The sequence below is a fragment of the Spea bombifrons genome, chromosome 1, assembly GCF_027358695.1.
Source record: "Spea bombifrons isolate aSpeBom1 chromosome 1, aSpeBom1.2.pri, whole genome shotgun sequence".
NCBI lineage: Eukaryota > Metazoa > Chordata > Amphibia > Anura > Pelobatidae > Spea > Spea bombifrons.
The window spans coordinates 87983791-88055879 of NC_071087.1; the positions used below are offsets into that span (position 1 = coordinate 87983791).

Below are 72089 nucleotides of genomic sequence, written 5' to 3' on the forward strand. Positions count from 1 at the left end.
TTTTTAATTATTGCCAACAAAGACATTTCACTGTTACACCACAGCAGCTACAAATTGAGCTATGATGTTCCACCTATTGGATTTAATTAATTTAATAATCTGCTTAGTAAATGTAACATTACAAACATAATACCTAGTACTACTGAATGCCCAAATCCTTCCCGGAATACATTTTTTAAACATCTAGATCTTTGTGTCATTCATATTGTTAGCCAGGAATACTAGATATAATTGGAACGGCACCTTTAATTTGATGGAATAGGCTTTGTGATCAAAAGGGATGAGGTCACAGTCTGACAACTACCATAATTAACTGCTTAATGGCTTATTGCCAGAAACTTTAAAATAATGCATTTAAATCTCTATTGGACAAATGTAGTGAATGGTTATTAATTATTTTAACCCACATAAATGCCATAACATTACCTAAGATAAAATATTATACCCTCTACAAATAATGTATTTATTGTTTTCTGCCATAAGAAATATTTTAAATTATGTTTATATATACATTTACCAAGTGTTAATTAGCACATGCCTGCTTTTTGAAGTTGCAGTTCCACTTACTCTGCTGAATTTAACACTTGCAGCAACTAAATGCAGCATTAGAAACATCATTCCTAGTACTGCCAAATGAAGGGAATGAATACAACGGCAGATCTATCTGTACTTGAGAGTACAATTAATGTTTTGTTAAGTGGAGCAATACTTTTATGTTTTCAAATGTTTTCAAATGTAATTTTTTCATAAAATGCAAATCACCTGTAACACAATGGCTTGTGAAAGGAAGAAAAAGTGTCCTGGTCTCTCTACTGTATAGTTCAATATATATATATATATATATATATATATATATATATATATATATATTGTTATGTTGTTCCCTTTAGAGCAAAGACAATGGGAAAGAAACTGGACCTCCAGTTCTATTGCATACATTTTATAATTTATGATGGAGTTACATTTGTGCACAAGTGTAGAATATTAACCGCTGTGTTTAATATGCATTTTATTCTGTATTGTAATTATTCCAGATGCTAATGGAGGATTTGAGTCTTTCAAAAGATCAAAGCCAAGGAGAGGTATGGTTATTAATATAATTGCTTTTGCAATGAAAGAAAAAATACAAGTTAATGGAGGAAATGTAACAAGGCGAATATCAAGAAATGATTACATTCATTATTAATGGGCCATGTTTAAAATCCGCATCTAGGCTACAAACAGTTTTATAGCAAGCATGTACCCTGTAATAGAGAGAAGATAAAGTTATGCTAATATATTAAAAATGTGTGTATCTCAATGTCTGTCTGTCCAAAACACAGCACAATGTTAACTTTAAAGTTTAAAGTGGCCAATAAATTAAATATATTATAGAAGGAATAACATTAAATCAATGTACGTAGCTGCGTGTGGAAATAGCATGTACTCTGGATGAGTTATAACGTACAGTAATTATATGTATTTAGGACAATCTTTAAATATCTGATTCTGTAAACATTAGCAAATCAGTACTTATGCTATACTGTGTATGGCGGCCATAGTTCTGTATTTAGTATATGAAATTAATGCAGATATATTCAGAAACTGTGCACCAAGAAAACATTTGAATATGTTTAGCATTTTGATGACTGCTTGCTTATTGCCTATTTAGTAAAAACATTATTAAGCAATCTATATCTATCTATCTATCTATCTATCTATCATCTATCTATCATCTATCTATCTATCCATCCATCCATCCATCCACATGCCCCCATGTAAACTGTCTCCAAGGTTGACATACTACAGGTCAGGGCTGGTACTCATTGGTGTTTAAAGATGGAACAAATGATTAGCCCTATACTAAGGGAACTTCCGAGGGGCCAAGCTGGTAAGCAGCGTCACCAGTAGGTTTTAGTAAGCACCTCCTGGAGAAAAAGTTCAGGCCTGCTAAAGATTAAGGTGTCATAAGTTTCTAAGTAGTTTGAGTAACTCACCTCTCTTTACCTCATGTCTCTACTGGTGCTTTGGCTCTTGAAAATGTCGAATAGTAGAAACATATGCTGGTATTATCTCTAACAAATCAATTAACTCATTATTATGAGGCTGTGTAGTACTTGTTTTCCCTTGCCACCTCCTTACATAGAGGGCTGTAACTTCCACAGAGCAAGAGACCCCAGGTTCCACAAGAAGTTGGGCATGATAGAGCTGTGATCAGCATGACAGGGGTCCTTTAACCCTGTCCCAGGCGCCAAGAGCCCAAATTATGTCTCTGCAAGCCACTTCTATGTAACTTTAATGAACCAATTTCCCGGTCTAAGTATTATAATATATTTTGCAAAACCCGAGAGGTTATGGAGGAAGTTTGGAGGGGCAGATAAACACTGGGCCCCTTCACTGGGGGCTGATCATTCAGTTGGGCAATTGGCCTCCCTAGTATGTTATAGCTTTTAATGGACTGATTGGGAGATTAAAGGTCTGTACAGAACACCAATGAATTGTTTCCATGGGAACTAAAGCAGAGCACCAGTGTATGATGGGACAGGCCTTTCCGACACTTTATTTATACCTAATGGTAGCTTATATGGTAGGTGTTTTTTTTTAAGATGAATCAAGTATTTACTTATGCAATTTGATATATGAAGATACTTTATAATACATAGTACATATTATTGGGAACTTAGGGCTGCAGAACACTATGATGGACTCATGCCCACAAAACATTTTGAGCTTGTAGAAAAGGACATCAAGGGAGAAAGAGGGCAGAGGAAGTTGGGCCTTAAAGAGGGAGACATAGGAGGTACCAACACAGGAGCCTTCACACACCTTGCAGGATCGCTCCGCGTAGGACTATGTAACATACCTGTAGCATTGTGTGATCTGCTTTTTGGGAGCAAGAACGGCTACTTTGCAAGTGAGACAGAGCTGTATCAATCTTTCAATGACAAATAACACAGATGGAGGACATGGAATGTCAGCAGGGACAAGGAGCACAATGATTAATAAATTAGGTCTTCTGACAGGTAATGATTAATTTCAATCATTTAATTGGGTCAATGGGAGAGGATAATGGTAGGGTACTACCCCCTGTGCCTAGTGATGACCTGCCCCTGTATCCAGTTAGGCCCACTGTTGTGGCAATAATACAGAAGCCCAAAACTTGATTGTAAGCTTGTTTGATCAGGGCTTTTGTAAACTCTTGTTTCTGTAAGTCAAACTGTTATGTCATGGACTACTTGTTAAGTCTATTGTATTATAACAGCTCTGTGAAATATGATGGTGATATATACAATTCATAATAATAATAATAAAAACCCAACTAGACATAAGCATTATGTGAAATTCTTCTGCTTACCAGCACGCATTGTAGATGGAAGGTCTGGCATAAGCTTGGATAATCAGGACTGCTATTCTCTATTCTTTTGCCCTTTCGAGTGCCAGGGACATGTATAACATAAAACTCACTTTATCGTACATGAGTTCTTATAAATTATTACTTTATCCATAGGTATTGACACATATGAATGCTAAATGTAAACAAAGTGGTTGAAACTCAAAAAAGCATACTATTCTTGTTAATGAAATGAACAATGTGCTCAGTTGCTAGCTAAACCACCTGTGATGATAGCTAAATATAAATAATCCAAGAGGTTAGGTTTTTTTTTTTTTAACACAAATAAATCACTATTGCTATGACAGAGTGAAAGCATTTATTAAGTCAAATCAATGGGGGACTGCATGTGGAGTGAATAAAAACTATATGTGTATGTGGATATTGTCACAGTACAAAACAGCTTTCTTTATCACTGGCATTCCATCAACATGACATCCACATTCTCATAAAACCACAGCCGCTAATTATGTAGGTCAAGGCAGCTGCTAATACACATACAGGGAAATTCTCTAGGTTTGACAAAAATCTCCTGGTTAAGCCCTGCTTCCCTGGGTCAGTGTTTTTCTTTCTCCAGGCTGGAAAGCGGTGTTTGGACATGTTCACCTGTCCACTTCAACCTACTCCCTATATATAAAGACTTCATATTTACTAAAATCTAGATAGGCATTATCAACAGCTCCTCCCTGGCCTATTATTTTAGTTACCTAGTCAAAAAAAATAAGTTCGTTTGAAAGGATCTTACTGCAGCAAACCCATGTTGTTTCTGATCATGCAAGCCACTGACTTCCAATCCTGCCCTGGTTTCCATTAATTTGCCAACGACTGACATGAGACTTATTGGTCTGCAACTGGCCGAGTGTTCCCTGCTACCTTTTTTTGTTAAGTGGTACAACAGTTGCCAACGTCCAGCCTTCTGGAACTGCTCCTGCTAATAGTTAAATAAGTCCATAAACAGTTTTGCCTTTAAATAATTTTGGGTGTATCCTATCGAGGATCATGGATTCGGTTTTTGTTTTTACTTTGGAGAGTTCAACAACCACTTTGTTACCCAAACTGCCTCTAGGGTTTCTTCTTTACTTTCTATAAATTATTTTTTACATAAAGGGAAACTCCTCTGCCTTTACTGACATCTGCCTTTTAAATTAACGCCTGGCTAGCAAAGTAATTAATACATTGGAGAATATAATGTAGATTGTTGATTCCTTTGTGTTCATACAATATTGAAAATAGGTATGTTTTATGTATGGGCCACCTTAAAAGCCTAATGTGAGCCCAAACTCTAACTGAAATTCACTATAATAAAGCTTGAAAAAATATATATTTTTGGAAAGCTTTATAATAGCATCAAACTTACCTTTCATCATATGGTCTAGTGTTCACATTTTTAATCAGTATGTAGTGATAAAAACATTTTTTATGCACTTAAAATTGCATCTGGCAACCAGATTTTCAACAGAATGACATCCCTGGCATAACAAATGCAATATCGTGTGCAATCCTTGACAAAAGTGATATATATTTCTCTCTTTGTAGCTTTCTTTTCTAAAAGGTCCTTTCCACTTGATTACATTGAAAATACCGAATATGGTAAGTACTTATCTGCATTTACATTTACTTTACAGCCATGTTTCAGTTTACTTAGTATTATTCCTCCTAAGGTGAAGTTAGGAAGATCATTGCAACCCAGCACAAGTTGTTGTTATGTGTTTGGTTCCTTTATGGAATTACTCGGCTTAAACGAGCACCATTCCAGAGACGCAAGTTGATTCGTTATATACAGTTATTCAGCAATCTGGTTCCTGGCTAGGGTGTGCCTATAAAGCATTAATACGGAACTAAACATTTATGGATATGCTATTTACCATTGTCTGTGTTCTAGGTTTCATACCTCTTCTAGCTCATTTGGTAAAAGTCCCAGTGTGTAGCTTCCGGTAATGCAATCCAGCCCCATATATATATTTTTTGGAGGTGGGCAAAGCTCTAGCATACACATTGTCAAGATTTCAAACATGATTGTTGCCAAAAAATGTGCAATAAGAGGGCAAGGAAATCACCAATGACATGGTAAATAAAGCAGTGGATTCACTAGTGTGCAACAGCTATCATGGATACTTTAGTGAACTTTAGCGGTCCAGCAACTTTAGTAGTCCAGCAACTGTATAGCCATGTGGCATCAGCACAGAGCTTAAGGTTTATCCCTGAAAATGGTATATTAACACACATATTCACCTTCTGCTCAGACTGCATCATCAAATCATGCGTACCTGTCCAAGAGAGATGCACGGAGGAAAACATCACGGAAAACAGTCACCAATTTCAAGGTATATTTGCACCTAGTTATAATGTCTGTCTTTTGGGGGGAGGCAAGCTAGATTTTTAATTCGATTTTTTTATAACGTACAGATGAAATGAAAAGGGAAATTGAAGACATTCGGTGCGTTATCCGCTTTGCAGTCTGTGCAGCTAAGTGTTTGGACAAATGGGGCAATCTCTGAAAGGACGTTTACCTGGTGATGGGGGTTTTATTCGGTGTCTTATAGTTCTACATGGAACAGACATAAATCTGCAGTGCTGACTTATAATATATGTTCCATGTATGTCTATGTAATTTATTTCAATCCTCCCACATAAACACTTACTTTGTATACTGCCTGTGATTAATGTAATGTACTGTAATATATATATATATATATATATGCTATATTTTATGTGTTTATTCATGATTACTATTTATACAATATGTAAGTGCAGCTATTTTTAAATATTTCTTGCTATTGGTAATTTACTCCTTCTAAGGAAAACATCAAAATGTTTTGGGGTTAAGATTTACAATTCTGTTATTTCATGACAATTTTTTTTTTGTTGATATTCAAGTATATAACTGGAAATGTAGATATACATTAAAGGGACAGCCATGCTCAAATCTGTTTTGTTAAGAGAATGTATGATTGGCAACAAACTATATATGAATAAAAAGAAATCTAATAAATGTTTTTTTTTGTTATTTCCATAAACTCAACATATATCTGGCATATCGTTATACGCAGGGTCAGATCTACCATAGACCCTGCTCCTTTGGCTTCTGCTGTGCATGTGCAATAAGCACGGCTTAGTATGGTCCCTTCTTTAAGTATAGGCAGCTAAGGGAGGAGTTAAATGAGATAGAAAAGTTACAATAACTAAAGTATGTATGCACTGATTTGCATGCAGTAAAATGTACCCAATATGAACATATGGCTTAAAGGATATCTGAGCATCTTAGTTGGTGCTTTTCTCACTGGTACATCACAACTGAAATCCCCGATTAAATACAAGTGACTTTATTCATAATATATTTACTTCCCTATGACAACTGCGTTGTTCCATTACACTTCAGTCTATGGCTCAATGTATCATCGAAACCGGTTAACGTACAACCCTTGAAAGAGTTCCGGTTACCTTTGAACACTAAATAACAAGACTAACATGTTTTTATTTAATAGTGTGTCCAAATATTCATCAAAACATGTTATATGAAATGTATCATTAAAGCAGCGTAAAAAAAAAAGAAAAGACAGAGCAGTTTTTATTAATTTCAGAACATTTTTGCCTAAAATTACCTTCAACAGTAAGAGAAGATCCAGTGTTTAACATAGGAAAAAACACATCTCCTTTCGTAAAACAAACATGGCGCAAACAATAGTTCATAATATTATACCACCTTTGAAGTGATAAACATATAAATGAGGCACTTCCTGATTTAGTTAAACTGTTTAATAAACAGAATTCAGATAGTCCTTCAGAAGTAAAGTTACTATCTACTATTAGAGGACTTCAAGACATTTTTAATGAAACATTTCTAATTATGTTAGCTTATGTATGCAGAAACTAAATTCAATAACTCCTCTAAGGTGTAAAAACAAAAGTGTCATTACAGGAAGGGAACTTTTTTTGTGCCGCTACGTAACATTTTATGTAACATTTGAAGTAAAACTTTATTAATTTGCAAATGTATTTCCTGCAAAAGTTGTACAAAACAAGATGAAGTATGTAATAGAAAAGGTAGAACTTTATCCATCTTGGGCAAAAAGCCAATCACTAAGAATCATACATTCCAAGCAACTACGGCAAAACTACTAGCAATGCAAAATCTTTTACTTTTGATCATTATCTACATATGAGGGTAGAGGCAAAAGTTCAGAAAGCCAGCAAACGTTTGCTTGAAGGTTTACATTTCTGTTACTCCATGAAAATGGAAGTTGGATCCTCCGCCCTAAGCCTGATTCCTAGGCCTAGTTAGACTAGGCCGAAATACACGGCTAAAGTAGCGAGCAATAAGTGTTGACTTAGCTATATCTTAGCTATGCGTTAGAATTTGATTTAGCACATTCAATACTTCTGTAAGATTTTTAAGAATCATTGTAATTGAATACTGGGGCAGGTAGTGGGATTATGTCTCTCATGGCTCCTCGATAACTCCCACAAATATCCTGTAACATACATTTTGAATAAAAGAGGAACCAGTTAAACATGTTCCGCTGCTGTGCACAGTAATGACCAAATGAAATGTGCTGGTGAATCAGTCATTTTTACACTTTAAGATAAAAAAAAACAAAACAAAAAAAAAACCCTTAGAAAACATTTTGTAAACTCCCTAGCAGATTTCCAGAGCTCACCTTTATAATATGTCCTGCTGGTTACATCTACATACAAGTAATAATTGTAATATTTACTGGAGCGTGAATAAGGTTGTTAAAAGTTATCAAGAGGACCAAATTTTCTGAATGTCTGAGTAAATGAAACAAATGTGTAATTGTCACACTGATCAAGCTTAATTCTTTTTGCCAGTTTTGGGACAACACCACGCAAAGAGCGGAGCCCCATCCTCTGCTCCTCATACCAGATATTTTCCATCCCACTGATCTCTTTTCGAGCTGTCAGATAAAAGGCTGAATGTGGCTCCATCTGACTAGGTGGGCGGAATGTATACATGTACTTGTACAGGAGACAGTATGGACACCGCTTGTGGCCATGTGAATGCTCATGATATATCTGCCCATAGCTCATTCTATTTGGGTTAACTTGCTTGTCTCTTTTTGCACCGTCTGTTCTAGCAAAAAATGGTCTGTTATTTGCGTCCTTGAGAAGTTCTATATCACCGTACATCAGATCTGCATGTTCCTGTAATGTCCTCATATTAAGGAACTGACTATTGTATTTTACCACAGAGGACAGCAAGCAGACTGGCCCATCATCACCCAAACAACCAATTTTCCACATTTCCTCTTCATCAGCCAGAGAAAAGTAGACAATGTTTCGTGACCGAGAGCCAGACATTCCAGCTTTGTTGAGCATTTTTAACTTTTCCTTGAGCTTCTGGGATGAGGAATTAAAGACACTACTGGTAATAGAGAACCCTGCTCCAGCATTCTTCAGAATGCGGTCCAAACCCCGGCGGATGGCATGAAGGGAGGTGGCAAGGAAATCTGATCCATCAGTTTTTTTCACAGTGATATAAAAGTCCTCCAGAAGTTCATTCAGCTTAACAGCTGGGACCTTAGAAGAAAAATGAACAAATATGATGATTTATTATAGACACTACTCATAACGAAGGACTATCAGTCATTTCATTCTTATTTAGTACAATATATAATTATAGGCCTTCAAGCACTGTGTCAATATATGTGCTAAAACTAACAAACATTCTGATGGCCAATATATTATCATCAGAAGATCAAAAAAGATGAGAACTTAACATGCAGTCGTAGGAAGCTTTGCATTTCAAGAACTACACTTTTAATTCCTATGAACTTGAATGGAAGCTGCAAGTTGACCTGAAAAGCGCATGTACATGTATGTAAGAAAATATCATACCCCTCAGCATTTTAGGTGTCCAAATCTAGACACCTGTCCTGGGGTGTGGCTAAGGGGGTCTGTGTTGCAACAGTACATACCTTAATTGATTTCAGAGCTTCTTGGACCAGTCAGGGAGATCAGAGGATCTTAACAACTGTGATACTTGGGAGATATGAAATATTATATGAATACCTCCAAGGATTTATAGCTAGTGTGAAGCTATTTATGTGTTCTTGATGCTTGTATTTTTTGTGTTCCTCTATGCATTTAGGTACACTATATATTTTTTATGTCTCCAGCATATTTTGTTTTCAAAAAAGTGTATGTTGAGTCAAAAACATGTTCTTTCTTACACTGTACCACATTTTACTAGTAAATACTAATAAAGAAACCAAAGCAACCAGTGTAATAAAAGTCTCACTAACCTTTGTGAAGTCCATGCAGTCTTTGAGCCCTCTCGTCATGCACCAGTAACGCCATACATTTAAGGCATACAAGGTAGCCTTGGTAGTGTTTGAACTCACGGCACTAATGCACAGGTCTTTCAGATCATCTTGAAAATTAAAAATTGGAAACCTGTTGAGTTTGGTTGAATAGGCTGAAAACACAAATATATAAAAAAAAAAAAAAACGCAAGAAATTTATTGGAGTCCCAAGAACATTGAAGCTAATATGATGTTTGAGTCAAAATATGTGTTTGGGTTGAATATTAGACAGAAAAACATAATTCATAAAATTCATATTAGCCCATATGTATAAAATAAAAAGAGAAAAATACAAAAAGGGCACTCAGGAAAAACAGCAGAGAAGCGGCTGTGGGTTAATGATTGTTCAAGAGATCATTATATGCTTTTTGATTAATTATAAGACTAGAAGCTGAAACTAAAACATTTATTGCAAAATATGAACCGTGTGCTTTTGTTATTATCATGAAAATGTGTGAATTGACCATGGAACCAAAGAGTGTTTGGATAATGGAAGCAATGGTGACACTACTGTAAAGGCAGATAAAGCTCCTCAGAAAATGATATTACTGTGATGCGTCTTTCAGATAAAGTCAATCATAATAAGCAATGTACTGTATTTACCTTGGGCATTGCCCCAGGCCTTTCCCATGGCATTTTATCATGGTGCTTTACCTCTTAAGGAAACATGGGCCGAGTATATTACAATATGGAGGCAGTGTGAATGGGCCTGTTGGGGAGATCAAGGGCCCCTATACAGGGGCACATCAAGGGCCGTGATTGTCCAATGGGGTGATCTGCCCCCCAGTTTTGTAGCAGTTGGGCTCTCGTTCCTCTTCCCCTGGACCTGCTGCCCTAAGACTAGCTAAGGCCAGAGTATGTCACTGATAATAAATACTTTTTGTTAGTTTATGTATTACATTAAAACAGGTACAACAACTAGGGCCTCTAAGAACCTAAATCCCAAGCAGAGTGGAATTGATAATAAGGAAAACACAAACGGGGGTGATTTACAATTTATGTATCAATTTGAATATGGTGGTAGCTCTAATGGGCAGTGTCAGAGGAGGTACAGCAGTCTGCTTTAAACAGTCACTCTCTCTAGGTTAATACAGTTCAAAACATGAAATAACACTGATGTCCATATCCTCCATAATATAATAGTAATCTGTCAGTAAATGGTAAAGGTGCTGTTCTACCTACTCTACTAAATATAACACTTTTGTAAACTAAATGCAACATAAAATAAAAACATTTTCTATTACTCTGGAACAGGATCGGACTGATGAGGAGGCAATAGCACTTTATGGTCTGTGGTTGTCAAGTAGGCCGATGGGTGGACATGAGAGGCCGCATGTTAAGCTATTATTCTCACGTAGTGTGCGGATTGGCATATCCACTCAGTGGCCGTACACTGCAGCACCTGATCTCCCGTGCCATATGGAGTGTTTGTGGTCAGAGGCCCACTAGGCATTTGCCCAGTGTGCCAGATGGCCAGTCTAAGCCTGCCCAAAGCTCTCCCAGAAATAATTATTTAAATATATTTTTTTAATTTTCTTCTGGGGAGCATATGTATCAGATACTGAAAATGCACTCTTAAAAGGAACACGTTGTGACTTTGTTTGTCATACTAGGACCCAATGTATTGTCTAAAAAGAACAGCACATTTAAGAACCACTAAATCAGCAGATCCCAAACAAACAGAAAATATTTTTTTTTATTATTGAGTGTGAACTTTTTCAGTCACTAAACAAGAAGTAGATCAGGGTTTCTCCCTAGTGACAGATCTGACAGGCTTAATGATTGCTGGGGTTCACTAAAATTGATATGAGCCAACTCTGTTAGAAGAAAGTGTCAGTAGTAATCGTTCTTGGGTGAGCTGTAGGCAAGAAGATTTAGGAACAGTGGCCAAGCGAGAGGGAGTAGATGACCTGGCCAAAGATCCATAGCAAAAGGGAAGGGAAAAAGGTATAATACCGCATAAACTTCAATGTTTACATAGTACTATGGATCAATGGTATAAATATGGCCGCCAGCTAAATGGACACTGCCTCATGTGGATAGATTACTGCTTGTAATTGGACTTGTCCATTGTGCTGAGGATCATATCAGTTTCATTGTTGCCTCTGTTACACTTTGAGGAAAAGCGTGATCAATTCAACGATACCTCCCAAGTGTCATCAGGGATTTGACTCCTTGTACGTGTAACCCTTAATAATTGTATCCACAGTGCCCTCTAACCAACTACCTCTCCCTCACCCTTCTCTGACATCACCAACTGGTCAATTAATCGCATGTTGTTTTGTTCCACAGGTTTTTTTCCCCACTCACCCCTTTTGATGCATTCTCTCCATCGCCCAAGTGTCCTGTTTTTATCAAGGGAGTCCTGATTTTCAGGAATTGTCTAGCTGTCCTGTTTTTGTGGGCAGTGGGGATGATTAAGCATCCCCTTGATCTACCCTGACCAGACCAGGGAGCTGTAAAATTGATTTAGGTCTGTGCTGTTGCAGCAAACAAGGAAACACCTCTTTTGCAGCTCTCGAGAGGCCAACTCTCAATGCTAGGAAGCTGAGTGGTAAAGAGTGGCTCTTCAGTTAGGTGAGTTTTTAGAAATTTTTTGCCATTTCTGATAAACGCGAAAAAAGAGGAATTTTTAAATAAATTATGGGTAACCGTTTTGGATGATTATCATTATATTACATTTTTACCTTTTTTTTCTTCTCCCCTTTTGAAATAAAAAAAGGTACCTTAATTTTATGAATGAGATGATCCCATCCCTGTTTCCATTGTGTCCTTAATGTGAAAAATAAATTTGACAAATCTCACATATTAAATATACACATGCTTTTGCAATATTTTGTACCGAATTGACAATTGTACGTTATTAAAATTTGGGTGTACAATGCTGTCTGTTTGGAAGTTTACTGTTAGGAAAAAATATATGTGTTATAGAAAACCATGAAATCTATTAATTGGTTGAGTCATGGCATTAAAATAAATACAGGCTTTAAGGGATCTTGTAACTCAGGAAACAGACACACTCTAGATTATTCATGATACCAAATCTTACTAACACCTTTATATAACATTTTAACTTATTTTCTAGTCTATATCTTTACAAAGGAATGGCAAAAGTGTAAACAATTTCCAAAGCTAGAGGCTTATGCTTTTGCTAAGAACCAAGAACCAAGAACCGGGTCCAAGAACCGGGTAACAATTTCCTATTTGTAGTGACACAATGATTCCAGTTTTTTAATACTAAACTTTTAATACTAAATTTTAGGAAAGCTAAAATTCTAAAAACAATTGTCTACTTTGAGAAAAATTAATAACAGGTTAACATTGTAAGCAAGCAGCCACCAACCTTTTTTCTCACGTCTACAGCCAACACTTCTCCATTCTCACAAAATTTTGCGCCTATCCATACCTCCAAAGTGCCCCCTTTAGGACTGACAGGCCCTCTTTTGGAACCATATCCCTTTGTCCCTCTTCCCTGATGTGCCTCTTTTGATAGCCAGACTCCAGGCTTGGCTCGTCAAGCCAATCATAAGCCTGAGTGTCTATATGGCTGTAATAAGGACAAAAAAACTTAAGCGGTGGAGCTAGTCTACTTGGCTCTGGCTTGCACGCTTTGATTTCTGATGAGCTGGACCAAGCCAGGTGTTTTCCTCAAGACCATTAAGGCTTGCCTAGCTATAGGCAGATGTGGCAAATGCAACATACAAATTGCTACTTGAGCTTTACATAATAGTAACATAGTAACATAGTAACATAGTTCATAAGGTTGAAAAAAGACCAAAGTCCATCAAGTTCAACCTATATACATATTGTGTCCCTACCGTGTTGATCCAGAGGAAGGCAAAAAACCCTTATGAAGCAGATGCCAATTGCCCCATACCAGGGGGAAAATTCCTTCCCGACTCCAAATATCAGAATAAATCCCTGGATCAACGTTCTGTCCCTATTAATCTAATATCCATAACTTGTGATATTATTGCTTTCAAGAAACACGTCCAGGCTCCTTTTAAACTCTTTTATTGAGTTTACCATTACCACTTCCTCTGGCAGAGAGTTCCATAGTCTCACCGCTCTTACTGTAAAGAACCCCCGTCTGTGCTGGTGTAGAAACCTTCTTTCCTCCAGCCGTAGAGGATGTCCCCTTGTTATAGATACAGTCCTGGGTATAAATAGGTCCTGGGAGTGATCTCTGTACTGCCCCCTTATATATTTATACATAGTTATTAAGTCCCCCCTAAGCCGTCTTTTCTCCAAACTAAATAACCCTAATTCTGATAATCTTTCTGGGTACTACAGTCCTTCCATTCCCCTTATTACTCTGGTTGCCCGTCTTTGAACCCTCTCCAGTTCCACTATATCTTTCTTGTACACTGGTGCCCAGTACTGTACACAGTATTCCATGTGTGGTCTGACTAGTGACTTGTACAATGGTAGAATTATTTCCTTGTCATGGGCATCCATGCCCCTTTTGATGCACCCCATGATTTTATTTGCCTTAGCAGCAGCTGCCCGACACTGGTCGCTACAGGTAAATTTACTGTTAACCAAGACTCCTAAGTCCTTTTCCATGTCAGTCGTCCCCAGTGTTTTCCCATTTAATACATATTCCCAGCCTGGATTTTTCTTCCCCATGTGCATAACCTTACATTTATCCGTGTTGAACCTCATCTGCCACATCCCAGCCCAAGCCTCCAACCTATGCAGATCCATTTGTAATCGTGCACTGTCCTCTATTGTGTTAACCACGCTACAGAGCTTAGTATCGTCTGCAAAGATTGATACTTTACTATACAATCCCTCTACAAGGTCATTAATAAATATATTAAAAAGAATAGGACCCAAAACTGACCCCTGTGGTACCCCACTAGTAACAGTCACCCACTCAGAGTATGTACCATTAATAACCACCCTCTGTTTCCTATCACTGAGCCAGTTACTTACCCACATACACACATTCTCCCCCAGCCCAAGCATTCTCATTTTATGTACCAGCCTTTTATGTGGCACCGTATCAAATGCTTTGGAAAAATCAAGATATACGACATCCAGCGATTCTCCCCGATCCAGTCTTGAGCTCACCTCCTCATAAAAGCTGATCAGGTTAGTTTGACAGGACCGATCCCTTGTAAACCCATGCTGATATGGAGTCATACATTTATTTTCATTGAGATACTCCAAAATAGCATCTCTTAGGAAACCCTCAAACAGTTTACATACAACAGAAGTTAAACTAACAGGCCTATAATTCCCCGGGTCACTTTTTGTCCCCTTTTTGAATATTGGCACAACATTTGCTATGCGCCAGTCCTGGGGAACAGACCCGGTCACTATAGAGTCCTTGAATATTAGAAATAGGGGTCTGTCTATTACATTACTTAACTCCCTTAGAACGCGGGGGTGAATGCCATCTGGACCTGGTGATTTGTCTATTTTGATTTTTTTTAGGCGGCACTGCACTTCTTCCTGGGTTAGACAGGCGACATGTACTGGGGCATTTATCTCATCCTGCTGTATATTACCTGGATGTAATGTAAGACAATGAATGAAAAGGGACAAAAAAGCACATACCAATACAAAAAATTGATAGGTTAATGTTATATAATTTACTGGGACAGACCTGAATGACCAAGCAAGACAAAGCTCTTTACTCTTATGACAACATGAAAGCGGCTGCACAGCATTTAACCCCCACACACATCCTTCACTTTACATAAGTGGCGATGGCTGCACATAGCAATGGGAAAAACGCTAGGCAAAATAAGTAGATATTTTGATATTTAAGAAAATGGACTTTCCAGAATTAGGGAGAGAAGACCTAGATGGCACAAATTGTGCCAATGGTTTTGACAGTCCATGTGCAGAGTCACAGAGACCCTCCTTAGCAGTTATGCACAAGACCATCTACAAAGTACAACTTCCATACTGGTAATAAAAGAACTTCTCAATGAGCTCAAACGCAAAAGTTGATACGTTGGTTGATAGCCATATGGCCAATAGGCATGTCTCCTTAATAATATGCCAAGTATGAATAACCTCCATATATGTGGTATCCTAGAGATATTCCACAATCTAGTTTTGTACAACATTTTCTAATGTTTTAATGGCTATCCCAGCTAAAAAGAACATTTTATATCATGCCCACTGATTCCCTAAGCTTTAGGCTACCAAGACAGAATTATCTTAAGATGATATCGCAAAAATACATTATTTCTATGTTCCCAAGTTGCCAAGAAATGTGCATATCTGTCTATCCCTGTAGACATTACAACGCAGAAGGTAGTTTCCTCCAGTCCCCACCAGAAATGTAACCACTCTATCCTAAATCACTGGCGGTTCCTAGTTTGTCACCAGGAGTGGTGCTACAATGACCGTTACTGCATTGTAAGATGTATGGGGATAGATCATCCAATCTCACAATCCCAAAATACAAACCAGGATATTAAACACATAGAAAAGTAAAACCCCCCAAAAAAACAGTACAGGGCAAATGATCATCTAAAGATTGTTCATCATATTCTGCAACATACAGAAAATAAGTTCTGACAATACTGTCCCTACTTACTGATACCCTATGTGGCCAAAAGTAGGTGTACATATAAAGCATCAACATAGAGTTGGTCCCACCTATTATAACCTCCACCCTTGTCAGAAGTCTTTCCAAAAAATTTTGGAGGGTGTCTGTGGGAAATTGTGTTCATCCAGCCAAAACATTTCTAAGGTCCGGCGCCGATGTTGGATGGGCAGTCCTGGCTCGCAATCGTTCCAATTCATCCCACAGATGTTCAACGGGGTTAAGGTCAGGGCTCTGTGCAGGCCTCTCGGGTTCCCCTACATCACTTGTCACACCATTTTGGACCTTTCCTGTTCATGCTGGAAGAGGAAAGGGCTTTCCCCCAAACTGGTGCCACAAAGTACCCTTCACTAGAACTAAGGGGCCTAGTCCAAACCCTGAAATACCAAACCAGTTATTAGCTTTCTCTTGGCATCCACCAAACCCAGATTCATTCATAAGACTCAAGAGAACAAATTTCCACTGATCCAGAGTCCATTGGAGGTGTGCTTTGCACCACTCTAGTCGATGCTTGGTATTGCACAGTGTTCTTCAGCTTGTGTGCAACTGCTCGGCCATGGAAACCCATTTCATAAAGCTCCAAATGCACAGCGCTTGTGCGGATGATGCTTCCATAGGCAGTATAGGGAACAGGTGATTTTTAATCACTACATGCTTCCACGACGAAACAGCCCCCCCATCTGTGTGTGTGGTATTGCTTTGTGGCTGAGCTGCTGTTACTCCTAGATGCTTTTACTTCACAATAATAGCACTTACAGTGCCATGGCAGATCTAGCAGATCCATGTTTAAATTCACAATGCTCTTTAGTATGGACCATTCTTGGCTACATATGTGCTTTTATGGATTCTATATATATATATATATATATATATATATATATATATATATATATATTAGCAAAGGTCATATAGTGTATCTGAGAAGGTAGGTTACTACAAGGGCATTGGCAGTCTTACAACTGAAGGTGGCCTGAGCTTAAGTTTGTTTAAATTTTCCATTTATTTTCTTGAAGAAGACCCAACTAATTATTTTCCTTTAGGCTATGTTCCCTTAATTATGACCTCAGCTTTCTTGGCTGGATAAGGACAACTCTGCTTGATAAGTTTTAAACATGGACATCTATAAGACTTACCTGATGTCCTTAAAATGCAGCATGTGAGGATATGACATAGCATAAAGGCTGGTAGCTTCAGAGAGAAACTGGAGATGTTGTAGTCCTCTAAAGTGGACATTTACAATAGAATACCGCTATTCTCATGCTCAATTTTTAAGTGCTTCAACATTTTTTATCCATATATTTCTTTATATACCATTAGTACAAATGACCAACAGGTTTGAAAAATTGAAATACAATTTATCATTCACATGCTTTGTTACTTCACATGAAATTTCCTCTCCAGTTGGTCATTTTTTTGTTTTAATCAATGCGCAAATAAATCCACAGCTATGAAGTAAAAAGCAGAACCCATTGCTTTTCTGCTCACTAGACCAGTACAGATATCAGCAGTAATAGAAGAGGCAGCTATTCTTCTTTGTACAGTTATGCGTAGTTTCCTCTTTTCTGGACATAACAAAAACACAGCAAATAATGTACTTTTTTTTTTTTTAAATCACCTTTTGTGAATCTTTTGCCACCAGGAGCAATATCGCTTTCTATTTGAAAGGTTACTTTAGATACCATTCTCAGTGATTACTTTCTTTAAAAAAAAAATATTTAATTTATTTTAATTTCATTTGGGCTCAATTTGGTGAAAATAGCACAGGTAGTTTCAAATTGTGAAGTAATCACTCCTTAGCTTACATTAAGTGATATTCAAGTATTTTGCCTTTGGAAGGAATATATTAGGAATTGCCATTTCATTTTGAAAACTATTTGCTCTTTTTTTTCCCCCCACTTATGTTAAAAAATATATATATTAAAAAAAAAGAAGAAGAACCTGGAAAATTATTTGTGTCAACACAGATTTACTAAATACACACACACACACAATGTGTAAAAGGGAAAACATTTGCATAAAATTAAAGCAAAGCTTAAAAAGGGAGAGGTATAGCCCTCCTTTGAGCTGAAATATATATGATATGATCTTCACACAAACAGCTAATTGGGAATGATAGTCTGCTATGCATTGTGGGTAACACTATAGCTATATGATAATCCTCTTATGAACTAAATTGCTTTTCAGGATCCAGCATGTAAAAACGGCAATAAGCAACTTCCAACTCACGGTAACAGCAAATAGTGTTGAGAAAAGTGTGCTATGTATTGTGAAAAATAATAAAAACTGATGTCCATCAAAGCAAAACGAAAGAAGTCAATTTCTGATCAATGCTTCTAGTGGGTACATGCAATATCTGATCAATATTTCACCCAATTGTTGATTCTACCTACAAAGCACTGGTACAATTGATCTATAACATTACCTATTACGTCAGTTCTCATTTAATACTACAATAGTGAAAGTTATACAATTTAGCTCTAACTTCCAAACATCACTGACAAATCCAGCTATGTAGGGCTCCTGGCCACTAAATATATAAGCGTGTATATTTAGATTTATTTTTTTAGTTTTTAAAATCTCGTTTCTTCTCCCCAACTCTTTCTTGTTTTAGATGTTTCCAAGATCCCTGGCTTACTTGAATGAAAGGGTTGAATTCTGACACAATTTGAATACTTCTTCGATAATACTAAATAAATTTGTTCATAGTTTAGCAAAGTGTAGCATTTATATTGGTGGCTTTTAAGTGAATTATACCAGTAATAATGTGTGTGATTAGCAGGGGTTTCAGATGAGAAGAAAATGTATAAATGTATAAAACATAGTGGTTCTATATACCAAATACCTTTGATTAATAAGGGAGTTGACTTTCATACATAGTAAGATAGTAATTCAGGTTGGAAAATGATATAACCGATTTAAATATGCTTCACACAGGCCATCTAAGATACTATTGGAGAGCTACTACATAGCTTTAAGTTGGTGAGATGAAACTCTCCTGCAAACTCCCCTTTTAGTGAAGAAATTATTTTAAACTGCGGGGAAACTGAGGACAAAGTGTGATCCCAAGGTAAGATTTTACAGAAACTGGCAGCTACACGTGATACGTATAAGAAGCCTGAAAGCTGACGGCTGATGTTGTCTTCCTACCTGTTAGTATATCTGAAATTGGCTTACTTTCAAGTTAAAAGGCAACAATTCATTATAGAGGGTTTTAGCAAAAAAGTTAAAACTAAATCCTGGAAGATAAAACCATGGGAAAAAAATCTCCATAAAAAGCACGTGTTTATAGTCAGGGACTTAACTAAAAAACACAGGGTCCTGGTGCAAAACTTGCCCCAGGCCCCCCAACAGTTGGTCTGCGCCATCACTGTCCCCCAATTTGTCTGTGTCTTCTTTGCCCTGCTTTCAACATACAATCTGGCAAATTACACACGCATGCACATCCATGCTCACACACACAATTACAATTACACCTCCATGCTCACATACGAACACAATTACACATCCATGCTAGCAATCATACACGCTTACCTCTCACCTCTCCAGCAGCTTTCTCTCTGGCTGCTCGCACACTGTGCGGCCAGCCTCGGTTTCACAGCGAGGTCACATGACATAACGTGACCTCAATACGTTCCTGCCTCCCCTTGCCGGTTCAAAATAGTCCAGAAAGGTCCCTTCCGGCATAGAGCGGAGCAGTCAAGGTTGGAAGGGCCCTTTCTAAACAATTTGGAATCGGTATGAGGAGACAGCTGCAAATCCTGTAGTTGCGCCAGTGTTTACGGTATCCATTTTTGTGGTCAATTTTAAATTCAAGTTAGGCGTAGTGAGCTCTCGTTACCCCAGCACATGCGGATTTCCAAAAGTACTCCCATCTATTATTCAATATATTTTGGTCAACATATGCAGAATACCCAACTCAGATTTTATGCATTTTTTTGCATTGGGGCACTAGGAATGAAACATTGTCCATCCAACCAATGAGAAATCTCTACTCCTAGTGGACCACGGTGTTAATACAGAATCACTTTACAGAAGTACTTCTGAAAGGACAATGGGATACTTATTACCTGCTTTATCAGTTAGCGGTTAATAAACATAAATGGCATTTCTTTGCTAACTGAAGTATCTATCCGATTAAAAGTTGACATAAAAGGGAACGTAATTGGAAAAAGGATAAAACATTATTCGAGATGTTTGAATCTGCACCCTGAGCTGGCAAATATTCACTCATCTGCTGGATGGAATACATAAACCTCATTCTAACTTGAAGAAGATAAAAGCCTGTACATGTATTAACGTGGCTGTATTATACACATGACATGTTTGTCATTATCAAGGTTACAAAATGAATACATGGAAAACCCTTTGCAAGAATCAATGTGTGGAAGTATTTAACAGGTAGTGATAAAACCGCAACCAGCTAGCCTTGTGGTCATAATTACAAGATTTTACACAGGAGCCAATTGTGAGATTATATGTGAGAAGAAAACAGAAACTCGGTTTTGCGAGTCTTCTAAGAATACCGGCTCTCACTGAAATAGAATGGATCTTAAAAATACAAACAGGCGGTATTTGACTCCCAAAACATTTGTCTAAAATATAATCATTTGCTTCAACAAGGGACACTGGTCACACAAGAGACTTTAAAAGCACACACACCAAAAAAAAATGCAAATCTCATGTATTTAGTTGTTCAAATGTAACATTTCAGTAGTTTTACATGCCTCGGTAAGCACAGTTTCATTAATGACACGAACATTTGCAGCTGTGGCTTGGCTAACAGTTCAACTACTTTCTAGAACAGTCTTAATGCCATGGACGCATGTGCATATTGCTATTAGTGAGATCTTGCTCCAGTGCTCTAATTGTACCAGTCCAAACATCAAGGGTCAAACATGGCCGCTAGCATTTGTTGGATTAAGAGTCACGTTAAAAAAATAAAAAAAATCCGCCAGAGGCAAACACGACAACGTTACCACTACCTGGCACCGGCCAGAGTCCCAAACCTGACTATCCTTCTAAACCAACATGTGTATTAGACATATTAAAAATAAAACACTTAATCGGCTACCCTGTGTTTTAAATTCTAAGATTACACGGGGAATTCTAAATCCATTTAAAGTAATTAAGTGCAAGATGAAAAAAAAAAGGCCGCTTTGCATACTTTTAAAGTACCATTCCTTGTTTTAAACCTTGCAGGTATTTGGGAGCTAGAACAGCTTCATGCTCGTTACTTTTAAATTATTGTTCCTAAAGATAAAATTTTATTAAAATATTAGCACCCTTTATAGACATGTCAGTCTTCTTGCTGTGCTCCCCAGTGAAGACATATGTATCAATTGTATACTTTAAAATATTTTTTTTTTTAAAAAGCCCCTTAAAATTTTACTTCTCAGCTTTTTGCTTTTGAATAGTTCATCTTTGTCAAGGCTACAACATGCATTTTGGTTGAACACTACTGTATAAATACTATGTCAGGTGCAATACTAAAACTAGATCAGAGAGAAAAAAAAAGAAAGAAAAAATATATATATTACAGATTTCAATTTTCATAAACAAAGGGAAGAAGGAGCGGGACTCACATACAATCACAGTTTTGCTTTTTAGTGCTAGTAAAATAGTCACGTGTTAGACATTTTCGGACGGCCACCACTCAGGTGGTGTCCGAAGATGAATCGTATGAAGCAGAGACTATAAAGTTTCCAGGACCAGAATGACTGGCCATAGACTGGGCAGCTTGCTGGCTCAAATTGTTACATATAAGCACTAACTGATTGCTTTGTGCTTCAGACAATGTGCTGCAACTTTGGTAAACACTGAAGTTGGTTTTCCGCCCAGGGATGTTTCCCTTCTCACACATTGTCTTCACCATCTTTGCCAGTTTGTTTTTCCCAAGGGCCTGGCAGTTATACCAGTGAAGAGCAGCTAGGTTTACAACAGGCTTAATGGACAAATAAAAAGGAGCATCTTCATAACGCATGGCCGGTGGACGCCTCTGTGCATATTCCTTGTAGTCCTGTACAGGGCAGGTCTGTGGAGAGTGTGGCGTGGCATAAACCCTGCATTCAGTCCCTGCTCTCTTTATTTTGGCATCAGGGCTTTCTTGACCCATCCATTCGAGGAACTCCAGCCCAGTCTCCAACACTCGAAGTCGAACATCACCCCATTTGAGTGTAGAGCCATGAAAGCCAGTGCAGTGCCCAAAAGCTTTGGTGTTATTCAACCAAACAAGGTTTAGCAGTCCTTCAGGATTGTATCGGCTAAGAAGGCCTCTCTTACGAAGTATGAGTTCATCAGCAAATGTAAGCTTCATAGACTTGTGTGGTTTGTTACCCTTTCCTTTACACCGTAGTTCAATTTGTTTTTGTTTCAAGGCTTCCTGGGATCTCTTAAACTCCTTGTCTCTAGTGATGCTATAACCATACCTATGTTCTTTCAGGTAACGCTCCAGGCCACATTGATAGTTGGCAAGACTATTGGGTTCATATTCAGATCCATCTTTCTGTCTGGCATCGACAAAGAAAGAAGCCAAGTAGTCATCTAGTTCTTTGCAAGGGATCATATAGATTTCTCGAGTCTCCATTGGGTATTTGGAGATGATGAACTCCCTAAAGTTGCGCAGAGCTGTTTGTGTGCTACGTATAGTTTTTTCATTTTGTTCTCTGTTCAACTCAGCTGCTGCCTCGTCCTCGTCTAAGGAGAGAAAAAAAAGGGAAGGAAGGGAATAGGAAAGAAAGGAAAAATGGAATAAAGTAAGTTGAGTGAAAAAGGATGTTAGGAAAGAATTCAAGTCAATATAAATAAAACAAATGTTTAAAAAAGGGGAATTAAATTAAATACATGTTGATAGAGAAAAACAGATAACAAGTGGAGAAAAAAAATGAAGCAGCAAAAGTGAAGTCGAAGAGAAAGGGAAATTGGGAAGAAAAAAATAAATGGTGAATTTTTTGAATATTGGGTTCTTTCCATTGAAATTAAATCAAGGGCTCATCTTATAACTTTGTTACATACCTTTCTTGTTTGGAAAGCCAACTTCAGTAGTTTCACAAATGATGTACAAGTACATGACAAAAAACGAATTCAAAACACAAATTCTTCACGTCACTGGGTACTTTTACATTGCATGTAGATTTGCAGGGAAAAAAATACAGATTGGCGATAACCTTCATTTTTTTTAGACTGGGGAGGAGTGAGATACAAGCAATTTCATTTTTCTTTTCTATTTATTTATCCCACTGCATCACGCATGTCAAATGAATTGCTAAACCCACTTGCATGTGCTTCATTTGTGAAACCAGATGTTGTACCGGTTCCAGTTTGTTAGTTTTATCTTTCACGATAGTTTTCACATGCATTAAGAAAAAAATATGGTATCGGTTTACATATAGCCTGCAGGAAAACAGAAACTAAATATTTTATCCCTAATAATATGGCAAGTAACATGACTGTCTGAATTGCCAACAAAAGCGGGTAAATATAAAACCAGCAATTGGTTGCTACACAATTTTTTTCTACATTCTTATTTCAAGTTTCCTAAAATAAAGCAATAACAAAACCGCATTTTATACTGATCAATAGAGCAGTGTTATGGTAACACTTCTTTCTACTGAAACCAGAAAGCATACCTAAGTATGCTTCCACCACTAGCTCAGTAGCATCCCCGCTTAAGTTAAATGGTGCTGAGCTCCCTCCAAAATCATTATGAATAGTCGCAGTGAATCAGATATATTCTAGCTAAACACACATGTTCAGCTAGGATACATGTGATTGGCTGTTGCCGCTCTCATTGCTACAGAGCATGTGCAGGAAGTGTACTAAAGTATGCTTTTGACTTACACGTATTGGTTTCGGTACAGGCAACAGGGAGGATTTAAATGAGATAGAAATCTAATTTTCTCGCTCCAATAACTACAGAATGCATGCTCTGTTTGCATAAAAAAAATGGGGGACTGGACTTTTCTTTTTAAAAAACAAAAAAATTGAAGAAATATACCAACATACTAAGAGTAAGATATATTTACTCCAAAACGCCTATGTATAGAGCTCATTGTTGCATTTTTTTTACTTAACATGTTTAAAATACCATTTTTTGTTTCATTATTTCTTCACCTTAGTAATAGGTCAGTAACATTGAAAATTAAATCAAAGCAGGAACACATTTGCCATTCAGCACAGGGGCATTGGAAATCAGTTCAGCAATGGAGTCGAGAGCCACAAAATATCGGCATAGATAAATGTTCAGATTCATATAAATACATATGAATTCATTTTCAGCATTTTAAGATGCTAATACATCCACCCATACTTTTTAATATCAAAAGTGAAAAAAAAACAAAAAACTCCAGATCAGATTCAGTATACGTGCCAGGTCCTTCTAATTGTACTTTTTATTTCTTCTCAGATGAGCACACGCAAATCTATAAGTATATAGTGAAACCCCACCTCAAGATAAACACCACTTAAAGTTAAAAAAATAAAAAAAAGGTAATACATACACCAGCATTTTCATGCAAATGATACTCCAGTAACGTACAAAAATGATGACATACAGGCAGGTTACTTGCAATGAATCCCATAAAGGAAAATGTCTGGACCAATGGGTTCATTGATAGCCCCAAGCTGTAAGGGTTGAACATATATAATTGTATTTATTATTTGCTAATGACTATTATTATATGCCACACCACAGGACCTGAATCTGTCCAGGACATTAGCTAATTAGGTCTCTGGGTGGAACACGTCAGTTTGTTACCTTATCTGCACCTTCCTGCCTATGCCAGAGAGTGCTCATTGCAAGTGATTATATACTCATTGTTAGATAACAGGTCATTCGGTTCACATGTCTTTTTAATGTCTGCTTGATCTGCCAATCTGGATCACCGAAAACAGACATTAAAACAGGAAAGCCTTGAAAATGCAGATAAATGAAGCTCCTAGAATTTCCTGCCGTATAATACTTTACATGCCTTCTCTCCACTATCACCACACAGGAATATGGCAGTCAGTCGTAAGAATTTTCACCACTTGCTCTGGTTTGTCTGGTATTGTGAAATATCTCTAGAGCGGAAGGGGAGGTTATTATGGATGCTGTGGGCATTTAGTATAAAGCACAAGTAAATGGATACTAGTAGTGAATACATGGTTCTTCATTTCTGGCAATGTGAGTCAAATATTTAATCTTGCCAGCCTTTCTATGCAATATGAAGGGGAAATTGTGTACATTCTACTTCCCGGAGGGTTGGTCTTGCACAACACATTGTGAAACTGGTAAGAGTTATATGTGGTCAGATGGACTGTTCTTGTGGGAGAAGCTTGCCAGGGTTGGTCAATTATAATACATACGTAACGAAGCAAGATTGAAAAATCACACCTAAAATACAGAATGAACCCCTGTATCCTAGGCTGTTCAAGTAAATGGCTTATATACAATACTGGGTATTTTGGGCATTATAATACACACCTGATAAACATCAGTGGCAGGGTTTAATTATGCAGGAGAAGTTTGAGAGAATTGAAAACCAGTTATAGCATAGAATGCAATGAAAAATATGTGCTACAATGGGAATAGCTACATCATGTTTAATTAAATCTGGCATCATGTGTGTATAAAACAACAACAACACGTTACTAAATTTACCATGTTTCCATTTTCGGGAACTCGTAATGCAGCAGAGTTCTTCTACCTAGGCTAATAATCAAGTCACTCTATAAATAAAACCTTGCAATGCTATTATCTCAGAGTGGAGAGATTGGTACAATAGGAGGTCGTATTGAATAAAAGGCATACAAGCTTAATGGAGACGGCTTTAAAAAATAAAATAAAAAAGCTTAATGGATCCAAATGTGACTGTCAATGTGGTCATGCTGTTCTTGACATGTAATGAGCACCATTCTGTAGGTTTACAGAAGGAACAAACAAGAGGTCGGCATTAATGCCGTGAACCGAAGGCTGAGACATTCAATACTTAATGCTTTCAACCAAGCCAAGTGGCTCTTAAAGTGGGTACTATCAGAACAACATTATTGTTACTAAAAAAAGAAGCATGTTATATTAGCCTTCAACTCTCTTTATCACAGATGAACAAGTGAAACATTGATAGAGAGTAAAGACATGTGAGACACCTGGTAAGTGTGAAGCAGTAATATAAGCAAGTGATATAGGAGGTGACACAACTTATAGCACAGATAGCAACCAAGACTGCCATCTGTCTCATTCTCCATCAACCTCGTAATAGATTGTAAGCTCGTAAGAGCAGGGCCCCCCTCTCCTTCTCTACCAGTATGCCGTAACACGTGTTCATCTTATTATCAAATTGTATATTGTCAATTTTAATGTTGTTGTTCCCCCTACAAAATCTGCTGGTTATCTATAAATAAAGGTAATGTAATAAAAAAAGACTGGTTGGTATGATCGACAAACATAGGAAACATCCAGGCTCCAGCCACCCAGAGCACTCCCTTTTCGGGATGTGGGTAGGGTGTCCCGCTGACGGCCATGGGCAGTCCTGCTGAGAAGAGGGGAAGCAGGGAGTGCCGCAACACCACTTTCAGTGCCCAGAGTTTCTCCACGGTGACCCAGAGATGTGGCGCTCCACCCAGAGAGTTCCTAGGCATGATGGTCAATGGCATGAGTAGGCAGGGGTTCCTTTTTAAATTTCACATTCTACATTCTGAATTTTCATGCCTGTTTTTTGAGACACTAAAGTTCTAAATGAAGGAACCATAGTAACATGCACTAATTATTAAAAATAATTGAAATATTTAAAAATAAATCACACTTTTGTGACTCGAAAAAACTATGCACTATTTTATCTTTGTAATCTCAGTGACATGCTGGCTTTGAAGTGTATTAACTAAAGCAGGAGCTGGCAATTGGATTCAACTCCCTGTATAAGAGGGACTGTCCCTGTTTGAAGTATCTCATTAAGAATGAGTGATCTGTCCCTTGCGTAACACGAGGGATGGTCAAAGTTTCCGCACTTTTACAATTTCGTTGGAAGCGGTCAAAGCGGGAGGAGTAGTAATTGGTCGTGTATTGGCGTGTCATGTGACTAGTTCTGTCTGGCAAGCTGGCTGGCCTTGCAGTTTAAGAGTGTTCATCCTGGGGTGAAGATGGCTGCAAAACTTATAAATTGCACCTAAGAGGAACAGCGTTTTTTGTGTGCCAAGAGCATCAAATTCATACATAGGCATTTGTGCTCTGTATGGAAATAACGTTCTCTCGCCTAGAGTCCTCTGTGAGCGGATTGAAAAGTTTGAAAATGGCGGTCCTGGTGTGACTGATGTAGAGCGCGCCAGACGTCCAGCTACAGCCACGACCACGACCAATAAAAAAGAACCCTGGAACTGATCCGTTTAAACACAAAAGAACACTTGAAGGGGTTGCAGGAAAGCTGAATGCGAGTGTTGGACCTGCCTATGCCCTGATTCATGCCTTAAGTTCTGTAAAGTGTGTGTCAGGTGGGTGTCTAAGCAGCTGACAGAGGAGCACAAGCACAGACGTTTGTTCCTGACACATGGCCTGTTATCGTGAAGAAGTTGATGATTTTCTACAGAAGATAGTGACTGGTGATGATACGTGGGTTTCACCATTACAAGCTCAAAAGCAAGCGGCAGAGTATGCAGCGGAAGTATCCATCATCTCCTGTATCAAAGAAATTCAAGATGCAACCGTCAGCAGGAAAGTTGATGTTGACCGTCTTCTGGGACTCTCGGGGGGCCTAATCTCAAAACGTATCGTGACATGCTTTAGAGAGAATTCAAACCCACAATTCTAAAAGAAGAGGAATTCTGGTGTTGCACGACAATGTCCAACTCCACACAGTGGAAACCCTCAGACAATTGAAGTAGGAGGTTATGGAACACCCAGCTTATAGTCCAGATTTCCACCTTTTTGGAACACTCAAAGAAGGATTAGGGGGAAGATTTTCATGTGATGATGATGATGTGAAAGCAGAAGTGGATCCGTGACTATGCGTTCAACCAAAAACATTTTTTGATGATGGCATTAAAAAGTTGGTAAAACATTGGGAACATTGCATTGCAAAGGAAAGTGACTATGTAGAAAAATGATGTAATTTGTTTTTGATGTGATTAAATTTTGAAATAAATAGTTAAACAAATGGAAACCTTTCGAACGTCCCTCATATACATTTCAATCAGTAAGAGAGAGATCTCGCTTCATACACAGCCATTTTTTTTCAGTAGAAGCTTGCTTGGGTTGTCCTTTCACTGTGTAAAGTGCAGTCAATGATGTAAATCTGCAATTCTCAGTCCAACTATCTCTTTATTGAATACATTTATTGAAGAAATGAGTGTCTGCATGCACATCTGCTTAACTACTATATCTGAATTAGAGCTGAAACAACGAATCGATAAAATCGATAATAATCGATAACGGAAATCATCGATAACGATTTCCGTTATCGATTAATCGAGTGATCAATTCGTTGTTGGAGCACTCGGCTCCTTTTACTTACCTCCGCGAGCGTTCCCCGCTTCTGCTACACGCTCTGCAGTCTCCGCCTTCTTTTAGCTACGTGACGGATGTGACGCGTTCCGGAGGTAAGTATTCTTCATGTCTATGTGCACGGATCGCACAGAGCCACTCGCACAGAGCGAATCGCTCTGTGCGAATGGAGCCACTCGCACAGAGCGGTTCGCTCTGTGCGAGTGGCTCCACTCGCACAGAGCGGTTCGCTCTGTGCGAGTGGCTCCATTCGCACAGAGCGGTTCGCTCTGTGCGAGTGGCTCCACTCGCACAGAGCGGTTCGCTCTGTGCGAGTGGCTCCATTCGCACAGAGCGGTTCGCTCTGTGCGAGTGGCTCCATTCGCACAGAGCGGTTCGCTCTGTGCGAGTGGCTCCATTCGCACAGAGCGGTTCGCTCTGTGCGAGTGGCTCCATTCGCACAGAGCGGTTCGCTCTGTGCGAGTGGCTCCATTCGCACAGAGCGGTTCGCTCTGTGCGAGTGGCTCCATTCGCACAGAGCGGTTCGCTCTGTGCGAGTGGCTCCATTCGCACAGAGCGGTTCGCTCTGTGCGAGTGGCTCCATTCGCACAGAGCGGTTCGCTCTGTGCGAGTGGCTCCATTCGCACAGAGCGGTTCGCTCTGTGCGAGTGGCTCCATTCGCACAGAGCGGTTCGCTCTGTGCGAGTGGCTCCATTCGCACAGAGCGGTTCGCTCTGTGCGAGTGGCTCCATTCGCACAGAGCGGTTCGTGAGTGTGGGTGCAGGGCAGAGTGGGGGTGGGGGTGCAGGGCAGAGTGGGGGTGGGGGTGCAGGGCAGAGTGGGGGTGGGGGGTGCAGGGCAGGAGACTGGGTGCAGGGCAGAGTGGGGGTGGGGATGCAGGGTGTGAGTGTGGGTGCAGAGCAGAGTGGGAGACTGGGTGCAGGGCAGAGTGGGGGTGGGGATGCAGGGCAGGGTGTGAGTGTGGGTGCAGGGCAGAGTGTGAGTGTGGGGGCAGGGCAGAATGTGGGGGCAGGGCTGGGTGCAGGGCAGAGTTAGAGACTGGGTGCAGGGGCACAGTGCAAAGTGCTGGGTGCAAAGTGCCAGTGCTGGGTGCAAAGTGCCAGGGCTGGGTGCAAAGTGCTGGGTGCAAAGTGCCAGGGCTGGGTGCAAAGTGCAAAGTGCTGGTGCAAAGTGCTGAATGCTGGGTGCAAAGTGCTGGATGCAAAGTGCCAGGGCTGGGGCAAAGTGCTGGGTGCAAAGTGCTGGGTGCAAAGTGCCAGGGCTGGGTGCAAAGTGCTGGGTGCAAAGTGCTGGGTGCAAAGTGCTGGGTGCAAAGTGCAAAGTGCTGGGGCAAAGTTTCTTGAACAGTAATAGTCCACCTCTTTTCAGAATGTTTGGGGTTATTTTGTTTCATAAATATTGTGTTTGGGTTCTTGTACTTTGAAAATATTGTTTTTTATTACATCATAACAAAATAAGAATGTTAATGTAAATTTTAAGTTGTTTTTTAACATCCAGTTCATTAAATTCTTTTAAATAAACGAAAAATTTGCATATTGTTTTTTTTTATCCGATTAATCGATTAATCGAAAAAATAATCGGCCAACTAATCGATTATTAAAATAATCGTTAGTTGCAGCCCTAATCTGAATCCAGATGATGTACAAAGTCTAAATAGGGATAATGGATGATATATTTCAACACGAACTGGGAATAGCACAAAATCCCTTCATACCAAGAAAACTTCACAGACATATTTCAAATAAGTCAAAATTGGGATGGGGGCTATAAATGAAAAGGTTTAGGGCTACTTGTAACAAATTTAGTAAAATATACACTAATAAAAAAAAACAACTACATGGGTGGTATGTATAAAATGTATAAAAATGATTGGGGTGCAAAGTTTGGAACATGGTCTTATCGCCATACCAACCAATGAAATTGTCAATTTGGCTAAACGTGGCCCCACTTTTAGAGAAAGGAGAGTTCCCGGGTACATCCACTCAGCGAAAAGAGTCCATAGATTCCAATTTGGGGTAGCAGGAAGATGCTTAGGGAACGCTGAATTTTCAAAAAAATCTGCACTCTTGGCATTTTTGAGTTTCTCAAGCAAAACACAGGAACTTCTTCACACATATAAAACTAGGTATGTAGATAACCTGAGGAACATGTCAGGTGATTTAAATACTACGGGTTCAGAAATGCCAGTATACATGTTAAATAAAAAAACATATGTAAATTGTTGATTTACTCCTTTGTAACACAGGGTTTAAACCCATGAGTGACAGGAGCTTTTTTCTTGCCGTTTTTAGCATATTTTTTGTTCAGTGATGATCCTTCTTTTCCATGGTTAGTGTACCCATGCAAATGACATATAGTATAATCTGTTATTTAGCAAGAACTATATGTAGAAAATTTCCAAGGATTGAGTTATGTTCAACAACATCCCCTTAGTAGAATATTACCTGACATGGATAGGCTTTTTTATTATTATTATTTTATACATACTTATATATATATATATATATATATACACACACCGGTATATATATATATATATATATATATATATATATATATATATATATATTTTATGATAAAATGTTTTTGTTTGCACTTATTTTTTTTTGAGATCCCTTAGGGATCTCTCCTGGAAGAGGACGAGGGTGGAGTCTGTATTAAATTTTCTAAATAAACACCCCCCCCAAGTATTTTTTGAAGAGGGAGAAATGCCTTTTCCCTCTTTTCATTTTGATCCTTACTGCTGCTGAACACAGGACGATCAACAAGCAGGTCTCCGTTTGCATTACAGACCCTCTGGGAAACTCTTTACATTAAATATTGTTTCTGGTGGTGTCACGACTGTGCCACTACACTGGATCCCTCAGCAGGAAGCTAACAATGCTGGCTCCTGCTGACAGGGGAGACCACATGCTGTCGAATACCTTGTACCAGTAGGGAGATGGCCCACGTCGCAAAACCATAGTATGTACTATTATATTCTCTGTGATCTATGGCATGTTATAGAAAACATATCAGTACATCCTTTGTAAAGATGGAATTAAGCGCTAACAGATTTAATTTCTGCTTTACAGCTTTAAGTATAATGAAAGAGGAGGTATTATAAGTGCAGTTATATTCTACAGACCTTTAGATTCCGGTAGAATACATTAGGAAAGATGGCCCTTGTCCCGTACAGCTTAAAAATATCGAAAAGCGTCCTTGTCGAAGAGCTGTTATAAAACCGGCAATGACAGATAATTTGCAGGTGCAAACTCGTATTGAGCAGAATGTGATGACATACTGATTTAAATAAGGCGATCTCATTTTGGTAGAGCAGGGCCAACTCAAAACAGATTACCAATAGGTGGTCAATTCAACGCTTGCATTATTTGAGGGAACACAAAATATAAAACGTTAAACATACTTGGTAAATTGATAACCAAGATACAGGTGAAATCCCACAGATGTGTTATTCATTATTGCCTTTCAGCTCAATTCAATGAACCCCAAGCAATGTTACTTTTTTCTAAGAGCATTCAAAGATATGTGCTCTTGTTTTCCCCCCTTGAGAATTCAATGCATTCATTTACATATAACAGGAGAGAGTATATATTAAGATGCTGAAACATAGCGAAAGAAACACCGGCACGGAAGACCCGGCGGACCAGGCATAGCAGGTAGGGCCCTATTTAGCAGTGGACCCCAATGCCAGCACCAACACCACCCCTCCATGCAGCGCATATTGCTGGGGTGGCAGCCCACGCTCAACCAGTCCCAGCACCAAGATATGACATCATTTCCCAGATGCAGGGAGCGTGAGGACTGCGAGGGAGTAGAATGATTGTCACTGGCCGTTAAAATATCAGCGCTTTGCAGAGCATGCTCACTGAGCCAGTGCTGAAGCAGACTGGGCTATTACATACTTGAGATGTGTTCAATCCCAGCCTTTATTGAAGGTCATGAGTGAGAGGATCTCAACTTTTTTGAAGATGCAGAAATATTTCATGGCCGTTATAGTATAGTGAAAGAAAAAAAAAGCCAAACATAAACGTAAAATGTTTTGGATATTTTCTTATATTTCTTTTTTAGTTAATGATCAATTACACTGTACTATAGTATCAGTAGTATTCTGATCTGTCAGTGTCTTCTTTGGCTTGCCCTCCTATTACACAAAAGGTATTTTGGTGAGAAATTCAATATTGAGAAAGCTGAGCATTGTGACCCATCCCTGACTACCAGGACTTGCAAATTGATATCTTAGCTTATTCACTATCCACTTACCTACTCATTCAATACCTTACCCTACTTCTTGCATTGCTTTGGCCTAAGTGCTCTATCATCTCCTTGTGTGGTTTTAACAGGAAAGGTCTAGAGCAGTGGTTCTCAACCCGTGTATCCTCAGGACCCACATTTGTCTTTGGTCATTAAGTCGCGACCCAAAAATAACCTCAGAAAAGATGAGGGAGTGGAAAGGCTGTCCGGGGGCTGCAGCAGGAAGAGGGGAGGAGCAAAAACTTTATTCACCTCCCACTAGGAGCAGACAGCGACCGCAAATCAATCAAGCAACTTGCTTTGCGGTCGGGGAGTAATACTAAAGTACATGCTGGACCGGAGGCTGCCTGACAGCCTGCTGCTCGCGCATTGCCACTAGAATGTGTAAGGCTGCCCCAGGAATTTTCACTTGAATCAAAGGTCAACCAGGCACACGGCGGCTCCAACATCATGGAACAGTCATCCAGTGACCACTGAACAACCAACTGGTTGCACTGAGTCCTTTCAGCATTCATATTTTTATAATTTGTGCAATAACATTCCAGCACATGCGTGTAGCACACCATGTAATCCGTTCATGTTTATTAAACGCATCCCTTAGAAATGTGTATAAATATAGATTTCATAATAAACTGTAGCATTTTTTGTCTGTTTAATGTTCAACACAGATTACATATTTGTAACCAATTTTGCGTCATTTGTAGGCAAGCTAATAGCATGGTTTTCCATATTTTTGCTAGTAGAATCCTTTTATTTTCCTTCTGCCATTGTTTTAGGCATCCATAATAATGTGTGGTCATAACTACTTTATTCAAAAATGTATATTTCATAAACATATGTTTAACAGTAACTTCTCTTTCATATTTAAATTTTAATAGCAAAGAGATTGGTTTATAAGGCTCTTCTTTTTGTTAACGATCTCATGCATAACATAGTTGGGTCTAATTTGTTAAAACCATGGGCCCGAGTTACCTGAACTTTTATTGCTTGTGGTAGCCAGTAAACAAGACTTTCTTTAGCCATCATTAGGGGGAGTAGCAGCAAACAGAAATATGTCCATGCGCGTGTGGCCTTTCCCTCGATCTTCGTAAGATTGAGATATCGGGAGAGAAGCTTTATTTCAAGGACTTTCCACAAGGCTAGACAAATCCCAGGAACTCAGAACATTTTGTGCTACGGTATATTATCTCTATGCTTGCATATTTTCCTGGCTCCCACAAAGTATACAAGCTGGCTGCTAAATTCCACTTACATTTGTCCAGCCCTGCTTATCATTATATCAATATAGGTATCTAAAAATAACAAACACCAACATATCTGGAGGAACACCTTGTTGTGTGTCTAACATGTAGGTATTGTTGAAAATATTTTTCTCAGAAGGTTAATTGAGAATGGTAGGGCAATTATTAGCAGTGCAAGTATAATTCAGACTAGAAAAAAATAAAATAAATCAAAACAGGGCAATGAGAGATTAAGAGTGGATATATACAAGGAGAAATACATTGCTAAAAACTAAGAAAAGTCAAGAATCAGACAGGAGTGAGACAGACATGGAAGAAAGCCATGGATAGAAGCTCCCTGTTACTGACAAAGTGAGAAGTGCCTAATGGACAAAGCAATGTGCCATTATCTTTTTTTCCCATCCACCTTTACAGAATTATAATTAAATTAGGAATTTTGACATTAAATGCACAGATAATTACCGTAAGTGTCCCGTGAGCATAGCCTTGTATGTTCAGGGCAGAACACATATGTTGAATAGTTATCTGCCACCAAATACTGTTACAGGGAAGGTGACAAAACAAGACTGAAGTACTGCCTAAGTACTTTCAAATACCTTGAGTTCTGCAAAAGGAACTAAAGTTTTGACTATGCCTAGAAAAACAAATGTTTGCTTTTAAGAATAAATATTTGACATTTTAATTAAAAGAACCATTATTTAAATCCCTGGTGAGCCTTCCATGTTCTAACACTATTTAGAATGAAATAGAAAAACAAACTTTTTTGTTTGAAGAAAAAAAAAAAAAAAATCACTTTACAGACTACTACAAAAAAAGAAAAGAAAAAAAAAAAAAAAAGAGAAATCAAAATGTATATTACGAATATGGATTCATTGAAAATATATTCTGCACAATTTTACATCAAAAGCAAGATCAGAAAATGACATTAAAATTCACAAAATAGGCAACTTTCAGCATACAGGTTGAGTATCCCTTGAAAATGAAATGTGACCAGAAGTTTTCCGGATAACGGATCAGTCTTTTCACCCGAGTCCGTTCTGTTGTTCAGGCTTTTCCCAGGGGTCCCAGTGCATTTCCAGGTTTCCCCAGAGCACTTCCGGTCCAGAAAAAGGAGCGGAAGTTCAGGCTTCTCCAGAGCACAACGAACCGGAATAACTCTGGGACCGCAGGGAGAAGCTGGAACAACTGAGCAGACAGCAGGGAGAAGTCGAAAGGGAGGCTGGTAAAGAATCTACTGGACTACAGGAAAGGTCAGACACCTCTTTCCTGCCACCCCCCCTCCTCAGTTGTGAATATACCTTATCTGAACTTCACTTATCTGGATAAAAAAAACAAAAAAAACACACAACATAAAAAAATACATAAGGGATACTCAACCTGTATAAGTTTTCAAAAATAAGAACATCATGTCAATTTTCTTTCTTTTCTATATACATGAATTATAGAAAAACATTTGTTTACCTGGGATAGACTGTGCTGATGCCTCACAGCCAATATTGGGGACACTATTTGGCTGCTGTTGACTAGAGGTAACTTCTGGTTCGGCACTTATAGAAGGAGAGAGTGCTACATCACATGGCAACATCGGCTTCAGTACAGGAGGAAGAAGCTCTTCTGTAACTTCTTTCTTCTCATGGCCAGGCAACTGAAGTGCTGATAGCGGTATATTAATAGGCTGGCTGGGGTTTCCTGTGGAGGTGCTGACCGGCATCTGAAGTCCTATTTGTTGGGTGACTACTGAATTATTACATGGTGGTTTGCTCTGGGGAGCCAAGGATGGCCTCAGAGTCTTTTGAGGGGGTTGCCGTTGTAAAACTAAAGGAGACGATGCTACAGGCTGCATATCCAATTCATTGCTTTGTGAGGGTGGCACAGTGCTGGGAGGTTTGGACGGTCCCACAAATGGGGGAGTGGAGAGTGTCTGATTCTTTTGTTTGGACATCTGTGTAATAGATATTGCGGGACCATCAGCTCCACCAGCGAGTTCTGCATTAGCAACAATGTAGTAGTCTTCAGGAGTCTCCTGTTTGATTTTTTTGACAAGGACATTGTTACTTTCTTCATCGGTAGTATGTGACCGAGACGCTAAAGCAGAGGAAGTAAGGCCACCAGCAGGCCTCTTTCGGGAAACATTCGGGGATTGCTGGGCTCCACGCTCAAAATCACTGTCTTCATCGGTTACTGAGGATTCGCACACCATGTCAAATAAGGTGGTTTCATCTTCATATTCTTCCACCGGATCATCCAGCTCTGACGGTTCACTGCAATAGGAAAAATCACAGGAGTCCCTTGTTCTGTTGCAGTCTAGTTTTGATTTACTAGATCTTGGATACCTATCCAAAGGGCTTGTTTGAGTCTCTGATGGAACTCCAAGTATGCTAGGACTGTCAGAGTTGAAGCTTCTACTGTCCTGGAAACAAACTCTTTCCTGGGGTCCAGCCCTACAAGTTGTAGTTAGAGGCCAATGATATGCATGGCCAGCACTACATCCCCACATAGCTGTCAAAGTGCCATGGGAGCCCTCAGAGAGCAAATGCTTGAGGTTAGGAATAAGGCTACAAATTGTCCCATGACTGTGTGCCCAACTCACTAGCTTGGAGAGGTTCTCCGAAGAGGTGTGTAGACAGTCTTCCATTGTTTGTGGTCAAGAACTCTCTCCCTACAAAATAACCAGGAGACTAGTCAAACTTCAAGCATAGGTACAATAAATACAACAGTGTTGTGTAATGTAAAAAAATAAAATAAAGATACAGCATCATACTCTGTGTGTTAATCATGGGCTTCATCAATGAGACATAACTGATGTTATGTTTCGGAGCAGTTATGTAACTTTCATGCTGTTAAACCTCAGTGTTTTTCTTTCTGGCTTATATATGAGATAACATAAGATGTACCTAAGCTTTTCTGTACAGAGACCAGACATCAGACCATCATACATTATATAAAATGCCAACCTGATATTTCAATCAATATTTTTTTTACGCAATCACAAGTTGCATAATGGAAAATTTAGAATATCGGTCCTGTAGTAAACACTACCATAGGCAGCTGTTCAGTGATTGTCTGAGCATGGATTTTGTGTTTAATTGTTCCTTAAGAGCAAATGTCTAGGACAATTAAAGGGGAAGGACTTATCGTATTTCCAAAAAGCTCTTTAGAAAATGTTTTGAATGTTAACTGCACCACATTTACCTCTTTGCGCAGGAACTGGTCATGTTAACTTTTGGTAAATATGGCTCACAGATCACTCCTCTGATACATTGAGGGTCAATGTATTAAGTGCAATTGTCAAAATTGAAGTCAAGCAATTTCATTTGGTTACTATGGTATCTGCTCAACATTTGCCACTTTGCACCTGGATTACTTTTTGCATAATATAGCCAATATTATAATTGTTCAGTGATACAAGAAAAACAAATATAAGCACAAACAGAAAAATTTGAGAATTTGTCAGGTTGGGATTTTATTAAAATTATGGTTTTATTTATACTGAGCCAACAGATTCTGCACGGCCATACAATGAGTTGGTTATACCGATGCTACCACATTAAAGCAAACAGAGGTCAACAGTATAGAGGGGCCAAATCAACAGCCCTCATAAAAACCCATACATAGTTATGAAGGTCTGTAAAACTAGTACTAAAAATTCTATAGTGTAGCACATTAAAAAAAACACCTTCCTACCCCGCTGACAGCAATTAACAACACTTATCAATAGTGAACTATGTGTATGGCTTCAAGTAACTTTTTAACCCATGCACATCCCCAAGTGTTTGTATTTTTAAAGGATATGGCACAGATAGCTTTAGAATGGCCATCATGAATGGTAAGATGGAGGACCTGCCAGATAGCATGACCACATCAGCCATTTTTGTACAGAACACAACCTCACACCACATGTTGCTGAACCAGCTTAGGTTGTGCACTAGAGCTCTACTCAGGTCTGTTTTCTTAAACCCGGCTCCCACTGAATTTGTGACAAACGTGTTCCACTCCCGCAACATGTGTGTTCCACTCCCGTCCGTCCGCTCCCGCAAACATTCTCATTCACAAATACTCTTTCATTTCACGCATACTCGTTCATACACCCACCCCCTTACCTGAACTGCAGATCTTTCGGTGCCGCTCACAGACTTCCGCAGGGGCTGCTACTTCCCTCTGCGTTGCTCGCACTCAGTGCAAACAACTTCTTTTGTCCCACCCAGGGGAAGCAGGAATGGAGCAGGGTCATGTGGAGCAGGGTCATGTGGCGCAGCGTAAATTCACATGACTTTTCCTGGGCAGAACAATAGAGCCGTGTGTGCGAGCAACGCAAAGGCAGCCTTGCGGGAGTGCGTGGAATTACCGCGACCTGCAGGTAAATTGTGTAGCTGCCCGCTCCCACCCACAACACACAGAATACCACCCGCAAGTTTTTTTTGACGGGTCCCACATCTCGATGCAGTCCTCTATTACATACTGCCCTACAGTCTGTGGGATGTATACGTTCATGTAAAAGGGGTCAGTTACTCAGTCATACATCCCCATACCTGGGAGCTTTCCAAGGTAGCCTATTTCTCCAGGGGAGTGGTTTTATGAAGCGGCAGGGCTAGCCCTTAAGTGGGTAGGGAAATAGGCAGAGATTAGGCAAAACATGGGCAGACGGTGGATGTGTCCAACCTCCCCTGCCCAGAGAAAGATGAAACAGACCCAGAAACATTGGGAAGCATGGTTTGAGCCAGAAACTCCAGGTCAAGCCCAGAGAGTTCCCAACTATGTACATCTCGCATACTGCAGGACAGCACTTTATGTGTGCTAATCAACAGGGTGAAAGAAAAAAATGGCCTGTGTGGTCACCCCTGTAATAAGCTGTGAAGCAGCCTTACAATTCAGAAGAGACAAGAGGATACATAACATATTTGTGAATATGATCTATTAAAAAAACATATGATCTTTTAAATTATTGCCAATATTTGGCAAGCAAATATTTGATAATTTACAAAATCTTTAATTGATGTATTTTGTCACAAGACTCAAATCTATACACGTGATTTCTTTGGTAAAGAAGAAGGTAAACATAGAAATCATATGCAAAAAAAAAACTAAAATACAAATTATAATGCCTATTTGGAGCTGAGCTTCAAAACTTGTTTTGCTTGAGCATGGGCCTTACAGGTAGGAAAAGTCACAAGGTGTTTTAGGGTTTTCTCTGGGTCTTGAAAACGGTGCATACACGTAGGAACTAAGGGGACAGAGACCTGTCCGTACAAGATTACCCTGCCCAATTGCAACTGAAATATAGGCCTTTAGGGCCATACACAATCAATGAATCTGGTACATATTTGCTTGAACATACGTATTTTAGCCATTTTGATTAAGCTATCTGCATTAGACAGTATACATAAAACCTCAGGCCTGTTCATGGCCTGTTCATAGCACATGTACGTTTTACACACTCCTGACCTGCCCAAATGCTGCCTTGCGGTATGTGTGATGTATAAATGAGGTCCTGAATTTTGTTTCACTTTCTGAAGAATTAAAAAACACTTTTTCCCGCCAATTCTCTCTGTGATGTTCCTGCATGAGTGTCGTCAAAGAACCCATTACAGACCCTACAGAGACAAAAGGGTCAAAACTGTCAATTATGCTGCCTTCTACTAAGAGGGGAGACTAGGCTGTCAGTAACCATAACTCCTGTTTTTTTTTCTGCTATGGTTTATGGTTGTAAAAGTATCCCAAAGGGAGTCAACCAGTTAAATTCCCTCATTTTATTAACTTCTACCACTTCTGCTGGAAGGTTTTATCAAAGACACTCAATGCTTCACAAATCTACATGTCATCCTTGCATTGGGGCAATGCTAATTCCCTCATTTTATGCACAGATCTGTGTCTCAACGGTACTTATTTGCTCACGGAAAATGCGCGTCGACTCTAAAATTTTCAGAACACCCAGCTGAAACTTGATGCACGTCATGTAACAAAAGGAGCGCTGTCTAGCAAGTGATGTTTGATTAGAAAGAAAAAAATAAAAAAATAAATAAAAAAGACATGTTTACTCCGCACACGCTATGAAGATAATCAGATGCTGCCTCACAGCTCCATGTATTTCCAGCTACTCCAGCTCATGCCGACCTCCGCCAGTAGGCCAAATAAACAATATTGATGCTGTTTAGATTACAGGCCAGCCTGCCTAGCAACTTATTTAATGCAAGAGTACGCTCATGTAAATAAATTGTGGCGGAGATAGACTGCCTGTCCCTTTCTTGCGAACAGACCCCCATCACATTATTCTAGGAATACTAATAATGTCAGCTGTATGTGTGGCATGGAAGAAGTTAAAAGAACTCTACAGCTAAAAATAAAGGCTTCTTCTAAACATGCATTATTATTATCATTAAGAAATATTTAATCGCAAATTCTAAATATATCTTAACACGAAGCGAGATCTTCAAAGCCCAAGAGACGCAAACACTAACGCTGATCAAGAAAGACGTCATGAAAGTATAAATTAATGAATGTCGTTTTCCTCAGGAAATCTTGTTTATATACAATATCTAGCCATATTAATGAAACAAGCTCTTACTGAAACCTAATAAACAATACCTGTATAGAGATATGCTGCACCTGATACATTGACCTTAGCGTAAAGCTATAGCGCCCAAACCCACAAATTACCTACAGATCTATTCATATACATATTTATTCATTAATAAGGAAATCTCCTTGCCCATGGAATTATAGATTATGTAAAGCCTGCTCAGCTTCTCACTGGAACAATTTGCCAGTGTTGGCCCTTCGTAAAAATTAAATAAATTTATGGAGTTGGAAACACAACTCTTGGAAACTGCCCTGCCATTTCTCCCTTTAGTTAATGGACCCCTATTGCTCTGAGCAAGGTATACTTAATACCCCATATTGGTTGATTTAATTAGCCTCCTCATCATGCACAGGGTGATAAGGGATGTTGCCTCAAGTACCTCGGTTTTGTTTTATTATTACTTTTATATTTTTTTCTGATAATTGGTCAAGGGCTGCTTGCTTTTTTCAACTCACATCCACTGGACTCTCCCTGAGACAAACCTATTTAGCATTAAGGTGCACATTGTAGTTTTTGTAGTTAACTTTGTGCTCCTCTGCAAAATGTATTGTCGCCATGGCCATCTGGTGCCTCAGGTTTGTTGATACCTGTTAGACTTGTAAACAGATTTCCAAGAAAAAGAAAAGAAAACATTTTACATAGTTTAAATGAAAGTATTTGTTAGGCATAAAGTTCTCAGGGTTAAGCACACAGCCTCCTACCACACAGGTGCTTTATTAATAGTCCAGAGTGGCCTTTAATCGAAACTGCCAAGCTAGGATTAAAAAAAGTCACCAAAAGTGGGGTACTTTGACGTAGTATTGCCATATAGTGTGTTGGAATCCCAATGGGATGTCCTCAGGATTTTTCTTCTGGGCACAGGAGGCAAAATATACTCCCCAAATGAACCCTCTCTCACCCCAATACATCCTCACCTCCTCCCCATTGCCTACATTTGTTGGTTTAGAAGAAGGGTTTCCTGGTGGAAGGAAAATGTTAGTTAACTTTTGATTTAAAAAAAGTACACGGCCATGGCAGCAGTAGTTTACAGATCAGCATGTACCTGCGCAATAGTCGGGGTGGTAAAGATTAGCTAAAACTACCCCAGCCTACAATTCCTATGATGTTCAGCCAGTAACGGCTGACTGTATATATCATGGGAGCTGGACTACAGTGTGTAGTGTAGGCCACCACAACCCCAGTCTCTAACTACAATTCCAATGAAGTTCAGCTAGCAATATGCTGACTAAATATTATCGTAGATGCAGTCAGCATGGTGTTTGTACTGCAGACATAGTGTAGCCCCCCCCAAGCCAGATCTACAGTTACTAGCTAACATTCCCATAATAATTACCGTATTTGCTTGATTATAAGACGAGGTTTTTTCCCGAGCAAATGCTCTGAAAGATACCCCTCGTCTTATAATCGGGGTCGTCTTATAATCAGACCTCAAATGGTCTGACTCTGAGACTAAGATCCAGATCCCCCGCAGCGATGCAGGGGACCTGGATCCTCCTGTGATATGCCACCCCCAACTTACCGGTGCATCTGAGGGACTCAGAAGCACCGGTAAGTTTGGAGGAGGGAGGGGGAGGGAGTGTTAAACGGGGGGCATAAGGCATTTCTGGAGGCAGAGTGCTCTGTGAAATGCCTTTTTTAAGGCAAAAGTTAACTTTTGTTTACTCCAACTCCCATGATGTTGAGCAGCAACATTGCTAGTTACCGTATTTGCTCGATTATAAGACGACCCCCAAAATCCGAATATTAATTTAGGAAAAAAAAGAAAGCCTGAATATAAGACGACCCTATAGGAAAAAAGTTTTACCAGTTAAACTATGTGAACAATTGTTTGTTACTAAAAGCTATGATTGAGAAAAATATTTAGTTTTTATTTCCTTTTTTCACAACCTGACCCCCCCCCAGTTATGCACATCTGCCCCCAGGCTTGCCACTCTGCCCCAGAAATGCCTTATACCCCCTATATGCCACTGTGCCCCATGATATGCCTTTTAACCCTCTATATGCCACTGTGCCCCATGATCAAAATATTTTTCTCAATCATAGCTTTTTATTAACAATCAGTTGTCGTCTTATATTCAGGCTTTCTTTTTTTCCTAAATTAATATTCAGATTTTGGGGGTCGTCTTATAATCAAGCAAATACGGTAACTAGCAATGTTGCTGCTCAACATCATGGGGGTTGTAGTAAACAAAAGCTAACGTTGTGTAGCGTAGCTCTGATGTACAGCCAACATTCTGAGGTATTACAACAACAAAAAAGGAGAGTAGTAAAAAAAGAAAGCAACATAAAAGCTTGGAACCAAAACAGGACTCTTGGTAGATTTACAGCAGTTGTGGTAACATTTGGCACTCAAAGTGCTGTTATTACATTCCTCATGAAGTTTAGCCAAATGGATGGCTGAGAATCATTAGATGTACATTCCACAGCAGCTGCAGTACCAATCCATAAAGACACAAAGCTAACCTTTCGCGCCCCAGTTGTTTCCCATAATGCTGAATATATGTCAGACTAAGTCATGGGAAATGTAGTCTCAACAGGAGTATTAACTAATCCTAGCTACAATACTTTTGGAATAAACTACCTGGTGTCTGCAGCATGCAAACTGGTCTCTGCCAAGGTGAGCATGCTGTGCCTGCGAAGAAGCAGATGCCAGAGTGAAGAGGAGGAGACCAGCCAGAAGAAGAGGAAGAGATCAGACCAAACCACTCTGACAACAGGGGGTGTACAGAATTAAATAAGAACTGTTTGCTTCACTCCTTAACTATCATGTGTTTTTTTTCTGCTCTCTATGCTGGGATGCAACAAAAAGCCATCCACAGAGCCTCCTGCACCTAGCATTCATTCCAGATTGAGGTCAGCCTGAATATTTTGAACCCTCACAGAGCTCAGCTCACAGGCCTCTGAGGAGCGCAAAGCCCAATGTCCCACCAGTTCTTTATACATGGAAGATGGCAAGATGGAAGATTTGACACTGCATTGCCATTGCTTGCGCACTTACATCCTGTACCAGAAGTATTTCAGCTCTGTGGAAGACGGTCTTCTTCAGCAGTTGTGGATCTTAAGCAGGTGGTATGGGACAAGGTAGCCACCCTAAGCACCAACCTCACATCCCTTGAGCAGAGGGTCTTAAAAATCAAGCAACAACAACGCAATTATGCATTGCCATGATGGGTCCCCTTTGAGTCCAGTGCTTCTGCTTCACCCAGGGAGTGGGGCTGTTGACGGAGACTCTTACCCCACTCACCTTGCAAATTAGCAATCTTCCCCCTCCTGGCACACTCATACCCTCCAGCGTCGTCCCCATATCAAGGTACTCACCACCTTTTATGTCCACCTGGCCAGACTCCTCCTTTCCCTCAGCCGATCTCACCCTTTTCTAGATCAATGCTAGGGGGCTTAAATATGGGACATACTAAAATGAATGACAAAATGGAATGCCCATAGACTTTAATGGGGAGGAATGCCCATAGACTATAATGGGGAGGAATGCCCATAGACTATAATGGGGAGGAATGCCCATAGACTATAATGGGGAGGAATGCCCATAGACTATAATGGGGAGGAATGCCCATAGACTATAATGGAAGGGAAAAGAATCATTGATTTTGAAATAAAAGTTTAAGACATATCATTTAGATCTTTGGCACACATACTCCCCTCGCACAGACACATGATCTAAAACTCAGATTATGTGGGATTATAGCTGTTTTCTATGGAATGACAGGTGAATGACAGTTTTTAGTGAATGCCCATAGGATATAATGGGAGAAAATTAAACCTGTTTTTCAGACAAAACCCTCTGACATATCATATAGATCTTTGTCATGTATACTCCCCTAGCACAGAGACAGGATCTAAAACTCATACTATGTGGGATTATAGCCGTTTTCTATGGAATGACAGGTGAATGACAGTTTTGAGTGAATGCCCATAGGATATAATGGGAGAAAAATTAAACTTGTTTTTTTAGAGAAAACCATCTTAAATATCATATAGAACTTTGTCGTGTATACTCCCCTTGTACAGCTACAGGAGCTAAAACTCATATTAAGTGGAATTTTAGCTGTGTTCTATGGAATGACAGGTGAATGACAGTATTGATGGAATGGCCATAGGATATAATAGGAGAAAAATCAAACCTGTTTTTCAGACAAAACCCTCTGACATATCATATAGATCTTTGGCACATATACTCCCCTAGTACAGAGACGGGATCTAAAACTCATATTATGTGGGATTATAGCTGTTTTCTATGGAATGACAGGTGAATGACAGTTTTGAGTGAATGCCCATAGGATATAATGGGAGAAAAATTAAACTTGTTTTTTTTAGAGAAAACCATCTTAAATATCATATAGAACTTTGGCACATACACTCCCCTAGTACACACACGGGATCAGTTTAAAAAAGTGTTTTTAAAAAGATATGGGTTAATTGTTTAGGATATATTCTTAATTTGTTTTGCAATAAAATGATACTTTTAATGTATTTTTTTTCTTCATAAAGAAGTCATTTATTTTTACACTTCAACTGTTGCTAGACATAAAACGTATGATGACAGAACATGAATTAGTATAATCCCTTTAATCCAGGGTTTGTTACATTGACCATTTAAAGCAAATAGAAATCCTTTTCATTGGCAGGACTGTAAATCCAGGCATTCTCAAAGTGGCATTCACTTTGTCCAACATGATTACGGTATATTAAGCATAAAGAAAGTTTGCTTTAACTAATACTACGTTTAATAAGAAATCTTACAATTTCTGTATAACTATCTACTCAGTTGATTTTATGGACCCTGAGAGAATAAGATTTCTATGATGGAGTAACAATCATAGTCTCAGTTCCTCACAGGAACCAAATGGCTAAGGCAAAATGCCAGTATTAGCCTAATAGGTGGTATGCTTATATTAAGTTGTAGTATGCTGTGTCTTGGATAGCAACATTTTTGGGTAGCAAAATATGCCTAAATTTACAACCCACACGGGAATCCCTCATATTACGATAAGAGAGCAATACGGTAAAGTAGTGTACAATGCCTGCATTGCCAGCTGCATGCATTCAGACTTCTAACAGACAAGACACTACATTCAAGTTCCCCCTTTTATGCACCGCCTGCCTCGCTATACAGGGCAGAAATTAAACTGCGTGTTCCATCGAAAGGTCCCTCATTTCACCCAGTATCTATCACCAAGTCTTGCTATACATTAGCGTGCTAAAGTTTTAGGCAGGTGTGAAAAAGTGCTGTAAAGTAAGAATGCATTAAAAAAAAAACAGACATGCTAATAGTTTATATTTTTCTTTTAACAAAATTTAAAGTGGTTGAACAGAAGAAGAATCTTAATCAAATCAACATTTTGTCTGACCCCTAAAACAGCATCAATTCTAAGTACACTTGCACAAAATTAAGTATTTTGTAGGCTTATAGTTAGGTATATGATGAAACAATTATACCATATAGGTGCTAATAATCATCAATTCAATATGAAGGTTGAAACACAACCATTAACTGAAACAGCTGTGTAGGGGGAATAAAACCTTGGTAAGGAAGAGCCAAACTCACTAACAAGCTGAGGTTCCTGAACACAGATTAATGTCCAAAGCCATACACCATGGCAAGACTGAGCACAGCAACAAGACACAAGGTATTGCAAAAGTAAGGTCTCTCTCAAGTAGACAATGGTTTCCAAATGTTCTGGCCAAGCTCTTTTGTAGATGCAAAGAAACGGGCAATGTTAAGTACTGTAGACAGTGGCAGGCCAAGGAAACTAGTGTAGCAGATGAAAGACCCATCAATGCTTACCTCCTTTCGCAAACAGAAGAGCGCTCCAGAATATTATGGCGCTATAAAAAAAGTGGTCTTCATAGAAGACTTTGGGACAAAAAGCCAAAGTGGAAACAAGGCCACGGAACTTAACCATTCCCAAAAACTATTCCACAAATCCTTTAGATTTGGTTGCACACAAGCCGCCTCTTGCGCCTGGGTGACGTGCACCTGCGCACTCGCCTCAGTGACTCCTATAGCCAAGCATGGGGGCCCGCCCAGGCCTCATACACAGTACCAGGCATTTCTTCCTGCTTTAACAGTTATATACATGAATAGGTCTGAATGTGTAGTAATTGTAATATTAATCTACTTTGCACAGTACCAAAACAGTTATAACGGAAGTAGCGAACACTAAAAGCCTAGCTGTATGGAAAGCGAAACACATAAAAGGAGGATAATTCACACAGGGAGGAAGGCCTGACAGCTTGCAGCTCCTGTTAGCCAGAAAACCAACAGACTTTACAAGACACTGACACAGAAGTTGTAAGCGGGTAAAGAGACTAAGTACATACAAAACACTAGAGTCAAGGTCCTTCTGATGCAATGAAATATCTATTTGTAGTGAGCCTTCTGACACCTTTAGCGCAATTATTTAAAACCTCTTTAAATAAACTTATGAAAGAAGTAAAGACCTATAATTTTAGGTTATTTCAGCTACACTATTATGTGTATACCAGCCATCTAGTCTTTATATGATGTTTGAACATAAACTGGGTTGCCAGAAATGGTACTTAAAGCAGCACTTTTCACGTATATGAAAATGATACTAAAAAATATCTTGAAATTATTATTTTTTTTAACTTAGCAATTATATAGTGGCTCTTCTTTCCTAACCAACATTGTTTTTTGTGCAGTCCTTTATTTAAATAAAACCAGGGCTACTTGCTTTACTAACATTAGACCTGCTTTTGTATCTTAAATGCCTTATACAAATAACTATCCGTGTGATGGTATTAGTAAATGTTAACATTAAAAATTACACCTACTTTATTTGTGCTGTAAATGAAACCTGCAACTTTTTGGCACATCACATGTTGTAAACGGTGGTTTGCCCTAAAGGTATTTCTAATGATACCTTTAATGAGGAACGTCATGCTTGTAACACTATAGGATCATCCACATTCTAATGCAGATGGGGTCCAGAAACTTCTTATAATTCTTGGGAAGCAGAGGAAACTTTGCATTGAGGTAAAAACACGTGATGGGTGTGATGTCAAAGCTAGAATGTAAAGATGAGTAACTTGTCTTCTTGTTACACAAGTGAGAAAGGACTTGCTTAAGCCTTTCAATGCCAATGACACAGGCACTATATGGACAAGTATTGGGACACCCCTTTCATAAGTATTGAATTCAGGGGTTTCAATCAGACCCATGCCACAGGTGTATAAAATCAAGCACCTGACCTTGCAGTCTCCATTTAAAAACATTTGTGAATGAAATGGGTGGTTCTGAAGACCTCAGTGAATTTAAGTGTGGTGCCGTGGTGCCACCTTTGCAATAAATCGCGGAAGACCATGTAAAGTCACAGAGCGCTGAGGCGCACGGTGCATAGAAGTAGCCAACACTCTGCTGATTCCATAGCTGAAAAAGTTCAAAACTTCCATTGGCATTTATATCATTTTTAATGGTATGGGGCTGTTTTTAATAGGTTTGGGCCTCTTACTTCCAGTGAAGGGAAATCTTAATGCTTCATCAATACCAAGGCATTTTGGAAAATTCTACGCTGTCAACTTTGTGGGAACAGTATGGGGAAGGTGCTTTTCTATTGCAGCACGCCTGTGTCCCAATGCATAAAGCAAGACATAAAGACATGGTTGGATGAGTTTGGTGTGGAAGAACTTGACTGGCCCACACAGAGTCTGACCTCAACCACAAGGAACATCCTTGGGATGAATTGGAATGGAGATTGCGAGCCATGCCTTCTCGTCCAACATCAGATGAATGGGCCTCCCGAGCCAAGAGTTGCCATAATTAAGGGTTACAGAGGAAGTCTTGCTAGTATAGTGTTACACTGGAGACTTCCTCCTCTGTGCACGCACTGCTAAATGCGCTCTTTCCTATCGGAAGAGAAAGGTGCGGATATTTATGAATTACTTTTCTGAATAACTTTTTTTTTTTTTTTTTTAATTATAACTAAAAAGGTAACAATCAGTCCACCGAGCAGGGAGCTTGCTACCATACTTACCGACATGAGTACTCTGAACCTTGGCACTTACAGGGTTATACCCAAGAGCCATGTCATCATGGTGACTAACAATTGTTTCCTAGGGCTTTACTAGCTGGACACACAAAGCAGAGTTGGCATTTCCTTTCTATGTGCTGTAGGGAGGGGGTGAATATCTGGCGTGACCCTGCTGCAGTAATGTGGATAGTTCCTATATCTATGGGCAATTTGTGAAGCCATGGTTTAAGATGTTGTTTAAGAGATGATCTCAGATGCGACAGATTCTCTTAAACTAAACAATGTGTAAGTTATGAACAAGTACATCTTAAGTATTGTACTGGCGTTCCGGCCTTTTCAAGGAAAGTGGCACATGGAGTATAAATATCAGACAAGCACTGGTCCATTATCTTTTTATTTTTAAACTCAAAGTTCACATAGAAGTCAAGGTGTCATATCGGCTTCATGTAACTGAAATAAGAAGCACATGTGTCACTGCTTAAACTTTTCTATTCTCTATTTTCCCAGTAGCAATAATAGTGAATAGTAATAGTAAATGAGAAACTCTTAATATTTTAGAGCTTCTTGATCCAAGGAGAAATCCGATTGCCTCTTGGAGTCAAGAAGGAATTTTTTTCCCTGATGGCAGAATTCAAAGTAGCTTAATTAGGGTTTTTTTTGCCTTCTTTTGGATCAAGAATAGAAAGGTTAGGTAGAAGGGTTGAACTTGATGGACTTCGGTCTTTTTTCAACCTTATGAACTATGTAACTATGGACAGTACATTGGCAAACACTGAAAGCCAGTTTTTTCCCAATCATGTTTTCATTTCAATATTAATATTTAGAGTTTCATCGAAATGTCCCCTTACCGCCATAAAATACATATCATAATTAAGAAATATGTTGAATTCTAAAGATATCTCACAAAATATATATATATAATGAATAATAGAAAACAGTTTTAATAACGTTTTCATCAATAGATGAAATACTTGCCAAATATATATTAATGATAATCCGTTTAATAAAGAAAGGATAGATTAGTGTAAACATTATTCAATTTAATAAACTGATAACTTAAATACCTTTAATTATTGGTAAGTTAACAGCTAAATATTAGATTATTAAATTAACTGATGAATATGTTAAATAACTGGATAAAAAGCAATGTAGTGGTCATTAAAAATAAAGTTGATAAATGTACATTATTAAATATAAAGAAAAGAATGTACCTGTCACATCTGTTCTATGCTATATCCTTCGCGCTTGTACATGTTATGCAACCCTGTGCAGTGCACATCTGTCAAGAGGTCTCCTGCTGCACCTTTACATCTCTGCCACTAACCCATTTTTTGTCACCATGGCTCACAGGGTTCTATCATGATAAAAACCATAAACAGAGTAGTATATATAATTTTCATGGAGGGATTCTGCAGGCATTAGCCTCCTTGCCCACTCGCACCAGGATTTGCAGGAGATGCATTCAGCCGTTAAAAGGTAATTACTTTTTGTACAGGCTAAAGAATGCTTATTAAAAGTACTTTATATAAGTACTTTAATATGTGTTCTTCATTGCCAAGGTCACATTGCAGAGATCAAAGGGACAGCAGCAAGTCAGCTTGTCAAGAAAAGTATGAAAGTTTGTTGAGAGGTTCTAGCCGAGACCTCTCGTATCCAGGGCAGATCCAAAATGAAAGGGGAATACAATGGATGGCAGTATTCACCTATTGGTTCCATATCACACAACACATGGGGGTCTTACAGGCATGACCTCAAACTTTTGTACAGGTATATGCCACATATCATCTGTTCGGGCAACGTCCTAACGCATGTATGTCCGTGCTACCACAAGGTTATAAGAGTTCAGAATCCTAATTGAAGAAGGGGACCTGGGAGACATGTACACCAGTCATAACATTATGACCACCAGCCCAATATTGTGTAGGTCCCCCTTTTGCCCCCCAAAACAGCCCTCACCCATCAATGCATGGACTCCACTAGACCTCTGAATGTTGACTGCTATGAGGCCCAGTCAATACCTTGAACTCGTTGTGTTCCTTAAACCGTTCCTTAACCATTTTTGATTTGTGGCAGGGTGCATTATCCTGCCAAAAGAGGCCAATGTCACCAGGGAACATTGTGTCCATGAAAGGGTGTACATGATCTGCAGCAATGCTTAGGTAGGTAGTACATGTCAAAGTAGGATCTACATGAAGGTTTCCCAGCAGAACATTGCCCAAAGTATCACATTGACTCACAAGCACCAGGTCATCCACGTGATGCCAAAGAAAACGTGATTCATTAGACCAAGCCACCTTCTTCCATTGCTCTGTGGTCCAGTTCTTATACTCATGTGCCCATTGTAGGTGCATTCAGCAGTAAACAGGGGTCAACCTAGGCCCCCTGACTGGTCTGCAGCTACACAGCCCCATAAGCAATAAACCTTTTTATCAATTTGAGCTACAGGATTGAGCTGTTTGATTCGACAACACGGGCCAGCCTTCACCCCTCTGCGTGTGTCAATGAGCCTTGGCCACCCACATGACCCTGTTAAGAGTTCATCGCTTTTCTTTCTTTGTACCACTTCAGACCAGGAACACCCCACAAGGGCTGCTTTGACAATCATCTAGCCATCACAATTTGGGCCTTGTCAAAGTTGCTCAGATCCTTACACATTTTTCCTCCTTCTAACACATCAACATTTGAGGATAACATTTTCACTTCCTAACTAATATATCCCACCCTCTGACAGGTGCCATGATAAGATTATCAGCGTTATTCCCATCACCCGTTAGTGGTCAGAATGTTATAGCTGATCAGTGTATGCTGTAGCATTGTGTTTGCACAATTTACAATTCACAATGTCCTATTTTACAGAATGTATTATGGATGTAAAGTGATGAATTGTTGTATACAATATAGAAAATGCAAGAAACTTTATTTATGATTAACATTTCCCTTGGAATGTGGCATTTGTGTTGCATTTAAGTAGGAGCAGCAGAATTCCTAGCTTAACATATTCCTTGATATTTGGGGGTGACCTTTCAAGTGTAAAGTGCCTAGGCCTAAATGGCATACACATATTATATATATATATATATATATATATATATATATATATATATACACACATACACACACACTCCTTGGAAACAATATCTCTACAACCACAGCAGGCCAATCACCTTACTTGTTATGTTGATACGTAGCTGTAGAGATTATACATAATATATATACACATTTACACGTACTTTTGGCGCAGTGCAGAATGTTACTGCAGACTGGACCGGTCCTTTGCTACACTGGAGAACAATGGGGGAAACAAATACTTTGCACTTGTACTATTACCGTACTTGCTCGATTATAAGACGACCCCCCAAAATCTGAATATTAATTTATGAAAAAAGAAAAAGCCTGAATATAAGACGACCCTATAGGAAAAAAGTTTACCAGTAAATGTTAATTCATGTAAACTATGTGAATTTTTTTTTTTAATAAAAGCTATGATTGAGAAAAATATTTTGTTTTTATTTCCTTTTTTTTCAACCTGCCCCCCCCAGTTATGCACATCTGCCCCCAGGCTTGCCTCTCTGCCCCAGAAATGCCTTATACCCCCTATATGCCACTGTGCCCCATGATATGCCTTTTAACCCTCTACATGCCACTGTGCCCCATGATATGCCTTTTGACCCCCTATGTGCCACTCTGCCTCCAGAATTGCCTTATACCCCTATATGCCACTCTGGCATTTAGGGGGTTAAAAGGCATATTATGGGGCAGAGTGGGATATAGGGAGGTATAAGGCATTTCTGGAGGCAGAGTGGCGTATAGAGGGTTAAAAGGCATTTCTAGAGGCAGAGTGGCATTAAGGGGGTTAAAAAAGGCATTTCACAGAGCACTCTGCCTCCAGAAATGCCTTATGTCCCCCATTTAACACTCCCTCCCATTTGCTCTGGAAAAAACCTTGTCTTATAATCGAGCAAATACAGCAGGGGCGTCCAACCTGCGGCCCTCCAGCTGCTGCAGGACTACATCTCCCATGATGCTCTTTCAGCTAAGGGGCTGGCTGAGGAGGATGGGAGATGTAGTCTCGAAGCAGCTGGAGGGCCGCAGGTTGGACGCCCATGAAATACGGTATATCATGTGAACTCACTTCTGCTTTGCCCTAAACTAGCCATTTCTCACCAAAAGTATGCGGACACCCAATCGCTAACAGGTTTATAAAATCAAGCACATAGGTAGCCATCTCCATGGAGAAACATTGGCAGTAGAATAGGTGGTACTAAAGAGCTCAGTGACTTGTCATAGGATGCCACATTTGCCACAAGTTAGTTCATGAAATTTCTGTCCTGCTCGATCTGCCCTGGTCCACTGTGAGTGCAGTTATTCTGAGGTGGAAGCATGCAGGAGTAACAACACCTCAGCCATGAAGTGGGGCTACAGAATACATAAAAAATTAAATTAAAAAAAGACAATTGTAGCATCACCGCTTCCAACTTGGGAAGGCCCTTTTATATTCCAGCATGTCTGCCCCAGTGTACAAAGCAAGGTCCATAAAGACATGGTTGGATGAGTTTGTTGTGGAAGAACTTGATTGACCCACACAGAGCCCAGACCCCAATCCAATCGAACATCTTTGGGATAATTTGGAATGGAAAGCCAGGCTTTCTCGTCCAACATCAGTGCCTGATCTCACAAATACTTTTAGTTAAATGCCCACAAATTCAAAACAGACAGACACACTCCAAAATGCTGTGGCATAGCTAACCTCATATTAATGCCCATGGTTTTGGAATGGGATGACCAATACATTAATTAAGGAGTGATGGTCAGCTGCCCTCCTACTTTTAGTCATATAGTATAGCTGAAAATAAATATATTTCCCAATGCTAAGCTCTTTTTAGGGTTGTCACCTAACCATACTTGAAGCTGAATTATAGAATTTGCTTAGCCTCCCAGGAGGAAAAAGTAGGTACAATCAAGTAAGCTATGCAAATCCCCATTAAAAATATTTTAAAATACTTTACCGTACCCATAAGAGCAGAACTGTATAGCTATACAATTATATTATAAAAATCACAATTTACTTCACACTATCATAATGTGAGAAATGTTATTCATGTATCTTAGCAATTATTAGTTTATACTGCCAATAAATGTGGTTAAAACTAAAATCTTACCAGGAGGGAAAATTACCGGTAATATTTTTTTTTTTTCTTAAAAAGTTGCCTTTGATGGCTTATTTTCGGATAGCACAAAAAAAATAATCCAATCTCTCACCTTTTTCCAGATCCTACATTTTACAGTTCTGTACATAAAATAAGCCTATGAAATTGTGTTTACTGTATGTATATATGCAAGTAATATATACATTTATTTGTACAAGAAACACTTTAATTCCTTGTTCTCAGATTGCTATGATTATTCATCCCTATGATGTCACAGTTCACCTACTGTTAACTTACTGGTAGCTGTTCAGGAAGCCTTTGTTAAGTTGGGTGAGATAAATGGAGCAAACTCCAGGACAGAAAATGGATTTGAAGGCATTGGTTCTGCCACAGGCAAATAGTTTAAACTGATTGGCAAACAAAAAGAATAAACTGAAGGCAATTTTAATTTAAAAAAAAATTGACGTCCAAATTATTTGAAGAACCATTCTGCCTGGTTGTAAAGAGTCAGACCTTGGTCTTAACTTTGATTAAGGACAGCTTTAAGCCTATCCCGTGCATGTTTCAATCCCGTCATTGTCTTAGCCTCAACTACAGCTGGGTGGCTGTTCTACACTCTCGGTGAAATAAAATACTTTTGTTACATCCTTTTAAAGTATTTAAATGTTTCCATTACATCTCTTCTCTCTCTTCTTTCCTCCAAGCTATACATATTGATGAGAAAAAAAAACAAAAACCCAAACACTTGGTGGTTGCGTTAAATTTGCATGTTTTCAAACACCAGGCAGGTTACAGTATAAAACAACATTTTACAGCTAATCCCATCGTTATGTAAAGCAGGATATAACTCACACATACATCATATTGTTAATGCAGGACCATTACAGATCGAAGGACCGGTCAGCATTAAGGTGCTCGTCAAAGATAATAGATTTATGTAATACCTGAGTCATACATGATTATTCCATAACCAGCCTGTACCGGAGTGCACACTATTGGCTACGCCAGGTTTATACAGGTGTTAATCACAATTTTCTTTTTTTTTTTATATATATGATGTATTATGGAATATCATGATAATTTTAATTAGCATATTTTTCCCCCTGAAAATGTAGTAGTAATTAGTGAGTTGAACAGCAGGTACACAGGTATTGCAATGAGAAGAAAAGCAGAACTATATTCAGCTAAATATACACCGGTCCATCTTGGTGAAACGGGTAGCATGCGTGGGGAACCACCACAGGTTGTGGGTATCAACAGCCCCACGAACGGCAATTAAAACACACTAAAACAGAGTGAAATCTGGATAGATCAAAAGGCGTGGGCATCATGAACCAATCTTTCATGGTGGGCTTTACATGTCTGCTAGCTGTTTTTCAGACGTGGAGCCCTTCTATGACCAATAGTAGCAGACTTCAAGTCCACGACAAATACATATTTTTTATTTATTTTTTATTAGACAATTTTGTAAAATAAGCATGATGTCAAGAGTACCTGTTTTCTTAAACTATAGGCGTTGGTATTTAGTAAAGTCTGTTGTGTTCTCTCTACACAACTCTTAAGACGTTTGCCTCGGTAGATGTGGGAGCAGGGTGTAGCGTGTAGGGTTGTTCTCCAACATGTATCTTGGCCATGCTGGAAGCAATAGATGTGAAACCCTACCTTGTTTCCCTCAGATAACCCATCATATCAAGTGACTTATTTTCCATGCTATTGTATTACAATGAAAACACAAAAGGGTACGTCAAGACAGCAGTATTGTGAAACCTCTCAAGTTATTCTATGGTGTCTTTTTGATCAGCTTGAGAAACGAGACTGGAATTGTCCCTTATTAAAGAGACAGAAAAGTCACTCTTATCTCCTAAGCAACGGGCTGATTTCTCAAACCGATTCCTGAGACTGACAGTCTTCCAGACTATTGAGACAAACTAACTGTGCATTGAAATATAACCATTTTAATAAGTCAATGAATAATCGGGCAGATTATAACACAATTGTTTTGTAATTAATGAAGAATGAGCTGTGCAGAAAATCAGCAACTTGGTTAAGCCATCCCTCCAATACCACTTACAGGTGTCATTTTACCCGTTTTACTGTAACAAGGACAACATGTACTAATGTTCAGGGGACTCTTATAGCATATTCAGTAGCGCTGTACAACGGGTAGACAGATATATGTACACACACACACTGTGGATTCAAAAGTATATTGTAGGTTTCTTATCAATATTGCATAGAAGTGTCACTTGTAAATATTGGAGTACTGAAAGGTTTACAGTTTGCCACACTCACAACTCAAGTGTTCCCAAAAGGCTTTTTCACATGAAATGCTATCTAGTCCACAACCGCAAACATCTATATCTACATGTCAGAATTCGAACTTAGGGCCACACTCTGCCAGCGGGAGGTGAGCATCTACCACCGGTTGCATATAGGACTCATAACCCTCATGCCCAATAGCTACACAAGCAGTAGGACATCTCCGCACTTGTCTAGTGTCCCGATGGAATCTAGAACACAGATCTAGATTTCTGTACTAGGTCCAGGCCACAGCCCACAAGTATTCACACATCTTAAGTGTAAAAGTAATACAATTTTATCAGCAGCCAACAAGTAGCAAAATAAACACTTATTTTAATATACAGGTTCTAGCGACTCAATATCGCTGAGCAGGTCACAAGATATTTAAGACGCAGGCAGCAGTAGCGAAATTAGCAGTGACAGTTAAACTAATGTAATCTTAGTCCATTTGTCCATGAATACATTCTGTACATACCAATCCATACACACTGCAAGAACAGTAACCACACTCAAAATACAGAAGACGAATAATCCATGAGATGGGACACAGACGGGCGCGATTATTTTTATTTATTGGTTTATATAGCGCCATCATACTCTGCAGCGCTGTACAATTAGAAGGAAAAGGACACCTCTGGCTGTGTGCAGACTAACCCCATTGAAGACACAAAACACATTCACAACAAACTGCTTAGTTTCATCAATACAGCGATATGGAGCAATCCTATCAGAATTCAAACATACATAAAAACATCTATATTCTTCAAAATAAATAAATGTCGGGTAGGGGGAGAAACCCCAACGTAAAATGTTGATTTAGCTTTGTTTCAGAGTTTACAGAAAATGAAGAACAGGGGAAAGCATCGAACAAGAAAATAAAAATGAAATTAAAAAGCAAATATATGTCAGAAAACTGGCCATATAATAAAATTTCCCAGATCCACTTCCCTCCATAATAAAGAACATGTAAGCATCCGTGAGCACACGTCACTACATGGTACACAAAGTGTTAATGTCTGTCCCTGTTTGCACTTAAGGTGTCTGGACTGTAGGAAAGCAGGTTTGAGGTTATTCTCAGTTTTAGTATATGAACTAATCTCTGTGTTAAATATAGTATATATATATAGTACATAGTCAGATTGTCTCCGAGGAGCAGGCTGGGAAACTTAAGATTGCTTTGCCATTCGCTCTGTGCTATTCCAGGACAGACAGGGACGAGACATAAAGGAAGAAATTAATTACAGACACATAAAAGAATATGGAGGATGCTAAGTGGCAGGCTGATCTGCTGCTGCCACTGCTCCTGATGTCCAAAGGCTTACCCCTTGTAGATCCCAAGACATCACTTTTGGATATTTGGCATGGACCCTCCTGCACTCTCATCCTATACACATTTACACTTACACCGCTGGGGGTTAATACGCCAAGTATCACATCCATGACAGCACCATGCAGACACATATGATCAGAGGCTTAGTATGATCCAATACTGCCTACTTAATACACAGACAGCTGAATAAAGGGGAGGGAGAGGGGGGGTTACACATGTTTAACCCGTTCAGTGATGGGGGGTCACACTAAATATTCCTCATCCAAGCTCTAGCATCCAAAGTCTCATTGTGCAGAATGCTTAAAACATCTTGTAGAAACGCTCACTTATTCATTCAAATGGAAGATGCTTAAAATAGGTCATGTAATAAGAGATGAGGGGACGCTGCCGATCAATACATCTCCAGACTGCTGTGCATTATGTATCCACACTTTCCAACAGACACGATGACCTTTTACAGTACAACACCCCCCCATCCATCCATCCATCCAAAAAGTACCTACCTGCAGGTGGATCTCCATAGGAATGCCAATAGGAATCCCAGGGATACGAGCAAGGTAGTATTATAAATAAATATCAAGTATATAATAAGTTAAATTATCCCCCATTATATTAAGGCAGGAGGGTAATTATCAGCCTATTCTTTGTGCTGATTGTTTAAGTGTCCTCTCGCTTCCTCGTTCCTTTTGGGGGGCAGCTCTCTCCCCTATCCACCCTTATTTCTCTAGCAGGGGTCTGTGGGGAGGGGTATAATAACCTAGACGGTATCCCCTTTCACCGCAACTCCGCCTAGCCGATGATCTTATATTGGCTCAAGTGTTATAAGAAAGGAGGGGGGAGGGCATAGAAATAGACACAGAAGAGTGGGAGGGAAATAAGTCCTGTGCTCGGGTACCGGAAATTGAAGCCTCGATCATAAATATAACGCAGGAAGTGTGTAATAACATAATACGGTCGGGCTCTTCCTTACCCACCTCCCATTCACTATGAAGAGGGGCAGGAGTTACAGTGCGACAAGCCCCGCCCACGGCTCCTCCCCGGCGCCGGCTAGAGCGCGGCTGAGGCGTTCGATCTGTCTGGGCGTTCTAGAACGCGCGTTCACCCGACGTTGTAATTGTCCCATTGTTGATGGAACATTCGAGGGTGTAATTGCGCGCGCTCTCTCTCATCATTGTCCTAAAGAGACAGGAGAGAATCTCTTCATATGTGTCAGATAACTCACGTAGCATACCGCAAAGAGACTTACTGGCTTTAAGAATTGTAGAGGCTAGATAACTAAAGTGTTATTGTATATTTAGTATAATAAATGAAATATATATTACATTATATATACGTATTACATATGTGTATACTCAGGCAGTGGGAAAATAAAGTAGGATGTTAAAATTGTCTTTTTCATCTTTTCGTGTACACCGAGGTTAATTATTTCGCCTAAACACAGGGCCGTCCGCATTATGTGACCCCCCCTGTCACAATCCTGAGCGTTAACCCTTTCAGGACATAGTTTAATACATCAGAGACCAGGGTTTTTTTGTTATTTTTACCATGTTTTTTAAACCTTTTTTACCATATTTGATATCTGATTATAAATTGTTTTGTTCCAGACAAGAAGGGGCTTCTTTTAAAATCGTAGAAACACATAAACCATATTTATGATCAGTGCTAATTTTGTATTGTTTTTTTTTTTGCCATATTGCTTAGGAATGGTGCCACTTCTGAACAATCATCCAATTTATGTTGAGATCCATCTCCTGTTTACATTAATACCCCACATACATAGTTTTTTTCGGGCTACATCCCTTACATATTACCCTATATTGTGCAAGGTGTTTAATACTATTGGTGGTTTTTGGAGTAATTATCTTTTTTAAAAAAATGTATGTAGTGGCAGGGCAATGTCTCCAGTGCAATGTGGTAGAGATCCCTTTGGGGTCTCTCTTATATATCTTACTAAAACGTTTTTATTTATTAATCTCATATATATATATATATATATATATATATATATATTTTAATATTTTATTTTTTTCATCTTTTCAAAGGGGAGAAAACTTTTCTCTCTCTCTCCTCCCTTTGAATTCTCCTGTGTTATCAGCAAGCAGAGCTCCGGAGCCTGCATTGCTGATTGCAATATGAATGATCAGCCAGCAGGGGGGAGATATCAGAGATCCCAGCAGGGTCTGGTTAGACCCTCCTGGCTCTCTTTCCTTTCCCCCTCAGAGCCCTTGCAGTGTGTTTTAGCACTGACACCTACCAGAATGCAATACAATATTCATATTGTAGCGGTGTACCAGAGCTTGAGTTTAGCATTGTTATCCACATTCAGCCAGAGACAAGCACTGCTGACAGAGGAGAGTCCAGGCTATCATTAGAGCCTGGGCCCTGACCCACTGATGGCAGTCCTACTACTTGCTTACATGTACGAAAGATATACCCAGCAGGCAGGGAATACTGCGATTAGGTCCTTAAGTACAGTTTAAAATAAAGGCTTTAAATTAAAAAAATGTAGTTCTAGTATTATACCAGCAGTTTTTGGACCTGAACAGGCAGCATTGCCAATAAAGTATCTAATACTAGACATAGGTCATTTCTACAAATTAATAGCTAGTGTCACGGAGCTGGATAGTCCGACGACTACCTCCACTGACTTATGCTCCCTTAGCCTGGGACAACACACTTTCCCCGGTTTCCCAGTCACTAGCCGAGACTCAGTGTAGGGTATAACCAAAACGAAGACTGATTTATTTTAGGCACGCATGGATGGATATATCCAGCAAAACACATATTAACATAAAACAAGATACTGGGATTCAAATCACCCCCTTAATCTGCCTCCCAGAGACAAAAGGGGCAATAAAGGGATTAACGGTAGAATAGGGTCCCAACCTCCACTATCTATCACTGGCCAAAATCAGTTCCAGGGTAAATGTCTGTAGTGATGGAACTGGGGGGGGGGGACTGACCTATACAACATTAAACTAAAATAATGGTGGTCACTGGTTGCACATCCTGGCTGTCTGACAGAGATAATCACCTCAGCAAGTGATGAGCTGATATACTGCTGGCTGGAGGAGGAGGCTGGCTGTCAGGCCTCTCCAGTGGCCCCAGGGATGGAGGGTTCCATCACATTTCTCCCCCTTTCGAAAGGGACTGACCCAGGAGGAGACACCCAAGGGATTGACTCCGTAGTCAGTTCAATGCCCTCCCAAAACTCGTGCCCCAAACAATCTGCCCCTCCAAGAACAGTACTCACCCGCCTGACCTCTCCTGAAAAATATAACTGCCGCTGGAGAGTCTTCTCAGCCGCTGGGGAGACGGCAGGGTGGCGGGGGCCCCTTCAATCCATGCTTGTACCATCCTTTGGTGGAGGGACGTCTGATGAGGGAGGGGAGAGGCCAGGTGCGCTCTGACCTGTAAAAAGATCTTCTATGGGGTTTGCAGGGATCCCCAGTGCTGGTAAAGAGGGGCCATCCTGCCTCTCGCCTGTTGTCAGTATTTTAGTTGGGGTGGTCTGAGCGGGCACTGCATGAGCATCATGATCAGACTCAGGAAAAACGGGGGAAGGGCAGGGACCAGTGGCACTCTGCCTTGATACCAGCCCTTCTGCTGGAGAGTGGGGATCTGGCCCAACTGCCCAACCTTCCAGGGACCCAGGTGTGGAGAACGCAGTCCCATCCACTACCACAGTCTCTGGGGCTGCATGACTGGACCTTACAAGATTGCTGTGGTCTGGCTCAGGAAACAGGGAAGGCAGAGGCCAGTGGCACTCTGCCCCATTTGCAGCTCTTCTGCTTTGTGGGTGGAAGTGGAGACCTCAGTCCCATCCAATACACCCAGAAAACTTTCTTCCCTTCGCTGGGAAGGGTCCCAACCTCCACTATCTATCACTGGCCAAAATCAGTTCCAGGGTAAATGTCTGTAGTGGTGGAACTGGGGGTGGGGGACTGACTTATACAACATTGAACTAAAACAATGGCGGTCACTCCCTGGTTGCAGATCCGGCTGTCTGCCAGAGATAATCACCTCAGCAAGTGATGAGATGATATACTGCTGGGGGTAGACACACAAGTCTTTATAAAGTCAGGGCCCATAGTCAATAGGGAGGAGGCTGGCTGTCAAGCCTCTCCAGCTGCCCCAGGGATGGAGGGTTCCGTCACAGCTAGAAATTGTGAGTTAGGAGATCTCTATTATATATTTGTGGCTAGTACAGCACAAAACATTAGGAGCGAGCTCAAAAAGAGTTGAAAATGAGACTTCTGTCTTATTTAAGTTGTTCTTTTTCTAGCTCAGCTGAAACCAGGAAGCAAGTGTGCAAACATTTTCCACATGCTTAGTAGATCTCCCATTGAAGTCCGTACTTGTGTTGATCTGCTTTCATTAAAATGAACTGTGTTCCCTTAAAATGCCTTGTGTGCGGTGTGCAGTCCTGGCCGCTCCCCGCAAGGGAAGGATCCGGGTAGCCAGAGCCGAGAAGTTCCCAGGTATGGGGATTAGGGAAGTAACACCTAATTTACCTCCATAAATGTAAAATTGCAGTCCCATTAATATTCTTAAAACAAGGGTCCCAAATTCTAACTATAACCAACTAAACAAATGTACAGTAACGTATATGTAAAAACAAATCAATATTGTTAACAAGTCAGAGGAAATATAATATCAGGTATATAACAGCAGTAATGGTGTTTTCATAGGATGAGTTCTGGCACACAAACGCTGTCTGGTTATGTTAAACAAATATAACCATATGACAGTTTTGAATGTTTCCTTAAAAAATATTTTAATCTTGCCCTTGAGCAAGACCTCATTTGAATCTCTTTCTGTTTTCTACAAAAGTGCTGTCATGTATCATGTCTCAAATCGATGAAAAGCTATTAAAGGTGCTGTTCCACAAAAAAACATGAACTATTTGTATGCCGGAGGTCTGGCTGAGCCATTTTTTTACATCCTTTTGTTTAACCATCATTGGCTTGTGATATAATCTTAAAAATGCAAACATTTGGGAAATTATTTCCATCATCTTAGTTATCAAAAATACATGTTTATACATACTGTAACATCCGGAGATGGAAAATAATCATGGAAAATTAATTTGTCAGTACATTACTAGGTACTGTAATTGAAAAAGTCTAAGGGGTCTACTGATATCTTATTGGATAATGCCATGCCCTTACGAAAAGAAGTGGCAAGAACAACAGTGAAATTATGTGTGAAAGTGTACTTATAACCCAATAAGTAGACAGTTTTGGTATTTAGTATTTTAGTCAAACGCTCAAAAACGAAAAGTCTAAAAATGATTGTTATATATAGGTTTCACATTCGATAGCAAGACAAAATGTAACAAATCCACTCTCCTTTGTCCACATTTGACATATAGCAGGGGCGTCCAACATGCGGCCCGCGGGCCAAATGCGGCCCGCGAGACCTCGAGGTGCGGCCCGCGTAAGATCGGCAGCCAGGGCAACCGATCTTACGCGAGCTGCACCTCAAGCCCTGCTACTTACTTGTGGGAGGGTCTTCTGGACTGCACACAGAGGAAGCGGAGTTCACGTGACATCCTACTTCCTCTGTGCTTTAGCAGAGAAGGCAGAGGGAGGCCGCGCCCCCTGCTGAAGTCTGTAAGCGGCATCGAGGAGCTGCCTTGCAGGTAAGGAGGTGGGGAGGGTGTTTGAATGAGTGTGTGTGATTGAGGGAATGAATCTGTGAATGAATGATTATATGAATAAATGAGTGTGTGTGTGTGTGTGATAGCATGGATGTGTAAGTGCTGAAACCTGGCCAGCTGCCCCCCTTGTGTATTGATGCTGCCAGCAGTATGGGGTCTGCACTTACAGCCACCCTGTACCAGCATGTACTGGCTGACTTGGCATGATAGGAGTGTGATTGCTAACAGCAATCACAGTCCCATAATGCCTAGGTTCCAGTATTTACTGGATGGATGTGTAAGTGCTGGAACCTAGGCATGATGGGACTGTGACTACTGTTAGCAATCACACTCCTATCATGCCAAGTCAGCCAGTACATGCTGAAACCTAGCTAGCTGCCCCCCTTGTGTAGTGATGCTGCCAGCAGTATGGGGTCTGCACATCACTTACAGCCACCCTGTACCAGCATGTACTGGCTGACTTGGCATGATAGGAGTGTGATTGCTAACAGCAATCACAGCGAGCACAGTCCCATCATGCCTAGGTACCAGCATTTACTGGTTGCCTGGGTTGCCAGCATTTACTGGTTGCCAAGTCATATTGCTAATTTTGTCCAATTGTGTGTTACCTACTTTTATTAAAAATGTGAGTTTTTATTATTATTTTTAAAGGTGGGGGTCATTTTCGGTTTTGGCTAAGTGAACCCTGAATGTTTTGGTCCAGAATTTTCATTTTAGTTCATCCCTAGAATAAATCTAGGGAATCCTGAATTTGTAGTCGCAAAACTTTCTAGGCCCAGAAATCAGTGAGAGGAAGAGTAAAGGTTTTGTGTCATTTTACTTTATTTTAATCTGCATATTGTATTAAAGGCCATATTTTTTGTCACAGTGAAAAATGAGTGCGGCCCGCGCACGTATACAATTCTGATGAAGTGGCCCACTGCAGAAAAAACTTGGACACCCCTGACATATAGCATTCTCTTTATATATATAATTGGAATGCGTAATAAATGCTCAAAAAAGCTTTATTTTTTGGTTTCTGAACAGACCTAATGTTCCTGGGACATCTCAACAAAGAAGAAGAAGACACTGTGATATAGGGTTTTTTCTAGTTAATACTGCCAATGCAGATTTTATAAAAATGAAATATCTTTCTACAGACATACATATTAAAACTATCTATCTATCTATCTATCTATCTATCTATCTATCTATCTATCTATCTATCTATCTATCTATCTATCTAAATAATATGATTGAAAATAACACTAGTGACTTTGTTTTCTTTATATTTCTTCAATTTATTATGCGCTACTGGGAATATGAAAAATCACAGAATTACTTACATGTTAATCGATTTTTGCTTATCCTTTTATTAATCTTTTTACTATTATTATGTGAAAATTCCCCAAAGGAAAAAAAAAAGCTTTTTTTAATAATGAATGATTTTCTTCAAATCCAATTGTTTCTTGCTAATTGAATTGGCCGCTGCACATTTCCATTTTGAACCATTTTTCTTTTTATTTCATCAATTCAATTATTGTGCAAAAAAAGTTTCTTAGTGAATATCCACATAATATAAACCCTCTCTTTAGGATTTTTTTTATTATGTATAAGATGTCAGTGGAAATTTAAAAACAAGGTATTACAATGATAAATCCTAGAAATATCTAATCTTGGCATTCTAGGTCATTTGTAAGAAGGAAGCACCATTTCTACTAAAAATTAGGAAGCCTCATATTTTTCTATACTAAGGCTAGTTAAGCTTCCCAATTAGAGCTGCAATTTGGAGACTCCCTGGCCTACATTATATTTATTTATACAGTGCCAGCAGATTCTGTAGCATTGTTACAATAAGTGGAATAAGTTCAATAAATCACACACAATAACAAACTGGTACAAAAGGAGAAAAGGGCCCTGCTCTTGCGATTTTATAATCTAGTCGGTGGTTGAGGGGTAGGTGAAAGAGTAGAAGAGTAGAGTGTTCGGAGGAAAGGTTGTACGCTTCTGTAAAAAAGGTGGGTTTTCAGAGCGCTTTTGAAAGTTGCGTACGAGGGAAACAATAAACCATAATTAAAGAGGCAACCCTAACTCTCAAAATATCTAATCCAGGCCAAGAGTCATACTTTTATTTTATATATCTTTTTTGTGTGAAAAAAATTGTTGGAGTTTCACAATCCACTTTGGCCATTTAGGGTTCCTAGACTGAGTTTTACTTCCTCTGCTGTTACATATCATTAAACACAAATATATAGAATGCACATAAATGCAAATTTCCTTAGCGCCCGGTACCTGCAGCAATAAAGATCTAAAGTGTTTTTCCCTTAATTACACACACACATTCAATAATATACTAGCGCACAGATTATTTTTTTCTTGTTTACATATAATTGAACAATGTGGTCCAGCTTTGTTATCCTAACATGCTGGAAAAGGACACATATCGTGACAGGGTTGGTTCCATTTTTGACTACTAGGCTCTAAAAAGGTATGTTTAACCTTAAAGCAGTGGTGTGGTTCATTCCAACCTGGGTTAAGGCTCAAGTAATTGACCAGGTTGAACATAGTAGGATGGTTTGAGAGACCACCACTTCCAACAGTGATGACTATATGCAGTACCAGCACATATATTGTGAGACAGCAGGAAGTGATCAGCAGCCTGGATTGTAATTATAGTACTCAAATTTGAACAACCCTTATTTTTCACATAAGTAAGGTTTGTGTACACCGACTCACACTAACACGCGCTAACACAACCAGACACTTACAGTAACACAACTAGACACATGTTTAACATACATGCTCATAGACACTTACATTAACATAACCAGCCTCTCAAACTAACACACACAACTCACGCAATAACATTCACAGAAACAAAAACACACTTACTCAGACACTCACATACAGTAACATACCCAGATGCACAAATACAGACAAATGCTAACATACCCAGACACACATACACACTAGCATTCCCAGACACACACTAACATTCCGAGATACATTCCCAGACACACAAACCCAGACACACACAAATACTTAGACACACATGCTAACATACCCAGACACACACGTGGCCTATGACTGGTGCATAACTCATGTGCTTTTGAGTATTATTCCTTAATATTTTGAGCTTGAAGAAAAATAAAGCTTATATCTTACAGTCCAAAGAAGAGCTCCTGTTCCTTTTTTGCATATTTTGGAGGACATATGAAGGTTTCCAAATGGTGATGCTCCATGCAGTATAGGAGGTGTGTGTTACAACATTGTGAATGGGGCCGTATGACGTAATTTTGTAAACAAACACATACTCATACACACACACACACACAAACATACCCAGACACACATGTTAACATACACAGACACAAATCCATACTACATGCTAATGTACTCAGACACACTAACATACCCAGACACAAATCCAGGCAGACACATGCATCCCCAGAGAGACGCATGGCAAACAAATATGCTAACCCAGACACACATACATATTGGCATGGAAGGGTCAATGTCATTGAACAAATATTGCCAGCCAGCCTACTTTATTTATTTCAAAGCACCCTATCCACACACCTCCATATTTTTGAAATCTAATAGGTTTATAATTATTAGACACCTATGGAATGGGAAAAGTCAGTGATTAAATTTAAATACAAAGTGCTGGGTCTATCAAATCAGGCGAGGATTTAGAGCAGAAAAGAGGAACGTCATGTACTTTCTAACCATTCATCCTCTACGTGCAGTCAAGTTGTCACTTAGACCCACTGCCAACTATGGGTGCATAGCTTCAAATAACAGCAGGTATGCTTGAACTTTAAAGGCTACCAGTGGATATGCCCTCAGGTAATGGACCAGGTGGCTTAAAAACACCTAATCAGTCACTGACTCCACTTTAGGAGTGTGGTGCTTGAAATCCATGAGTAGACAGGTATGCTCTTCCCTGTCTGTTGGAAGTTAATCTAGCTTTCTCTCCTGGAATGATCTCTTAAAATTTGACTTTTCACAAGGACCTTTATATGTAAGGGTGGCACACCCATGGATTGTCTGCTCTGAATTAATATCTCAGAGAACACCTACAGGGTTCCCGGCCATCATTTATGTCGGTACAGTAATGGGACACAGTTTGTATCTTCCATTGCCTTGAATGACTGTATCACACCTCCCCAACGTTTCAAGCGTTCAAAATTTGGAGGTGAGGTGGTGGGGAGCAGTGACTTATCTTACCCATCTAGCCAACCCACCCATGACCTCCACTGTGCCTAAATGAGGCACAGTGGGAGTGATTGGAGGGATAGTGCCTAACAATAGGGAAAAAATGGACAGTTGGGAATTATGGTTTTGGCATGGAAGAACAGAGGAATTATGCAATACTTGATGTATTTTATTACAGATGCTGCACTGGCCATATGTAAAGATACAATTAATAAGTCTGACATCTCAAATTATGTAAATCAGTGAAGCCTAGGGGCAGCTGCTAAGCTTCTTGCTTTTCTAACTATCCAGTGGGTTCAGCATGTGCAATTCAGGTGATCAAATTTACTTATTCTCCCAAAGGCATACATTGTGAAAGCTTTGTTTATTATTTGAGTATTTCTGACTACCTGTGATTATTATTAATTTAAATACATTTTTAGTTTGATGATTATACCCTGAAGGAAAGAGCTCTGTTTAACAGCGAGTCAGAAAAACACCTATGTTACAGGACAGTAATGGGACAATTACATCGGTATCAATAGATTCATATACTTTCCATTTTAATTGCATTTATGGATGCAATACATGTGCAATTATATTGCTGTGGTGATTGTTCCATTTTAAACTAGAATGGTACTCTATGTCTAATCCCTATTGTGCCCCTTTAAGTGAGATACAGAATTTTCTACCTATTCTCTTTAAAAAGGTAGTAATGACTTTTTTTCAGGTATCAGCAACCAAACTATATTTGGCTTACTGGCTCCAATTATTACATGAAAAGCAAGTACTTTGTTGTCTTTTAAACCCCAAAGTCAGTTCTTTGTTGTGAAGAAAAAGAAAAGGTAAAAAAGCCCCCAAAACACAGATCTCCCAGTCTTCTGGGTTTGCACTCCTTGGTGGAAAATGCAACCATTTTTTTCCCCTCCATGGCAGTTCAAAAGTGTGAGGGACCCTCTAGAGGGTGTCTGGTGAGGGCGTATAGCCTCAGGGTAGCCTCATGCTCTCAAGGCATAGTTTGGGATGACAGCTCCTTGAGGGCCCATCACCCTCCTGAGCTGCCGTCTCCCCCTGCCGACTCACCCCAGGAAAAAGCTACCTACCGGAATGCATAGTACCTACTCTAAAGGGATCATGAGGCTGCTTTCAGGGTTTGGGCTAAGTCCCTTACTTTCAGATGAAGGGTAATGTTAATGTCACAGCATACCAAGACATTTTAGACAATTGTATGCTTCAAACATTGGGGCACTAGTTTCAGGAAGGCCCTTTCTTGTTCGAGTTTGGTTTGGAGGAACTTAGGTGGCCGGCACAGAGCCCGGACCTTAACCCAATTCAACACCATTGGGACGAATAAGGATGTCAATTGCGAGCCAGGACTTCTCATCCAACATCAGTCCCTCACCACACAAATGCTCTTTTGGCTTCAAATCTTATGGAAAGCCTTCCCAGAAGAGTGGAGGCTGTTATAGCTGCAAGCTTCATATTAATACATATGGGTAGGATTGCCCTACAAGCTCATATATGTGTAATGGGCAGGTGCCCATATACTTTTTTCAAACTTTGTTTTTTATTGACATATATGTATATTACAGATACCACCCTACCCTTGGTACAAAAATAAATACAATCCACAAATCAAACATTAAATGCGGCATGTGGCTGTTTGTATTGAAGCTGATTTCCATAATAACAGGTCGCACCTAGGCAAAGAAAGAGGCAGAGCGTCTTTTTAACATTGGACAGGTATATTAGATGAATACGTTTACGTGTGTTGTCGCTGGCTTGCCTACTTCTTACAAATTCCACCTGACCATAGCTGAGCAGAGAGGGGAGACTTGGAGCCAGTCTATCAGCAAAGATCTTTGGGTATATTTTAAATTGGTGTTTAATAAGGAAATAGGCCGGTAGCGTTTGCTGTAACATGGATGGCAACTGGGTAAAGGAAGAAGTTAAAGATTTATTTGTGGGAAAGTGTGTTTTCTAAAAACAAAGCACGTGGGCCTGGTGTTCCCTGCCTGAAGCAAATGCCACCTTCCTTTTGTGGTGAGAGTTAAATCCCCTTAAATTTATAGACACCCCGGATCCCTCAGAGATAGAGCTGGAGCAAAACCCCAAAAGGTAGCTTTTTAGCCAATGCATCATCATTTTAACTAAACCTGGACAAGCCTGCATATTCAGACTCACCAAATCACAACATAAACATCTAAACATAAAAAATATAATAACCTAATTGATAAAACCAGTAGTGCTGAAAATTCCATACCTAACCGTGACTCGGGGAACAGTACGAATATTTGTTAAGTGCGGGTAAGAGTTATGTCTATACTATACCCGTGTCTTGTTTGTGAATATGCGTATTGAGAATAACTCCATCTAACACGTTTATTTGTCCTCCTCAAATGAATGCGTTAGAGGGCAGATTGTGCCACGGAGCATTCCAACAGGCATAGAGTCCACCTAAAGGCCAAGATATATCCATTCACTAATTAGGGTGGAGTCCACTAGGGTGTGGTGGGGGTAGCAAGCAGTAAAAGGGTAGGGAAGAAAAAGCAACAGTATCGTCACTTGCAAGGAGTTCGGTAAAGAACATGTTTCCCTGTCCAGGGTCCCTGAATGTGTCTAGTGCTTCTGGAAGGAGGGGTGTTAAATCACTCTCATTCCCCTTCTTCCCTGCAACCATTCACCAGATGCGCTTCATTCTTTGTTCTCTCTGTGGTTTGGTGATGAAATAAGGTCTTGGGTAGGTATATCCCGCTTCTGCAGCGGACGTAGACCGTCCTCCACTGAAGTGATTGTAGGTGCACCTTTCTTCTTTACTAGCAGCTCGACCGGAAATCCTGTATTAGGATCCTTGGATTCACAGCACGAAAACGACATTGGTAAATGCCCTACATTACTAAACTGTGAATGGTGACAGGTTCAGGTATAGCTGAAGGCTCCTGAACTTGAGATCTTCTGGAAGGAAAGTACTGAGCAGTTTAGTTGTGAGTAGCCAAGGTGTGCGGTCTAAGATGATCTCCTTGAATTCAGTGTTGGCTCTATGCAAAAGTAGGAGAAAAAACTTCTGAACAAACTCACAGGTCTGCTGTGGATACCTATTATACGTATAATGTTGCGGCAAAGCTGGTTTACTTTGCTCAAGTAAGTCAGTCCTCTCGCCTAGTGGAAATTATCAACATTTTCTCAGTTTAAGAAACACTTAATAAGTATTGAAAGAGCGATGGAGTAATAATTTGTTAAGAACTCCTCAAACCATGTCTTTGTGGACTTTGTACACAGTGGTACAGTTATGAAGGAACAGCACAGGGCCCTCCCCAAGCCGGTGCCACAAAGTTGGAAGCATACCATTGCCTAAAATGTCTTTGTATGCTGTAGCATTAACATTACCCTTCACTGGAACCAAGGGGCCTAGCCCAAACCCTGACAAACAGCCTCAGACCATTATCCCTCTTAAACTTTACAGTAGGCATTATGCATTGCAGTATGTATTGTTCTGGCGATCGCCAAACCCAGATTTGTCCAATGCTCCAGAGGCAATGTGCTTTACACTGCTCCAGCTCATGCTTGGCATTTAATCACTTTACTTGTAGAAGGTCTCTCGAGATTTTGTCATATCTTTGGTCAGAGAAAAAATTTGATAATTTAGATTACTGAAAACAAAGTAATATGTAACTGGCGCACTACTTGTTATGTACTGTTTCCAATTGCACAGAACTGCAGATTAGGAAGGCGCTATATGAATCTATATTAAAAATCTTTGTTAACTGAGACGCTTGTGTTGTACTACCCATAAATTCTTCTGGCAGTGGTTTAGAATGTTCAAATCAGAGCAGCCCGGGAAGTAATTCTCCTTAGATATATGTCAAATCGGGATAAACTGTGCAGAATACATTGACATGCATCTATCCCTTCTTTTGCTCAGCTAACATTTCCATTTTCTTTGAAATAATATCTGTTTAAAGCAGAGAAGTTCTGTGTTAATATTGTGGTTATATATTAACTAATATGAAACACATTGCCGGAAAATTACCAGAAAGGCTGCCCTATCTCTTTTTATTTGTAGAACTGACTATGGACAAGGTCTGCCATCTGCAGGTATCATAGCATACTGCAAACATAACCATCACAATTTCTTATACACTCACTTTTCTCCAAAACAAAATCAGCAGGACAAGGTGAATGTGCTCACATGTTTACATTGATGGGGAAAAAACACACTGGAATGATTGCTACAAATTAAAGGGGAACTTACAAAAAAGATAAAGCACCTTCAAGCTCAAATGAGCTTGTTGGACATCCCTTTCCAAAACCACCGCCCCTTTGCAGCTATGACAGCTTTTCTGGGAAGGCATTCCACAAGATTTTGGAGTGTTTCTGTGGGAATTTGCGCCCATTCGGGTCAAACTATTTCTTTATGGACCTTGCTTTGTACACTGGGGCAAAGTCATGAAGGAACAGGAAAGGTTTACCCAAACTGGTGCCACAAAGTTGGAAACAAAATGTCCTTGTATGTTGTAGCCAGGCCCGGACTGGCCATCGGGCACACCGGGCATTTGCCCGGTGGGCCGGGCCGGGACAGGGCCACGGCCGGGCCGGGACAGAGCCACGGCCGGGCCGGATTGACTTAGGGGCTAATGGAGCTGCAGCTCCAGGCCCCTACCT

General features: G+C 39.6%; 1 protein-coding gene across 1 annotated transcript; it reads right to left on the minus strand.

The window, feature by feature from the left end:
* Positions 1 to 8022: 8022 nt before the first annotated feature.
* On the minus strand, positions 8023 to 58195 carry KIAA1958 (KIAA1958 ortholog). The gene is made up of 6 exons (XM_053470192.1): positions 58093 to 58195; positions 35687 to 36884; positions 21916 to 22954; positions 13100 to 13240; positions 9634 to 9832; positions 8023 to 8908 (listed from the first exon to the last, which is right to left on the minus strand). The coding sequence occupies exons 2-6, from the start codon at positions 36858 to 36860 to the stop codon at positions 8105 to 8107; spliced, it is 3357 nt and encodes a 1118-aa protein (XP_053326167.1). The 5' UTR covers positions 36861 to 36884; positions 58093 to 58195; the 3' UTR covers positions 8023 to 8104.
* Between the last annotated feature and the right edge of the window lie 13894 nt (positions 58196 to 72089).

Bases quoted from the DNA above. Each gene is read 5' to 3' on its own strand.
- KIAA1958 (XM_053470192.1), bottom strand. From the start codon at position 36,860: ATGGAAGACTGTCTACACACCTCTTCGGAGAACCTCTCCAAGCTAGTG. The intron at 13,241-21,915 runs AGTGGTGGCCGT...TCCTTATTACAG, and splicing joins TCATCTTCGGACACCACCTG to CCATATAGACACTCAGGCTT. The intron at 9,833-13,099 runs GTATGGATAGGC...TTGCGTTTTTTT, and splicing joins CTAAAGGGGGCACTTTGGAG to TTTTTTTTATATATTTGTGT.